This window comes from Chiloscyllium punctatum, chromosome 18 (assembly GCF_047496795.1).
Source record: "Chiloscyllium punctatum isolate Juve2018m chromosome 18, sChiPun1.3, whole genome shotgun sequence".
Classification (NCBI taxonomy): domain Eukaryota; kingdom Metazoa; phylum Chordata; class Chondrichthyes; order Orectolobiformes; family Hemiscylliidae; genus Chiloscyllium; species Chiloscyllium punctatum.
In genome coordinates, this window is record NC_092756.1 from 84,114,196 (window position 1) to 84,172,119 (window position 57,924).

The 57,924-nt window shown below is 42.8% G+C and overlaps 3 protein-coding genes across 4 annotated transcripts in view; all 3 read right to left on the reverse strand.

Moving 5' to 3' along the window:
• The window catches only part of rps19bp1 (ribosomal protein S19 binding protein 1), a 9,966-nt gene extending 5,175 nt beyond the window's left edge, over positions 1–4,791 (reverse strand). The window contains exons 1-2 of the mRNA XM_072588631.1: positions 4,633–4,791; positions 142–312 (exon numbers count right to left, since the gene is read on the reverse strand). Coding sequence (XP_072444732.1) covers positions 142–312; positions 4,633–4,687 — 226 coding nt within the window. The 5' untranslated portion in view covers positions 4,688–4,791. The remainder of the gene's footprint in view (positions 1–141; positions 313–4,632) is intronic.
• Positions 4,792–13,730: 8,939 nt separating this feature from the next.
• LOC140489264 (3-mercaptopyruvate sulfurtransferase-like) lies at positions 13,731–24,281 on the reverse strand. The gene is made up of 2 exons (XM_072588630.1): positions 23,593–24,281; positions 13,731–20,888 (listed from the first exon to the last, which is right to left on the reverse strand). The coding sequence occupies exons 1-2, from the start codon at positions 24,170–24,172 to the stop codon at positions 20,587–20,589; spliced, it is 882 nt and encodes a 293-aa protein (XP_072444731.1). The 5' UTR covers positions 24,173–24,281; the 3' UTR covers positions 13,731–20,586.
• On the reverse strand, positions 20,775–51,789 carry LOC140489263 (3-mercaptopyruvate sulfurtransferase-like). Of its 2 annotated transcripts, XM_072588629.1 has the most exons (4): positions 51,149–51,789; positions 47,385–47,524; positions 34,746–34,843; positions 20,775–20,888 (listed from the first exon to the last, which is right to left on the reverse strand). In XM_072588629.1, the coding sequence occupies exons 1-3, from the start codon at positions 51,726–51,728 to the stop codon at positions 34,769–34,771; spliced, it is 795 nt and encodes a 264-aa protein (XP_072444730.1). In that variant the 5' UTR covers positions 51,729–51,789; the 3' UTR covers positions 20,775–20,888; positions 34,746–34,768. The 2 variants fall into 2 exon arrangements, with proteins under 2 accessions (XP_072444730.1, XP_072444729.1); XM_072588628.1 differs by lacking the exons at positions 20,775–20,888; positions 34,746–34,843 and having other exon boundaries at positions 42,454–47,524; positions 51,149–51,783.
• Positions 51,790–57,924: the final 6,135 nt, after the last annotated feature.

Genomic DNA, 57,924 nt, shown 5'->3' on the forward strand with positions numbered 1-57,924 from the left:
AAGTTCAGGATGGAGGGGGCAAATGGCCTACTCATCGTACTCCTTACATTCAAACGCTGAGCAGATGCAGCTAAGAAACTGAAAGTGCACATACACACCCGTAGAGAAAGATACTCAATCCAACACAAGTGAGTGACTTACCTAATGCTGATTTAATAACTTTGCCCTTGACAGTTGCTTTATTCTTGTTCTTCCCTTGTCCCTGCAAGCTCTTTAATTGCTTTTTTGTTCCCTTCTTATTTGCATTAACTCGGTGCAAATGGTCAGCACCAGACATGTGCGTGGGAATGGCCTTCTTGCTCCTCCCTTTATCTGAAACAGCAATGGCAAAGTTTGGTTTCATTTACCCAGCATCAGGACAAGAACTTCCCAATCAAATTCCAGCCACAAAACTGGATAAAGAACATCTAGAAATAAAGATGGCACTGGGATCAGACGGATTTCCTTTGCTGATGGCTAAGGTTGCTCTTGATTTTCACAGGGCAGAGAAAAATCATACCTGGGATGGACAGTTATAATAATGGGTTCTAAATTCCATTTCACAGCCCGGAGGTACTGCTCTGTACCTGATCAATGGCTTTCAGACTGAGGTCTATGGATCCTAGGGGTCTGCAGAGATATTCCAGGAAACAAAAGTGGAGTGTGATCACCACATGTCTAGTGTGATAGCATTTGTCTGTCTGTAAAAGATTCTGAGCAAGTGTTGAGCCACTTCCTTCAACTACAGCAATCCTTGGGTTGTAGGCACACATACACAGTACTGTTAAGATAGGAATGCCAGGAATTTGACCCAGGAACAATGAAATAGTTTTAGGTCAGGACTGTATGTGCCTTGCAAGGGAACTTGCAGATGGTGTTGCTCTCATGCATGTGCTGCCTTTGTCCTTTCAGGTTGTAGAGATCAAAGATCTGGAAGGTACTAGTTGGTGAATATATGGCGCAGTTATGATGGGCCAAATGGCCTACTTCGGTGCCATAACAATTCTGTGGATTGTGAGTTGCTGTAGTGCGTTGGGTACAGGGTACAAATTACTGCTGCAGTGTGTTGAGATCGTAGGGTGTGAAGATTGAGGATTGGAAATGGGGTGTCAATCAAGCAGGCTGCTTTGTCCTGGATAGTATCAAGGTTCATGAGAGTTGTTGGAGCTGCACCCATCCAGGTAAATGGAGAGCACTCCATCACACTCCTGACCTAACGGTCAATAGGAGGAGACTTATTTGTGTATAATTCCCAATCTCTGGCCTGCTCTTGTAACCACAGTACCTAATTGGCTAAGGAGGGCAATTCAGGTGGAGGAGCAGTTAGAGCAGCACAAGGATAATTTAGAAAGGGAGTTCTGTGATTACTAGACCAATTGAAAGGAATTCTTTCCACCAAAAAACATTTGAGAATCAGCCTCACAGAAACCATTTATTCTTGGGTTTTGCAGAGTCAAATGCAGTCACAACCTGTCAAGTATCTACCACATTGCAGTCCCATACATGCCAGACCAGGTAAGGACAGACGATTCCCTTCCTTCAAGGTCATTAGTGAACCAGATATTGTTTCTGATACCAATCAATGATAATTTAATGGTCACCATTACTGAGAGAAGCTTTCTTTCAAAATTTTGGTAATTGAATTCAAATTCATTTGTTGTGGTGGGTTTGATCCTCAGTCCGAAATGGCTGACCCCCCCCGTTCTAGCTCTGGAGACCATAACGTCCAGTCAGGGGAAAGAGCCTCAGAGCCTCTACCTTGTTAAGTCTCTGAATTTTAAAGTTTATTTACATAAAATCACCATTTTTTTGTTCAAAATATCAAAGAATGTAGACCCATTTCACTGAATTTCTTGTGACAGAACAACCCAATTGTGTCAGGAATCAATCCAAAAAAAATCTTTGTTGGCCTGCCTCCAAGGCATGGACGTTCCTCCCTTAGATAATGAGACCAAAGGTATCTACAACTCCAGCTGCAACCTCACCAAAATCCCGTAAAACTGGACAGTTGGTAGGCATTGTGTCCATTTCTGTATCATTACTTTGGGGAGAATGTGAAGTCTACAGAGTCATTGAGCCATAGGGTTATAGAACATGGAAACAGACCATTTGATCCAACTTGTCCATGCTGACCAGATATCCTAAATTACTCTAGTCCATTTGCCAGCATTTGGCCCATATCTCTCTAGCCCTTTTCTGTTCATGCATTTCAAGACATCCAGCATCGCCCCCCTCTGTAATATGGACATTTTTCAAGATGTCACCATCTATTTCCCCACATTTTGTATCTTCCATTTCCTATTCCACAGTAAATACTGATGCAAAATACTCATTTAATATCTCCGCTATCTCCTGTGGTTCCTGCCTTGCTGATCTTTGAGGGGTCCTTTTCTCTCCCTATTTACCCTTTGGTCTTTAGTATATTTATAAAGTCCCTTTTAATTCTCCTTAACCCTATTTGCCAAAGCTGTCTTAGGTACCCTTTTTGCCCTCCTGATTTCCCTCATAAGTATATTCCTACTGCCTTTAAAATCTTCTAAGGATTCACTTAATCTGTGCTGTCTGTACCTAAAATATGCTTCCTTCTTTTTCTTGACCAAAATCTCAATTTCTCGAGTCATCCTGCACTCCCTACACCTACCAGCCTTGCCTTTCACCCCAACAGGAATATACTGTCTCTGGACTCATTATCTTACTTTGAAGGCTTGAGATTTTCCAGCTGTTCCTTTACCTGCAAACATCCGCCCCCAATCAACTTTTGAAAGTTCTTGCTCAATACTGTTAAAATTGGCTTTCCTCCGATATAAAATTTTAACTTTTAGATCTGGTCTATCCTTTTTCATCACTATTTTAAAACTAATAGAATTATGGTCGCTGGCCCAAAATTGCTTCCCCACAGACACCTCAGCCTTATTTCCCACGAGTAGGTCAAGTTTTGCAACTTAGGAGACAGTGAGGTCTGCAGATGCTGAAAATCAGAGTTGAGTGTGTTTTGCTGGAAAAGCACAGCAGGTCAGGCAGCATCCGAGGAACAGGATAATTAATGCTTCAGGCCAGAGTCCTTCATCAGGAATCATTCCTGATGAAGGGCTCCAGCCCGAAACATCAATTTTCCTGCTCCTCTGATGCTGCTTTACCTGCTGTGCTCTTCCACCAACACATATTCAAGTTTTGCACCTTCCCTAGTAAGTACATCCACATACTGGATCAGAAAATGTTCTTGTACACACTTAACAAATTACTCTCCATCTAAACCCTTAACACTATGGCAGTCCCAGACTACATTTGGAATATTAAAATCCTTTACCATAACCACCCTAATATTCATACAGATAACTCAGATTGCCTTACACATTTATTTCTCAATTTCCCTCTGACTATTATACAATCCCAATAAGGTGACCGTCCTGTTCTTATTTTTTCACCCAAATAACTTTCCTGGATGTACTCCCAGGAACATCCTCCCTAACTACCGCCATAATGTGATAGCTTATCAAAATTGCCATTTCCCCCTTCTCTCTTGCCTCCCTTTCTACCTTACAGCATTTGGTGAGGCCACTTTTGGAATATTATATGCAATACTGGTCTCCCTCCTAACAGATGTTGTGAATCTTGAAAGAGTTCAGAAAACAATTCTAAGGGTGGTACCAGGGTTGGAGGGTTTGAGCTATAGGGAGAAGCTGAATAAGCTGGGGCTGTTTTACCTGGAGCGTTGGAGACCGAGGGGTGACCTTATAAAGGTTTATAAAACCATGAGGGGCATGGATAGGGTAAACAGACAGGGTCTTTTCCCTGGGGTGAGGGAGTCCAGAACTAGAGGGCATAGGTTTAATATAAGGAAAAGATTTAAAAGGGACCTAAAGGGCTATTTTTACACACAGAGGGGGGTGCTTGTATGGAATGAGCTGCCACACAAAGTGATGGAGGCTCGAATAATTACAACATTTAAAATGCATCTGGATGGTACATGAATAGTAAGGATTTAAGGGGATATTGGCCAAGTGCAGGCAAATGAGACTATACTAATTTATGATTTGGAGATGCCGGTGTTGGACTGGGGTGTACAAAGTTAAAAATCACACAACACTAACTCCGAAAGCTAGTGTGCTGCCAATTAAACCTGTTGGACTATAACCTGGTGTTGTGTGATTTTTAACTTTATATTAATTTAGGATATCTGGTCAGCATGGACAAGTTGGACCAGGGGTCTATCTTTGTGCTGTACATCTCTATGACTATGACCCTTTGTACCCATCCAGATGCCTCTTAAATACAGTAATTGCACCAGCAGGAAAGTGGATGTGAGGAAGGTCAGGTCAGGCACGACCCTATTTCTGGAAGAAACTGCTGGAGAAACTCAGCAAGTCTGGCAGCATCTGTGTAGAGAGTCTAACGTTCATTCTTCAGAATTCCCCATTCTGGGAAGCCCAATGCCAAGGGTTGTTAATCTGTAAACAGGGGAAGACGCCGCATAGAGCGCCACTGGTGTCGGGAGGTCGGAATCGCCCCCTCTCCACGCGCCGGGAGGTTAGAATTGCGCCCTCCCTCCGTCCAGTGTCGGGAGGTCGGAATCGCTGCCTCCAGATCCATGGAGCGGGCGCGAACGGACGGCGGCTTAAAATTAACCCGGCGACTCTCCCGCGGAAGGCAGACCTCTCGAATCCTGGCTCATCAATTCGAGCCCCCTCCTGACCAGCGCTGCCGACATCGCTCGCCTGCCAGTCGCCGTTCCAGCCTCCGGCCGCCTTCCACCAGCCGCGCCGAGGGCTCAGGATTAAACAGGCAGGCCAAGAGGTGCCCTAGCTGAAGTAAACCTACCCCACAGCGCCCCCTGAAGGCCTGGCAGACCGTTTACAGTCTCAGCAGCGTCGTCCAATCAAAAATGATAATGTATATAAATAATAGATAAATACTGCAGAGGCTGGAAACCTGAACTGCAAAGGGAGTACTGGAAAAACTCAGTAGGTCTGGCAGCATCTCTGAAAAAAAAAGTCTCCAGTTGGATATGACTTCAGAATTGACTCTTTATTCCAAGTGTGGCAATGTATGAATTAACAAAGAAAAAAATTTAAAAATGTATTATTTGCTTCCCATCTGATCTTTTAGAATATTTAGTTTCCATGTTATTTGTCTGTTATTTGGTACTGGGGTAAAGGGGGTTGAGGAAGTTTGCTTGCCAACAATCTTCCTTTGTTTATCCTCTGGCTGGGTTCTAACTATCAGTGGTAGAGAAGAGATCAATGGTGTCTAAAAAGAACTACTTGTCTTAGTTATCAAGATAGTTTATTTTTCTTTCCCATCAAGGGCAATGCCTAAGTGTATGAAAAGGTGAAAGGGAGGGTAGGGATTACATTAAAATAGAATTGGAAGGGGGAAATAAAACACTCCACGCCTGTAGTGCCTACCTCTCCCTGAAAACCTCAAGGGTATTGGTAGACACTGCGTGCTCCTTCTCCAGGGACACTTGGGCCCGAATGGAAGAGGGACAGGTAATTGGCCATAACGACCCCCTCCATGGCCCACTGCCTGGACCTGTTAATGGCCAGCTTGGCCAGGCCCAGGAGCAGACCCAAGAGGAGATCCTCTGATGTGCCCTCCATCCTCCGCATTGGGTGCTCAAGATGGTTTGTTGTAGTAGTTTGCATTCCTTGTCATAACTTGCAAGGACTGTGCAGAAAACATCTAATCCCTTCAAGCGGTCAGCAAGAACCCAATGCCTCTATGAAAAACTGTGACAGCATCAGATTGGGTGGAACTAATGTTACTTCAACGTTCATCATAAGACATGGGAGCAGACGTTAGCCATCATCACTTATCAAGCATTTTTTCTCGCCCACTATACCATCAACAATCCCTTTATTTGCCTATTCTTTATTTCTCTCTTTAGATTCTATCCTACTTGTCCACTCTCTCCTTTGCCCTCCGCGTCTCATGTCATCAACATCAATACTTTTTCCAAACTGCTTTCAAGTCTGAAGGGTCACCGAACTAAAAACCATGAACTTATTTTACTCCCTACAGATACTGCCAGACCTGCTAAGTTTGTCCAACAATTTATTTTTGTTTGTTTCAGAAAATGCCTTTGGTTTTCTCTTTTTGTTATTTTTATGACATGTAACCTTGACTGTTGGTGAATTGTTAATTTTTTTCTTCCCTGTGCCTTCCTGCAATTCTCTGACCTTCATTTCCCATGTTACCAATTTGATCACCTGTTTCGACTCTCCCCCTTGTTTTGCTACACCCAGTAGGCTTGATCCCTCAATGTCTTGTTTATTTTAAAGACCTTTTCATGTCCCTAGTTACGCAGCTCACTAGGACACCAGTCCCAGCACAGTTCAGGTGTACACCATCCCAACAGGACAAACTGTACTTTCTCCCATGTTGGTGCCAGTGCCCAATGAACTTGCACCAAAATCTTCCAGTCTTTGAGTCATGTATTAATATCTCTAACCTTATTTGCTCTATGACAATTTGCACATGGCTAGAATAATAATCTAGAAATTTGTACCTATTAGATCTTGTTTATTAATTTAAAACCATAACTACTGTATTTTTTCCCTTTTCAATACAGGTTTCTCATCAGGCCAAGGGCAGACACCCTTAAGCTTGGCACTGGGCAGATATATAATACAGCTGTCAGGCTAAAGTTAAAAATCACACAACACCAGGTTGTAGTCCAACAGGTTTATTTGGAAACACTAGCTTTTGAGGCACTATCTCCTCTTCAGGTGGTGAAGAGGCCTTGAAAGCAAGTGCTTCCAAATAAATCTGTTGGACTACAACCTGGTGTTGTGTGACTTTTAACTTTGTCCACCCCAGTTCCAACACAGGCATCTCCAAATCATGGCTGCCAGGATACACATTCTATGCTGCAGAGAACAATGTCAATTCCCTTTGCTGTAATTTCAGCTACTAATATATTCCTTCTTGCTCTACTCTCACTTTCTGATCAAATTGGTTCTTGTTTCAGTCCCGCAAAGCTTGATTACTTAGAGGTCTACAGCATGGAAACAAGCCCTTTGCCCCAAATCAAAGAAAGTCATGAATGCAGATGCTGGAAAACAGAGTTGAAAAGTGTGGTGCATGAAAAGCAGAGCAGGTCAGGCAGCATCTTAGGAGCAGGAGGGTCAACCTTTTGGATGTAAGTCCTTCATAAGCCCTCTTAGGGCATATTAAACTAGACCCATTTGCCTGCTTCTGGTCCATATTACCACGTACCTGTTGGATCATGTTCAAATAAAGACCAAAATCGCTGAGTGGCAAAAATAGTCTCTTTATTCAGCATCTGGATTAGCACAAGTTTGAGGCGGCAATAAAATCCTGAAATACAATTCTTACAATAGCCTCTTTATACACATTTCTTACATATATTAAAATTTCAATACTATGGTGTTACATTGTTTTATCTCAGGTACACAAAATTTTGAAGGGCTTCCTTCCTGGGAAATAGGCGATGGGTTATAACATGAGCTAAGAACTGGCTGCTGCTCCTCTTAGGATTAAGGGTGTCTGTCTGATCCGATTGCATAATTAAGAGATGTTAGTCCTTTTACCTTTAAGTTAGTTAATGTTAATAAAAAATATTAGGCCTACATGCTCTAAGTAAGTTAGAAATTGTACACGTACTTAATAAAACTTTAAAGGATATTAAACTGATTACCATAGCCTGGGTTGAAATTTGTTTAAAATTTGAGAGTTTCATTCATTCATACAATTTCACATAAGTGCTGTTTTGACAATTAGTTTCTTAAAGGGATAACAGCCCAGGTAAAAGGTATTTAACAAATACATACTGATTGGGGAACATGTTTGGTGTTTTGTAATCTATTCAGGTCTGAGAGACGGTTGGTAAGGGCTGATTAATATATTCTTTCCATAGTTTCGGAAAGGTACTGGAGACATGAGGTCAGGGATGACATTGTTCTGAATAGGTTAGTAGTCTGATATTTAACAGAGGTAGCTTTTGATGTAAATAGGTCTGATAAGGGTTGAAGGTGTGAAGGAACAGTAATGGGTTTGGAAGTACTGCTTTAGTCTTAGTCTATCTTGCGATAGTAAACTATAATACAGAACTGCAGTTTTATGAATGAAAGATTGAAACAGTGATGGTAATAAATAACAGGAGAAAGTGAGGACTGCAGATGCTGAAGATCAGAGCTGAAAATGTGTTGCTGGAAAAGCGCAGCAGGTCAGGCAGCATCCAAGGAGCAGGAGAATCGACGTTTCAGGCATGAGCTCTTCTTCAGGAATGAGGAAAGTGTGCCCAGCAGGCTAAGATAAAAAGTAGGGAAGAGGGACTTGGATGAGGGGCGTTGGAAATGCGATAGGTGGAAGGATTTAAGGTAAGAATTTTTATTTCTTTACTGGGGACTAGTTAAAAAATTTACTTCGTGATTTTTTTTGTGTGTATACATCAAGTCCTTACTTAGGGTAAAAAAAACTATAGCAGAGAGGTATCAGAAGGTATTCTAACTCATACTTGTACTAAGTAAGTAATTAACTAACTAAGCAGAGATGGCTGGGCAGGTGATGTGCTGTTGCTGTATGATGTGGGAGCTGGCTGATCCCATTGTGAACGGCAGTGACCACATCTGCAGCAAGTGTTGGTTGCTGGAAGAACTCCGGATCAGAGTTGATGATCTGGAATCTGAGCTTCAAACACTGCGGCATATCCGGGAGGGGGAGAGTTACCTGGACGCTTTGTTTCAGGAGGCAGTCACACCTGGGAGATTAATTAATTCCCACTCAGCTAGTGATCAGGCACAAAAGAGTGTGACTGTAAGTGAGGCAGGTAGGGGGACCCAGAGTTCAGGAGTGGAGGAGCCTCAGCCCTTGACCTTGTCCAACAGGTACGAGATTCTTGCTCCCTGTTCGGATGAGGAAAAGGGCTCTGGACAGGATGAGCCAACTGCCCAAGGCACCATGGTGCAGAAGGCCATTCAAGAGGGGGGAGCTAATAGACAGGTAGTGGTTATAGGGGATTCTATAATTAGGGGGACAGATAGTATCCTTTGCAAGCCAGATCGGGAGTCTCGCATGGTGTGTTGCCTGCCCAGTGCCAGGGTGCGAGACATCTCTGACCGGCTTGAAAGGATATTGGAGCGGGAGGGGGAGGATCCAGTTGTTGTGGTCCACGTTGGTACCAACAACATAGGCAAGACTAGGGTGGACGACCTGTTTGGGCATTACGAAGCACTAGGCAGGAAATTGAAGCACAGGTCCTCAAGGGTCATAATCTCCGGATTACTGCCCGAGCCACGTGCCAATTGGCATAGGGACAAGAAAATTAGGCAAGTAAACACGTGGCTAAGGGATTGGTGTGGGAAAGAGGGATTCCACTTCATGGGGCACTGGCATCAGTTTTGGAACAGGGGGGATCTGTACCGTTGGGACGGTCTCCACCTGAACCGATCAGGTACCAATGTTCTGGCGAAGAGGATAAATAGGGTGGTCAGTAGGACTTTAAACTTCTGAGTTGGGGGGAAGGGAAAGTGAAAGCGACAGGGAGTATGGAGGTAAATGGAAAGATAAGCAGCAGGATAGCATGTTTCCAGGCGGATTTAAAATTGAGGCAGACTGAGAATGCAGAAAAAAGCAAGGATAACTTAGGACATATGACTTACAACATCTCTAATAAGGAAGTTAGCATTAAGGCACTTTACCTGAATGCTCGTAGCATTCATAACAAAGCCGATGAATTAATGGCACAGATAATAGTGAATGATTATGATGTAGTAGGCATCACAGAGACTTGGTTACAGGGGGGTCAGGACTGGCAGTTAAACCTCCATGGTTTTTCGACTTATCGAAAAGACAGAGAGGTGGGCAGAGGGGGTGGGGTTGCCTTGTTAGTTAAGAACAAAATTAAATCTATGGTATTGAATGACATAGCGTCGGATGATGTGGAGTCTGTGTGGGTGGAATTGAGGAACCACAAAGGCAAAAAAACCATAATTGGAGTTGTGTACAGACCTCCTAACAGTGGTCAGGACCAGGGACGCAACATGTACCGGGAAATAGAGAAGGCATGTCAGAAAGGCAAGGTTACATTGATCATGGGTGACTTCAATATGCAGGTGGACTGGGTAAATAATGTTGCTAGTGGATCTAAAGAAAGGGAATTCATGGAATGCTTACAGGATGGCTTTTTGGAACAGCTTGTCATGGAGCCCACAAGAGAGCAGGCTATTCTGGACCTAGTGCTTTGCAATGAACCAGACTCTATAAAAGATCTTAAAGTAAGGGAACCCTTAGGAAGTAGCGACCATAATATGGTAGAGTTCAGTCTGGAGTTTGAAAGGGAGAAGGCGAAATCGGATGTAATGGTGTTACAGTTGAATAAAGGTAATTATGAGGGCATGAGAGAGGAACTGACTAAAATAGACTGGAAGCAGAGGCTAACCGGGAAGACACTAGAGCAAAAATGGCAGGAGTTTGTAGGTATAATTGAGGACACTGTACAGAGGTTCATTCCCAAGAAAAGAAAGATTAACCGGGGAGGGATTAGACAACCTTGGCTGACAAAGGAAGTCAGGAAATGTATTAAAGAAAAAGAGAGATCCTATAAAGTGGCTAAGAACAGTGGGAAATCAGAAGATTGGGAAGGATACAAAAGCAAACAGAGGATAACAAAGAGTGTAATAAGAAATGAGAGGATCAAATATGAAGGTAGGCTAGCCAGTAATATTAGAAATAATAGTAAAAGTTTCTTTCAGTACATAAGAAACAAACGACAGGCAAAAGTAGACATTGGGCCACTTCAAACTGATGCAGGGAGCCTAGTGATGGGAGATAAGGAAATAGCAGGAGAACTTAACAAGTACTTTGCGTCAGTTTTCACAGTGGAAGACATGAGTAATATCCCAAAAATTAAAGGGTGTCACGGGGCTGAGTTGAGTATGGTTGCCATTACAAAAGAGATAGTGCTAGAAAAGTTAAAAAGTCTTAAAATTGATAAATCTCCTGGCCCCGATGGGATACACCCTAGAGTTCTGAGAGAGGTTGCTGAGGAAATAGCAGAGGCATTGGTTGAGATCTTTCAAGAGTCACTGGAGTCAGGAAAGGTCCCGGATGATTGGAAGATGGCTGTAGTAACCCCCTTGTTCAAGAAAGGATCAAGGCAAAAGATGGAAAATTATAGGCCAATCAGCTTAACCTCGGTTGTTGGTAAAATTCTAGAATCCATCATTAAGGATGAGGTTTCTAAATTCTTGGAAGAGCAGAGTCTGATTAGAACAAGTCAACATGGATTTAGTAAAGGGAGGTCATGCCTGACAAACCTGTTGGAATTTTTTGAAGAGGTAACAAGTAGGTTAGACCAGGGGAACCCAGTGGATGTGGTCTATCTGGACTTTCAAAAGGCCTTTGATAAGGTGCCACACGGGAGACTGCTGAGCAAGGTGAGGGCCCATGGTGTTCGAGGTGAGCTGCTGGGATGGATTGAGGATTGGCTATCTAACAGAAGGCAGAGAGTTGGGATAAAAGGTTCTTTTTCAGAATGGCAGCCGGTGACGAGCGGTGTCCCGCAGGGTTCGGTGCTGGGGCCACAGCTGTTCGCATTATATATTAATGATTTGGATGAGGGAACCGGGGGCATTCTAGCGAAGTTTGCCGATGATACAAAGTTAGGTAGACAGGCAGGTAGTACTGAGGAAGTGGGGAGGCTGCAGAAGGATCTAGACAGGTTGGGAGAGTGGTCCAGGAAATGGCTGATGGAATTTAACGTGAGCAAGTGCGAGGTCTTGCACTTTGGCAAAAAGAATATAGGAATGGACTACTTTCTAAATGGTAAGAAACTTAATAAAGCCAAAGCACAAAGGGATCTGGGAGTGCTAGTCGAGGATTCTCTAAAGGTAAACATGCAGGTTGAGTCTGTGATTAAGAAAGCGAATGCAATGTTGTCTCTTATCTCAAGAGGGTTGGAATATAAAAGCAGAGATGTACTACTAAGACTTTATAAAGCTCTGGTTAGGCCCCATTTGGAGTACTGTGTCCAGTTTTGGTCCCCACACCTCAGGAAGGACATACTGGCACTGGAACGTGTCCAGCGGAGATTCACACGGATGATCCCTGGAATGACAGGTCTAGCATATGAGGAACGGCTGAGGATACTGGGATTGTATTCGTTGGAGTTTAGAAGATTAAGGGGAGATCTAATAGAGACGTACAAAATAATACATGGCTTTGAAAAGGTGGATGCTAGAAAATTGTTTCTGTTAGGCGAGGAGACTAGGACCCGTGGACACAGCCTTAGAATTAGAGGGGGTCATTTCAGAACGGAAATGCGGAGACATTTCTTCAGCCAGAGAGTGGTGGGCCTGTGGAATTCATTGCCACGGAGTGCAGTGGAAGCCGGGACGCTAAATGTCTTCAAGGCCGAGATTGATAGGTTCTTGTTGTCTAGAGGAATTAAGGGCTACGGGGAGAACGCTGGCAAGTGGAGCTGAAATGCGCATCAGCCATGATTGAATGGCGGAGTGGACTCGATGGGCCGAATGGCCTTACTTCCACTCCTATGTCTTATGGTCTTATGGTCTTAAGGAGGTTAAGATGAGGGTGATAGGCTGGAGTGGAGGTGGGGGCGGAGAGGTCAGGAAGAAGATTGCAGGTTAGAAAGGTGGTGCTGAGTTCGAGGGTTGGGACTGAGACAAGGTGGGGGGAGGGGAAATGAGGAAACTGGGATGGCGTTTTTAGAGGGGGCAGAGTGGGAGGAGGTGTAGTCTAGGTCGCTGTGGGAGTCGGTCGGTTTATAGTAAACGTATTTACTATAAACCGACCGACTCCCACAGCTACCTAGACTACACCTCCTCCCACCCTGCCCCCTCTAAAAATGCCATCCCATATTCCCAATTCCTTCGTCTCCGCCGCATCTGTTTCAATACCAAACAACCCAGATGGCCTCCTTCTTCAAAGACCGCAATTTCCCCCCAGACGTGGTCGACGATGCTATCCACCGCATCTCCTTCACTTCCCGCTCCTCCGCCCTTGAGCCCCTCCCCTCCAATCGCCACCAGGACCGAACCCAACTGGTCCTCACCTACCACCCCACCAACCTCCATATACATCATATCATCCGTCGTCATTTCTGCCACCTCCAAACGGACCCCACCACCAGGGATATATTTCCCTCCCCTCCCCTCCCCTATCAGCATTCCGAAAAGACCACTCACTCTGCGACTCCCTCGTCAGGTCCACACCCCCCACCAACCCAACCTCCACTCCCGGCACCTTCCCCTGCAACCGCAAGAATGGCAAAACTTGTGTCCACACCTCCCCACTTCCTTCCCTCCAGGCCCCAAGGGATCCTTCCATATCTGCCACAAATTCACCTGAACCTCCACACACATCATTTACTGCATTTGCGGCACCCGATGTGGCCTCCTCTATATTGGGGAGACAGGCCGCGGAGACTTGCGGAACGTTTCAGAGAACACCTCTGGGACACCTGGACCAACCAACTCAACCACCCCGTAGCCCAACACTTCAACTCCCCCTCCCACTCCACCAAGGACATGCAGGTCCTTGAACTCCTCCATCGCTAGACCATAGCAACACGACGGCTGAAGGAAGAGCACCTCATCTTCCGCCTACGAACCCTCCAACCACAAGGGATGAACTCAGATGTCTCCAGTTTCCTCATTTCCCCTCCCCCCACCTGTCTCAGTCCCAACCCTCAAACTCAGCACCACCTTCCTAACCTGCAATCTTCTTCCTGACCTCTCTGCCCCCACCCCCACTCTGGCCTCCTTCCACCTATCGCATTTCCAACACCCCTCCCCCAAGTCCCTCCTCCCTACCTTTTATCTTAGCCTGCTTGGCACACTCTCCTCATTCCTGAAGAAGGGCTCATGCCCAAAACGCCAATTCTCCTGCTCCTTGGATGCTGCCTGACCTGCTGCGTTTTTCCAGCAACACATTTTCAGCTATAATAAATAAAAGGCTAGTAAAGGGTTATGAATGAATGAACAGGAACCGGTATTAATGAATAAAGCAAGCTGGTGAGTGAGTTAATAGAACACAATATCTCACATAACTATCCTATCCATGTACCTATCTAAATGCTTCTTAAATGACAAAATTGCACTCTCTTCCACCATTAACTCTGGCTGTCCATTCCAGACAGTTACTACCCTCTGTGCGAGGAAATTGCCCCTCTCGACCCTTTTGTACTTCTCCTCTATACCCTCTAGTTTCAGACTCCTCTACCATGGGGAAAAGCTGTTGGTTCTTCACTGCACCTATGCCTTTCTTGATTTCATGGACCTCTATCAAGTCATCCCTCAGTCTCCTCTGCTCCAGGAAAAAAGTCTCAGCCTATCCAGCCTCTCCTCATAGCTCAAAACCTTCCAGTCCAGGTAGCATTCTGGTAAATCTTTTCTGCTCTCTTTCTAGTTTAATAGTTTCCTTTCTATAGTAGGGCTATCAGAATTACATGCAGTACTCCACTGTGGCCTCACCAATATCTTGAGCAGCTGCAACTAAGACATCCCACCTCCTATACTCAGTGCCCTGACCTTTGAAAGCAAGCATGCTGAAAACCTTCTTTACCATCCTGTCTATCTGTGACTTGACTTTCAAGGAGCTATGAACATCTATCCCTCAATCTCTTTGATTTATAATGCTCTCCAGGGCCCTACCATTGATTATGTAAGTTTTGCCCTGGTTTGGTCTATCAAAATGCAATACCTTGCATTTATTTAAATTAAACTCCATCTACCGTTCCTCAGCCTACTGGACCTGTTCATCAAGATCTTGCTGCATTGCCAGACAAATTTCTTCACTGTTCACTATACCACCAATCTTGGCATCATCCACAAACTTGCTAACCATACCTCCTAAATTCTCATCCTGATTTCAGGTCACAAACCTCCAGTCTGGAAAAAAACAACTCTCTACCACCACCTTGTGTCTTCTATGGTCAAGCCAATTTTGCATCCAGTTGGCTAGATCTCCCCGGAACCCATGAGATTTAACCTACCAAGCAGTTTCTTGTCAAAGGCCTTGCTAGGCAATGTCTGCCACTCTACTCTCATCAACGTTCTTGATCACCCCTTCAAAAACCTCAATCAAATTTGATATATATGGACTTCAGTAGGGCGTTCGACAAGGTTCCCCATGGGAGACTGATTAGCAAGGTTAAATCTCATGGAATACAGGGAGAGTACAGAGAGGGTGAAAATAGACAATTCTCCTGGGCCGAATGGGATCTATCCTAGGATCCTCTGGGAAGCAAGGGAAGAGATTGCCGAGCCTTTGGCATTGATCTTCAAATCATCATTGTCTACAGGAATAGTGCCTGAGGACAGGAGGATAGTAAATGTGGTTCCCTTGTTCAAAAAGGGTAGTAGAGACAACCCTGGTAATTACAGACCAGTGAGTGTTGGAAAAGAGATAGGATTTATAACCATCTAGAAAAGAATAATCTGATCAGGGACAGTCAGCACGGTTTTGTAAAGGGTAGGTTGTGCCTCACGAATCTTATTGAGTTCTTTGAGAAAGTGACCAAACAGGTAGATGAGAGTAAACCAGTTGATGTAGTGTATATGGATTTCAGCAAGATGTTTGATAAGGTTCCCCACAGTAGGCTATTATACAAAATGCAGAGGAATGGGATTGTGGGACACATAGCAGTTTGGATCAGTAACTGGCTTACTGAAAGAAAACAGAGGGTTGTAGTTGATGGAACATGTTCATCTGGTGTCCAGTTACTAGCGGCGTACCGCAAGGGTCGGTGTTGGGTCCACTGATGTTCGTCATTTTTATAAATGACCTGGATGAGGGCTTAGAAGGGTGGGTTAGTAAATTTGCAGATGACACTAAGGTCAGTAGAGTTGTGGATAGAGACGAAGGATGTAGTAGGTTGCAGAGAGACATAGATAGGATGCAGAGCTGGGCTGAGAGGTGGCAAATGGAGTTTAAGGTGGACAAGTGTGAGGTGATACACCTTGGACGGAGTAATCGGAATGCAAAGTACTGGGCTAATGGAAGGATTCTTGGGAGTGCAGATGAGCAGAGAGATCTCGGTGTCCATGTACACAGATCCCTGAAAGTTGCCACCCAGATTGACAGTGTTGTTAAGAAGGTAAAAACAACGGGGTTGTTAAGAAGGCATACAGTGTTTTGGCCTTTATTAATAGAGGGATTGAGTTCCGGAACCAGGAGGTTGTGCTGCAGCTGTAAAAGCTCTGGTACGGCCACACTTGGAGTATTGTGTACAGTTCTGGTCACCGCATTATAAGAAGGATGTGGAAGCTTTGGAAAGGGTGCAGAGGAGATTTACTAGGATGTTGCCTGGTATGGAAGCAATGTCTTACGAGGAAAGGCTGAGGGCCTTGAGGCTGTTCTCGTTAGAGAGAAGAAGGTTGAGAGGTGACTTAATAGAGACTTACAAGATAATCAGAGAGTTAGATAGGGTAGACAGGGAGAGCCTTTTTCCAAGTATGGGAACGGCAAACATGACGGGACACAACTTTAAAGTGAGGGGAGATAGGTATAAGACAGATGTCAGAGGTAGTTTCTTTACTCAGAGAGTAGTAAGGGAATGGAATGCTTTGCATGCAATGGTAGTAGATTCGCCAATTTTAAGTGCATTTAAGTCGTCATTGGACAGGCATATGGATGTACATAGAATAGTGTAGGTGGGATGGGCTTCAGATTAGTAATGACAGGGCGGCGCAACATCGAGGGCCAAAGGGCCTGTACTGCGCTGTAATGTTCTATGTTCACTAGCCATTTGGATACAGAACTGGCTCAAAGGTAGAAGACAGAGGGTGGTGGTGGAGGGTTGTTTTTCAGACTGGAGGCCTGTGACCATTGGAGTGCCACAAGGATCGGTGCTGGGCCCTCTACTTTTTGTCATTTACATAAATGATTTGGACGCGAGCATAAGAGGTACAGTTAGTAAGTTTGCAGATGACACCAAAATTGGAGGTGTAGTGGACAGTGAAGAGGGTTACCTCAGATGACAACAGGATCTGGACCAGATGGGTCAATGGGCGGAGAAGTGGCAGATGGAGTTTAATTCAGATAAATGCGAGGTGCTGCATTTTGGGAAAGCAAATCTTAGCAGGACTAATACACTTAATGGTAAGGTCCTAGGGAGTGTTGCTGAACAAAGACCTTGGAGTGCAGGTTCATAGCTCCTTGAAAGTGGAGTGGCAGGTAGATAGGATAGTGAAGAAGGTGTTTGGTATGCTTTCCTTTATTGGTCAGAGTATTGAGTACAGGAGTTGGGAGGTCATGTTGCGGCTGTACAGGACATTGGTTAGACCACTGTTGGAATATTGCGTGCAATTCTGGTCGCCTTCCTATCGGAAAGATGTTGTGAAACTTGTAAGGATTCAGAAAAGATTTACAAGGATGTTGCCAGGGTTGGAGGATCTGAGCTACAGGGATAAGCTGAACAGGCTGGGGCTGTTTTCCCTGGAGCGTCAGAGGCTGAGGGATGACCTTATAGAGGTTTACAAAATTATAAGGGGCATAGATGGGGTAAATAGACAAAGCCTTTTCCCTGGGGTCGGGGAGTCCAGAACTAGAGGGCATAGGTTTAGGGTGAGAGGGGAAAGATATAAAAGAGACCTAAGGGGCAACCTTTTCACACAGAGGGTGGTACGTGTATGGAATGAGCTGCCAGAGGATGTGGTGGAGGCTGGTACAATTGCAACATTTAAGAGGCATTTGGATGTGTATCTGAAAAGGAAGGGTTTGGAGGGATATGGGCCAGGTGCTGGCAGGTGGGACTAGATTGGGTTGGGATATCTGGTCGACATAGAACGAAGGGTCTGTTTCCATGCTGTACATCTCTATGACTCTAAATTTGCGAGATGGAATTCTTGCACTATGCTGACTATCCCAAATGAGTACTTGCCTCTCCAAATGTCTGTAAATCCTGTCTCTCAGAAGGGGCACTTTTGAAGCTTTGGGTTCTGAGAAATGAAATGATGGCTGAGATATTCACCCCAGTGCCTCACAACCCCAGGGACCTGGGTTCACTTCCATCCTTGGGCAACTTTTTATGTGGAGTTTGCACGTTCTCCCTGTGCCTGCTAGATGAATTGTTTAATGTACTTAAAAATATAGTGCAGATGAGATACAATGAGATTTCCTGCCACAGTCCAAAGATGTGCAGGTTAAGTGGTTTGGCCATGCTAAATTGCCCCGTAGTATTCAGGGATGTATAAGTTAGGTGCGTTAGCCATGGGAAACGTAGGGTTACAGGGAAAGGATAAGGAGATGGGTCTGGGTGGGATGCTCTTTGGAGGGTTGGTGTGGACCTGTTGGGATGAATGGCCTGTTTCCACACTGTACAGATTCTGTGAGAGCAAGGATAACATTTGGACCAAATGAACTGCAGTAAAGACTAACCCATTTCTCATATCTCTGATCTTTGATGCAAAAAGGAGTCAAATCAAACTACTTAACTGAATTAATTTTATTAAAATGATTACAATTGGCATTCCTTGGGTCAGGGACACAATTAACAATTAATCTACAACATGTGTTGACAAGCCTTTCAGTGGCCTGAAGCTGTAACATTGTTTATTTGCCTCTCAGTTTGATCTAGGAGCATAGTCAGGGCCTTGGTTTATTGTCTCACTAGAAACAGGGTATGTCTGGCAGTGCAGTACTCCTTGGATGCTGCATTGGAGAATCAGTCTAGATTTTGTGCTGGATGTCACTGGAGTGGGACTTGAGCCTACAGCCAAGTTGCTCTGCAATTGCTTATCTGTTACAGACTGATTGAATACTTCAGATTGCGTGACTTCTCATTGTATCAAACCTATCTATATTTTCAAGTACATTAAAGAATTCATCTAGTAGACACAGGGAGAACGTGCAAACTCAAATTCATCAAATTTATGCAGTAATATAATCCCCTCATTCCCTCTTTGACAATTCGTCTGAATTAAGCTTCCCTCAAAACTAATCTGAACACATTTGTCTCACACAAATCCTTCGAAACTCTGAAGATTATAATTGAACATTTCAAGTAGCCCAAAGGAACTTTTTTACAGCAACAAAATCGATTACTTTGGTATTGACTGACCAACTCCTGTACCATTATTTCTTTTAATTGCAGTTAGTTGTACAGGGAAGGCTTTTTTTTGTACAATGTTCCATCTCCTTTTCCAATGTATATTTTAAATTTACATTACAACATACTTGGCCTGTGTGTAAATTGAGAAGGACAGAGGCACATTCGGTATGTATTAAGCATATAAAGATTAATAACAAGGCTGAACATGCTGCTAGAAAATGTTCAGAATGTTATTGAAAGAAACAGGTTTCATTGCAATGCCAGGAATTGTTCACTGCTATTTATTCTGCAATCCAGGCTAACTTTACTGTCATTGACAATGGAGCGTTCCCAGTTTAACAAGTCAGAACTGGAGATAAGATACACACTTGCCCTGAAGACATTCTCAATTTCTACGAAGCAAGTCCAGACAGGGTGCATAGTTCAGCCAAGTCTTATTCTCCTCTACAATATTTCTTCCATGCTGAGGGGAAGTGTTTTCTGTTTTCAGTTGTGTGGCTTAGATCAAGAACAGAACAGGAATGTAGCCTTTATTTCTCTCTCACTTTTGGGTGCAGCATAAGTAAACTAACTCTTGACCCACAAGTGATGTTGTATCGGCTGTGAGTTTACAGTTAATGATGTTAATAAGAAGAGGAACATTGACTCAAAAACAAAGAAGTTCACTTGGAAAGCAAAGATATGCCAGACTCATTTCAATTTCTGGCATCCTATACTCATCAAAAATCATCTGGTCTCACTTTAAAATCTTGGCAACACAGAGCAGTCACCACATTGAAGGAGTAAATCACTGAGAGAAGCATTTTGAAACTCAGCGGACACTCAGCCTCAGCACTTCAAGCACCTTCAGGAAATGACAACCTAGTGCCCCAAACAAATATGGCAAGAAACAAAACAGTGAATGCTTCTGGAAGGTGCTAAACTTTCCCCAGAAATGGCTTCATTTCCCTTCACAGTCACACATCTCCCATCACTTTTCTATCACTGACTCAGCTCTTAGAGCGGGTTCTCGACAAACTGTCCTTGGCTTCTTTTTGCTGCATCTTGTGAAAAAGGTCGAGTCTCCGGGCAAATCATCATTTGAGAAATATAAAACTATGACTGAAACAACATGACAAAAGAGGGCCACCTGTTGTTGCCATCAATACCCAGAAGAACACTTGCTAATTGGTCACAGGGCCCTTCTACCAGGGAATAGATCAAACCTTTCAAGTACAGCTATCCCTTGTCTTTCACAAGTTCGCTTCAAGCCACATCGTTTTTACGAAAGACCTACATTAGGACACGTTTTCGTAAATCCGAAGAGGATTTTCACTTTTATGAATAAAGGTGAAACTTTTCCCATATGAATTGATGCTTCTTTGCTTTACACATTTCATAGAAATGCTCTACTTTTGGATAGTGGGGGATGCCAGTAAATACTTGGTTTCACTTGACCTTCTCCTCTTACCTCCAACACAATAAAAGATAGATTCGTTGGTTAGTCAAATAAAACTTAAGAATGACTCTCAAATTATCTACTAATTTTGGTACAGGAACAGCACAATCTTAAACATTGCTTTCAGTGTTGCCTATTGGACTTTCTCCTTTCTCTCCGAGATAACGTGACTGGGGTCGGCTTGGGTGAACCACTCTTGCCAGGAACCATCGTAGATCATTACATTTTCTTTCCCACAGATTTGGGCACCAAGGGCAACAAAGCAGGCAGTGATCCCAATACTACAGGTCCCTACCAGTGGCTTCTTCAGGTCGACATTGTGATCCTCAAACAAGCACTGCAGCTCCTTTTCACTCTTCATCCTGAGAGTCTCTGGATCCATGAAGGTCTCAAAGGGGATACTGATACTGGTGGGGATGTGCCCAGGTTCAATATCTTGAGAAATAAGGCAAATTTAAAAAGTGTAAATTGAAGGAAACCCAATCCAGTTCAAGGAAATCACATCTGTCGCAATGGTCAAATGCTATACAAATCTCACTAGCATACTGGCAAATATACCACGATTGTTCTCAGAACTTGTGTCCAATTTCTCCTCAGATGTTCTGAAAGAAGCTAACAGGTTTCTGAAACCAAAACCTCTTACTTTATCCAATCTGCTCTCCTAATGTTTTTAGCGTTGGAATATGAGGTGTCTGCCCCTTTGGATAAAAAAGGATTTTATTCTTTGAGCTTGGCTGATCACCCTTAACACTCCTGGAAGAAAAATGGAGGAGCTGATCCACATGTCTTGGTCAGTATATATCCTTCACTCAAGATTATCAAAAAGATTATCTGGTCGTTCTCACATTGTGTTTAGGGGAAATTGACTCTGCGCTGCTGAATCCGCCACTTTCCAATGCAGATCATTCTTCAAAAGAACTTTTCTGGCTGAAAAGATTGCCTGTGCTTGTGAAAGATACGAAACAAGTGCAAGTCTGGATTTCTTTGGAATCAGCAGTGGGGGACCTAATTTTCAGATTTCAATGCACTTGGAATTTCCCCTAACATTTGCTTTTGCTAATCTATGAGTAACCTGCCTGGTGAGGGTGGGATATTATACATACATCAAGAATAGATTATCCTGACTACTGTAGATTTCTGAGCTACTTGTTTTGAAAACCCAGCCATAATAATGAGCTTCCAGAGTGGTAGTACCCTGGTTGCTTAGAAAAGGAATGTAAGACAAATTATGTGTTGCTGTATTACTGAACATGGTCATTATATATGATGTGGGTCTCTACTGCTAGATGAATGTGTTACAGGACAATTTGGAATCTGTACCTTCAGATCTCTTAAATCAGACTTCAGTGGAGAATTTCAATATCACTGTTTAAAATCTGAAGTGAGTTGATGAGTAATGATATTCCCATAAAACAAACAAGCCAGTTAATACCACATATGCTATTAACCTGAACATAAGTCAAACATTTGCAACACTGTTTGTTAGTCTGTATCAACAATGGATGTTTAAACATTAGAGGTTTATCAGAATTCAAATACCTTTCCTGCTTTACTCTCTAATTCATAGAATCCCTCCAGTGTGGAAACAGGTCAATGGGCCCAACAAGTCCACATTGACCCTCTGATGAGTAACTCACCTAGACCTATGCCCCTATTACGCTACATTTCCTCTGACTAATGCACCTAACCTAGACATCCTTGGACACCATGGGCAATTTAGCATGGGCCAATTCACCTGACCTGCACACCTTTGGAGTATGGGAGGAAACCGGAGAACCCGGAGGAAACCAATGCAGACATTGAGATAATGTGCAAACTCCACAAACACAGTCACCTGAGGGTGGGATCGAACCCATTCCCTGGCTCTGTGAGGCAGCAGTGCTAACCACTGAGCCACTATGCTGCCCATTAAACGTTTGCATCACAGAGATGGACAAACATCATCGGTAGTTTTGGACAAAATAGACCCTTCAGCACAACCAGTCTATGCTGACCATCATTCCAAACTAAACCCGTCCCACCTGCCTGCTCCTGGTCCATATCCCTCCAAACCTTTCCTATTCATGTTCTTATCTAAATGTCTTTTAAAAGTAACTGTACCCACATCCACCACTTCATCTGGAGGTTCATTTCACACACCAACCACTCTGTGAAAAAGTTGACCCTCATGTCTTTTTTAAAATCTTTCTCCTCTCATCTTATAAATATGACCCATAGTCTTGCAATCCTCCACCCAACGGAAAAGACACCTGCCATTCACCTTATCTATACCACTCATAATTTTATAAACAACTATAACGTCACTCCTCACCCTCCGACACTCAAGTGAAAAATGCCCCAGCCTAGTTTTATAACTCAAACCCTCCACTTCTGGCAATATCCTGGTGAATCTCTTCTGAACCCTCCCTAGCTTAATAATATCCTTCCTATAACAGGGAGACCAGAACTGGACACAGACTTCCAGAGGAGGCCTCACCAATACTTTGTACAACCTCAACACAAAATCCCAACTCATATCCTCAAAGGTCTGAGCAATGAAGGCAAGCATGCTAAACACCTTCTTAACCACCCTGTCTATATGTGTATTGAACAGATACAAAATCTGATTGTTTAAATCAGGTAATTTGGCCTGTTTAAATCAGTTTTTCTGTAATTCAGCACTGGCACTCTTGTAATAAACTTGACAATGAAACGTGGTCTTGGTCAGCCGTGTCATAGTAGGGCCTCAGTGTAACAAGACTAAATTTACAATCTGCCTTTCAAAAGTTAGGGGAACATGTTGAGTAACTTTGTGAAATACACGGCAGAAGTCTATCACTACCTTAACATAGTGTAACATTGCAATGAAAGTCAGAGCTAACCTGGCAAACCCTAAAAGCAGTTTAAAATTACAATAAATGCAACAGATTACAGAATGCATCAGTTCATGGAAATATCCACCCCTTCACTGTCTTAATCCTCCCCCCCCCCCGGCCCAACAGCTAATCCTGATTGGCAGTACAGACTAGCCCACTATTGGAAGCAGAGTTGGCAACCATCTTAGAAATGTTGGAAGAAATTTAAACAAAGGATCTAAGTGCGATACTGAAATAAGCTCTTTTGAGGGACGAAACAAGTAAAACAAAACTCTTTAAGGAACCTTCTCTGGGTTCAGGCTCGGTGCCTTTGAATCTGCCCTCAGGCCTGGCATCCACCAGCTGGAACTGTTTGCTCTGGATGTTGTCCAGGATCTCCTGGTAACTTTTGACCTGGGGTTTGGCTTTTGCCTTGTACTCAGCCACGGGGTAGTCCTGCAGTTCCGAAGTGATCGGGAGACCCTCCCTGCGCCAATTGATAAAGCCGCCATCCAGCACCGACACCCGGCTGTGACCGAAAGCCCGGAACATCCACCAGACCCGGGGGGCAGTGTACAGCCCGAAATCGCTGGCATCGTAGATGACGACGTGGGTGTCGTTACAGATGCCCAGGTTGGCCAAGTATCGGGAGAAAAGCTCCTGCCCGGGCATCATATGCTCGTAAGGGGAGGAGCGGTCCCTGCATTCGTCCAAGTCGAAGAAGGTAGCGCCGGGGATGTGCTTCTCCTTGAACTCCTTCCTGCCGTCCCGCTGCATTTTTTGCAAATACCAGGAGGAGTCCAAGACCCGCAACGGTCCGGCCTTAGCGCTGCTGATTGCCTTGGCCAGCCAGGCAGCAGATACCACAGCCTGCACTAACGCCATTCTCCTTCCCTTCTGTGAGCGGAATTACCTCCAGCCCACTGACTCTAAACTCACTGACTTTAAACCAAACCCACTGACACGAAATCCTGCCCACTGTCATTAAATTTAAATCCACTCACTCTAAACCCAGCCCACTGTCATTAAATCCACTGACTCTAAACCCTGCATACTGTCACTAAACCCACTGTCACTAAACCCTGCATACTGTCACTAAACCCACTGTCACTAAACGCTGCATACTGTTACTACACCCACTGACTCTCAACACTTCAAACTCACTAAACCCTGCATACTGTCACTAAACTCACTGACTCTAAACCCTGCATACTGTCACTAAACTTACTGATTCTAAACCCACTGACTCTCAACACTGCAAACCTTCACTAAACCCACTGTCATTAAACCCTGCATACTGTCACTAAACTTACTGACTCTAAACATGACTCTAAACCCTGCAAACTGTCACTAAACCCACTGTCACTAAACCCTGCATACTGTCACTAAACTTACTGACTCTAAACCCACTGACTCTCAACACTGCAAACCTTCACTAAACCCACTGTCACTAAACCCTGCATACTGTCACTAAACTCACTGACTCTAAACCCTGCATACTGTCACTAAACTTACTGACTCTAAACCCACTGACTCTCAACACTGCAAACCTTCACTAAACCCACTGTCACTAAACCCTGCATACTGTCACTAAACTCACTGACTCTAAACCCTGCATACTGTCACTAAACTTACTGACTCTAAACCCACTGACTCTCAACACTGCAAACCTTCACTAAACCCACTGTCATTAAACCCTGCATACTGTCACTAAACTTACTGACTCTAAACATGACTTTAAACCCTGCAAACTGTCACTAAACCCACTGTCACTAAACCCTGCATACTGTCACTAAACTTACTGACTCTAAACCCACTGACTCTCAACACTGCAAACCTTCACTAAACCCACTGTCACTAAACACTGCAAACTGTCACTAAACCCACTGTCACTAAACCCTGCATACTGTCACTAAACTTACTGACTCTAAACCCTGCATACTGTCACTACACCCACTGACTCTCAACACTGCAAACTGTCACTAAACTCACTGACTCTAAACCCTGCATACTGTCACTAAACTTACTGACTCTAAACCCACTGACTCTAAACCCTGCAAACTGTCACTAAACCCACTGTCACTAAACCCTGCATACTGTCACTAAACTTACTGTCACTAAACTTACTGACTCTAAACCCACTGACTCTCAACACTGCAAACCTTCACTAAACCCACTGTCATTAAACCCTGCATACTGTCACTAAACTTACTGACTCTAAACCCACTGACTCTAAACCCTGCAAACTGTCACTAAACCCACTGTCACTAAACCCTGCATACTGTCACTAAACTCACTGACTCTAAACCCTGCATACTGTCACTACACCCACTGACTCTCAACACTGCAAACTGTCACTAAACCCACTGTCACTAAACCCTGCATACTGTCACTAAACTTACTGACTCTACACCCACTGACTCTAAACCCACTGTCTCTAAACCCTGCATACTGTCACTACACCCACTGACTCTCAACACTGCAAACCTTCACTAAACTCACTCTCACTAAACCCTGCATACTGTCACTAAACTTACTGACTCTAAACCCTGCAAACTGTCACTAATCCCACTGTCACTAAACACTGCAAACTGTCACTAAACCCACTGACTCTAAACCCTGCCTACTATCACTACACCGACTGACTCTAAACCCTGCATACTGTCACTTAAACCCACTGACTCTTAACACTGCACACTGTCAGTAAACCCACTGGCACTAAACCCTGTCAACTGTCACTAAACCCACTGCCACCAAACCCTGCCGATTAATACTCTGGCCAGGAACTGCAGTTTTACCATTTGTTTGCTCCCTGTAAAGTGCTGGCTGCACACTTCCAAACATTTTTTTTAAATTGCTTTGATGGCTCTGGTCACAAAAGGCGTGGCACCAGTTAATGCAACTCTTGCACAAAATTCAAATACAATACTGCAAAAAGAGTGTTTCCTGCAAATGCTGGGAACATGGAATAGCAACAGCTTTATCTAACTCATGTGAGACAATGTACCAAGCTACTTCACAGAAACATTATTGTGCTCAGTGGTAGTATCCCTACCCTTGGACTTGGAGGCTCAACTTCAAGTCATATCTGCTTCTGAGGTTCATTAGAAAATTAGTTTAAAAATTATTATAAAGCCAAGTACTGACTCACTTTAGGAGATAGATTCTGGTCATGAATATCTTTAAGGGGAAAAACAAAGTAGAGAGGACGAGAGTTTTTGAAATTCATTTAAACAGTATTGACATTATTGGCCAGACCAGCATTTATTGGCCAACCCTAATTGCCCAGAGGGCAGTTAAAATTCAACCACATTGTTCTGGTCTGGAGTCACTTGTAGGCCAGACCAGGTAAGGTCAGCAGTTCCTTTCCCTAAAGGACAGCTAGGAATGTACATTAATATATATGGACATTACAGTATTTCAACATTGTACACTGGAATTCTGGGCAGAAAATCTCTGAAGAAATGTAACTCCCATTATAACATTTTTTCCCATGGGAATCCATAATTCACTTACAGTTGTGTTTTTCAGGAACAGAACCATAAAATTAGTAGTGAAGTCTTGCTTCAATGGTTTAGAAGATACATTTCTGCTACATCCTGGGAAAAGGCTGGTGAGTCGTCTTCATTGCACCCCATCTACGGCAGTAATATCCCTCCTGAGGTAAGGAGGACAAAACTGCACATCGTACTTCAGAGGGTTGGATTGCTCAATTGGCTAGACAACTCCTTTATAATGCACAGCAATGCCAATAGCATGTGTTCAATTTCTTCACTGTGGAAGTAAATGGCTTAGCAATGGAGAGGATATGGGTAAGAAACTCAGCTCAGGAATGAACACGGTACTGAATTTTTAACTTCGGGACAGAATAATGCTAAAATGTTACATGACATAGTATTTCATTGTCTGGTGACAACATGATTTGCAATGTAGCCTGGACACTTAAATCACTCTAAATTGGTTCAAACTAGATTTATTTTTCATCTTGAAACATTAATATGCAATTTTTAGGTCTGTGAGCATGCCCAGGATAAAACAAAACTGGTCAGAAGGAGCTATTTTTGTTTTTCACTATGCTGTTTCAGAATTTTGAGTTCTACTGGCCTGGCAAGACATCTACCTAAACTTGCAGGAGGGATACAGATTGACACTAGCACTAAAACTGTACTAGATGGGAATAAGATACAGAAAAGTGAAAGATGGCGAGCTGTAATCTTAAGAGCCATAGACTTTATGGTGTCAGAGGGTGGAGTTAGAATCAGTGATAAAGACAAGGAATTGTGGGATATTAAATCTTTTTGTCTTCCATGTAGCTGCAATGTTGATTGCCAGAGACAACAAAGTGTTTTAATTCTTGATTATCTCTAAAGACTTGGTTGTTTTCTTCCTTCAAAATTCAAACAGATTGCAATCCCAGGAAGAACCAGGATCCTATCCACCAACACCCACACCAGCACTGAGCCCACGAGAGGGTCAGGAAATGGGTACCTGATTACCATAATGTTAAGGATCTCCTTCACATCTCCAGAGCCTGACAGCCCAAACCTGCCAAGAAAGCAAACTTTGCTTACAACTGCAGTGTGAATCAGGAGTGCCTTCTCGATTAGACTTGAACTATTATCCCTGGAGAGGATTTTGTAAGTTAAGCATGTGACAATGCTGTGGCTTTAAGAGGTTATTTTGTCCTGATTTCTTTTAAGAGAGAGATTGAATGAGAGGTTCGGAGCTGTCTAGTTAGCACCACTTCAGAAAACAGCTTGGGAGATCATGGGTTTGTTTGTAAATGCAGGCTGAAGGGGTGGGGCCAGGTCCCCCAGATCAGAATTTTGCGTTTTGGTTTTTCAGTAGCTTCAGGAGCTTTTAGGGTCTCAACAGAGTGGGAAACTTTTATTTCATAGTCATGGAGGCATATAGTTCAATGCTGCTATTCTTTTTGGATTTTGTCTCGATTTATTTTTCCTTCTGGACTGGATAACTGCAAGAATCTGTGTCTGAATTTCCTCTTTGCCAAGGAGTGTGTTTATGGGATGTTACTATATTGGAACAGTTAATTAGTAATAGTATCTATTATTCAGTTAAGTTTTTCAACAGAGTTGTTATTCTACGTTCTTCTTTCTTTTGTTTGTATTTTAACTATAGGGTTTAAATAAATTGTGTTTTTGCTTAATGGTCTTAATGAAGGGTTGTGCCTGAAATATCGACTCTCTTGCTCTTCAGATGCTGCCTGACCTGCTCTGATTTTTCCAGCGCCACACTTTATCGACTCTTTTCGCTTAACATCGAATAGTTTGACCAGCCATATTGCACCTGGAACAGAGCACTTCACATTTACCCTTAACGTAAGAAAAGGTTAGAGTCTAGGCTACTTACCTGAAATATTTTGAAGGGGTCTGGTCTGGTCCATAACAAACTGAAAATTCCATCTTTGGGGTCAATGCTGCTTTCACCCACTAAACATCTTCCTCCACCAACTTCGCCACAGTCATCACAATGGGGTCAACTTCTTTCCTTCCAATGGCCAGTGCTGGTCTTCAATCCTACACCACATATTTATGCTGCCATCTCTTATTATGGACTCCCCTCCCCCTCAAAATATAGGAAGGAGAAAGCCTCAGCCCTATCTTACATATTTATTTACAGAGAAGCATACAATCCTATTTCGAGATGTCCACTAGACGAATAGCCTAGACAGACTAGTTCACTAGACTTTAATCAGAACACATTTTTTTACAACACAATTGTTCAAAGCAAAGAATTGTTATAACTTTAACTCTATTGAAATACTTAACAAGATAATCTCTCACATAACTATTCATTATCAACTGTTCCAAATCGGCAGTATTGCATAAACACACCTTTGGTAAAGTAATTTAGCAAACTGTTAAGATTTTCACATACTGTCTCTCACCAGTCCATCAGAATGAAGACTGAAGGAAACACTCTGCCTCTTTTTATAAGGAAACCTCTCTTCTAAGACTCGAGCAGCAGAGAACTCAAGGTGTTATTTTAGCAGTAGCAGGAACCTATCGTGAACTGAAAGCAAAACTAAAAACGTTCCTGGGTCTGATTGAGCCCTGACCCGATCCACTCATGCTTCTTTTGTCTAATTTTTTAAAAAGCCAGGGATTACTCAAAGCTGTTTACCAAACGCCTGTGTGAAATAGACATCTCTGAACCATTGTGACAATATCTCTCTACAAGAGAAACAGCACAGAACTCATCTCTCTTAAAGGCACAGTACTGTTACACTCTGTAGGGTCTCCCTGCTTTTGGTTTGAGTCTCCTCTGATACTGGTGCCCCAATGGAGGCCATAGGTTATTTACAACCTGTACTCTGTTTCAAAGAAGACTCTAAGGCATGGTCATACACCCTATTGCTCCAGTCTCCTTCAGAATCCCATACAGACCTTATCCCAGAGGATCAGTTTTAGGCAAGTTTTGCAAGCTTTCCAGTCTGGTATTTGTTGGAGTCAACTAAAAAAGTCTGACTTGGTTAAGAAGACAAACTGTGACAATGCTGCAACTTGCTTCAAAACTCAATAAATTATTTGAAGGCAGTTCATAAAGATGGATACCAGTTGACAACAGAGGTAGCAATGGGAGTTAAGACCCAACAGTCAGAATGGGATTGGTGTCGTTTCCACATATTCCTTCACTCCTGGACTATGTACTCACCTACTGTCAAATTTTAGCAATTTCCCCCAGTTCTATCAGACCTTAATTTGCTAAATGTGCTCTGATGGCCATCTCAGGACTTCCCTACGCACTCCTGAGACCCTATCTATGTTTAACATCACTGGGATTCATTGTAGTTCTTCCTGATCCAAGAACAGGCTGCAACTACTCTGAACCCTGGTAACTTCCTCAAAGTTCCTTCACTGATCCCACTAAGGATCCCATTTCCAGTGTGCTCAATCCTTGCAGGACCATGGGATTGGGTTAGAACATCTACAATTACATATTATGGCTTATATGTATATAAGTAATTAGGTGGGAGACTGGCTTGTGACACCAACAACGCAGGTTCAATTCCTGCTCCAGCTGAGTTTATTATAAGGGCACTCCTCCCCAATCCCTCCCCTCTTCTGCTGGCCCTCAAATTAAACCACTACCAATTATCTCTCTATAATGAGACAGCAGGACTACAGTGATTTTAATTTAACCTTTATAAATATAAATAATACCAACTTCAGATATTTGTAAAGCTAGAAAAACACATAGTTCCAACAGACTGGGAAGTCTTTGGGGAGAACTAGCAAGCTATCAATCTCCCACAGTCAGCATCTATCAATCTTCACAATGGAGGTGAGCAATGTGAGAATGACAGGGTAAGGGTGAATTGCTCGATTATATTGAACCATACATCAATTTCCCACACAGTCTGACTAAAAATGAATACAAACAAGACAAAAGACAGGTAGTAATCAATGCAACCAGCTCCACATAAAGACCTGATGACAATTTTCCTCTCAGTGGAACCTAGTAGTAGTATTGTGTCTGCTATATTAAGTACTTCAACATGCAATTCTCTTGGCTTGTTAACTTTGTTTAATAACATATACCAGTCACAGAATATACTGTTTCATTCTATCCCATTATTGCTGAACTCATACACCCTCAATGTACATTAACCGTTGTTCCTTATCATATTACTTTGCACATTACTGTTCTTGTAAATATACAACCTCAACGTGAAATGTCTTGGGAAATTTGCTGGTAGTAAAGAATAAGCCTTTTATTCCCGCTTATGTGACTTGCTGTCACTATGACTCAATATTGATATGATCCAAAACAGATCCTGGAGTTTGTTTTGGTTCTTTGCTAATTAATATTGTCCTTGTTGGAGCAAATGGCCCAGATACCAGTGTACTGAATCAGGTGATCTCACTCTAGTGCAGTCCGGCACTGCTCCTGAACTGTGCTGGAGTGAAATCACCTGTTTGGAACCCATTGGGCTCCATGCTTCTCAGTGGTTAGCACTGCTGCCTTACAATGCCACGGACCTGGGCTCAATTCCAGCTTCCAGGGACTGTTTGTGCCGAGTTTGCACATTCTCCCTGTGTCTGCATGGGTTTCTTCCAGGTGTTCCAGTTTCCTCCCACAGTCCAAAGATGTACAGGTTAGGTGGATTGGCCATGCTAAATTGCCCAAAGTGTCCAGGGAGGTGCAGGCTACGTGGATTAGCCAGGGGAAATATGGGGTTACAGGGAATAGCGTGGGTCTAGGTGGGATGCTCTTCGGGCAGTTGGTGTAGACTCAATGGACCAAATGGCCTGCGTCCACACTGAAGGGATTCTAAGATTTGGAGTGCAGTCCCAATCCTAAATTTGTTTCACATTAGATAAAGACAAGATTCAGTTTTCACACTGGGTTCCTGAATACCCAGACTGAATATTAAATGTAACATTAGTTTGCAACTATGGGAACAAGGACTGTTCTATCAAATATACTATTACTAAGCAGTTGGTTGGAGTGGATGGCTGGTTTGCAATGCAGAACAATGCTAACAGTGTGGCTTCAATTTCTGCATCGGCTGAAGATATTATGAAGGGCTCTCCTTTACAACCATTCTCCTTACTTGAAGTATGGTGACCCTCACATTTAACCACCACGAGTTGTCTCTGTCTCTCTAATGAGAGAACAGCCCTGTGGTCTGGTAGGACTACGGCAATAATACCTTTAGGTTGCTATTATATTGTGTACATGAGGTCATATGAAATGAGATTTCCCTGTTACAGCATTCCCTAATGCTGAAGAAACATCATGGAGCCAGATTGAGGATGCCACACCCATTGTATGCTCCTATAACTACAGTTTCATTTGGATAACACTTATAAGAGAAAAATATGTTTGAGCATTCTATCAAGATGTAATGAGCATTCTATCAAGTTAAGGGGATCAGAGAGATAAACGCATCAGCCTTGATCTTTGCATCCAGGTTCTGCAATCAGACTTGAATCCAGAATATTGTGACTCAGTGAGGCCAGAGATAACTTTATATAGCAAGAATTAATTTTGAGCTGTGTAACAGTAGAGTGGGTACACTGGGAATGGTGGCTGTGATGGATAATCTTTTTATTTATTTTTTATTTCTTATTTATAAAAATTGGAGTTTTAACAAGGGGAGGGAGGATGCGGGGCAGGGACATTAATTATTCAGGCTAAGTTTTCATCCCATCTCACTCACTATCATTCTTTGTGAATGAACCTTAACAATGAATGTGAAGATCATACAGAGAGAACAGGGGTAGCAACTCTGCCCAATTTCATCCATACTTGATGTCCAAACAAAGGTGTTCATTTTTAATTATTCATTTATGTGATGTTGGCATTGCTGGCTGGTCAGCATTATTGCCAATCCTTGTTGCAAAGATCAAGGCTGACGCTCCCGTGCAGTATTGAGGGCATGCTACACTCTGAGAGGTGCCTTCCTTCAAATGTAGGTGTCATCCAATGTGTTTTTCTGGATAGTGCAAAGGAGCTGGAACCTTAGTGCCAGGGGCACCACAGTGAATGGTAGCCACCCCAAAGATCAGCAAAGACTAGGCTGGAAATCTAGCATTTCTGGTCTACCTGACTGGATCAACCAGCAAGATGGCTTTGCTCATTGGGATGGTTTGTGGTGGACTGGAAGAGAAAGAGTCAAAACATCTCAGAATGTTCCTTTCCATGAATAAAACTGTGATGTGACTGGGAGCTAAAGGTTTCATAAATGGTGGTACTTGTTAGACCAGGGCATCCCAAATGTGATCTGAGACCCCAAGTGGAGGTTGGGAGCTGTTTGGCAACAAGAATCTTGAACTGATTGGAACAATCGTGCTCCCTATCTAACAAGATCCTGCACTCATATCTCCTCACATGGGGTGGCATGGTGGCTCAGTGGTTAGCACTGCTGCCTCACAGCACCAGGGTCCCAGGTTCGATTCCAGCCCTGGGCAACTGTCTGTGTGGAGTTTGCACATTCTCCCCGTGTCTGCATGGGTTTCCTCCCACAGTCCAAATATGTCAGACCAGGTGAATTGGCCATGCTAAATTGCCTATTCTGTTAGCTGCATCAGTCAGAAGGAAATGGGTCTGGGTTGGTTACTCTTCAGAGGGTCGGTGTGGACTGGACTGTTTCCACACTGTAGGAATCTAATCTTATTTCCTGCTGAGGGATTGCAACAATATTCAAATCTCTAAATAGAGTCACAGAGGGAGAAGGTTTGGGGAGACAGTGTTAGACATGGCATTCTAGTAATAAGTGCAAGTAATCTGGTATGATGCAATATTTACTCTTTGCTTAACACAAATATTTGTATGTTGATGTGAAAAAGAGAACACAAGGTTTTAAGTATGTGATTACTAGATTTTGCAGGCAGGTCTTGAGCTTGGCACTGCTTACAGGGTTTGTGATGCAGTGATCTGATCTCTCCCCAACAACTGAAGCCTGCTGGTTCACTCTTCAGCAAAGGCCAAGGTTAGGATGCCCCAAAATACTCGCTCTCAAGCTTTCTAAAGTCACTATCTGTGAATATGCTCTTCTCTTCCTTCTTCACTTCCCCTTTCTCTGGGCAATCCTTTGCTCTCCTTCCTCGACAATAATTCAAGACCTAAAGTTAACTTTTTTTTAAAAATTAAGATTTTACGTTGAGAGTTAATTTCCGCATCAGTTTTGTCTGGCAGCATGTGTGCTAAACTGAAGGACGAAACTGCTTTATATTCCATAACACCATTCACAGAATCGCAGAATCATACAGCAGAAGGAGGCCATTTAGATCATCATGTGATATCATTACTCCCACATTTGTCTAATTTCCCATAGGTCCTGCAGAACGCGTGTTCGCCCCAGTGTCCTGGCCAATATTTATCGCTCACTCAACATCACAAAGGTGCATGATCTGGTTATTGTTACACTACTGTCTGTCGGATCTGCTGTGTTTCAATTGGCTGCCATGTTCCCGTCATTACAACAGAGACGCACACTTCAGAAATTACATCACTGGCTGTAGTGATGAAAAGCACGATAAAAATGCAAGTCTTTCTCCTTTTGTTTAGAAGGGCTGACCATCTGTTTTAATGATATTGGTTGAGGGATAAGCATTGGCACTGGCAGCACTCCCTTGCCTTTCTTCAAAATACAGCCCTGCGATCTTTTTCCTTTTACAGTCACCTGGGAAGGGAGACAGCACCTCGGTTTAAGGTCATATCCAAAAGGCTGAACCTCTGACTGTGCCGCAGTCCCTCAGTCTGAATATTGCGACAAGTTTCTAGACTGAGACTTTGAGGTGAGAGTATGACCCACTGAACCACGACTGACACATTCTTATGGGTCCAGTCCTTTGTCCAGCCTTGTCTAACGCAGCTTCAGCATCCAGTTCTTTCAACAAAGTCGACATTTTTCTGAGCTGGCTTTCAATCTGCAAAACTCCGACACACATGGGAGATGGTGAGAAACTGATGTGTTAGGAACACTCACCTGTTTAGTCACATTGCTCTCAGTCATGAATCTGGCACCGAGCATGTACTGGAGATTTTCCTCTGTGTGATCTGCAGCCTCTTTCTTCCGATACTCCTCTGTGGAAGCAAACAAGACTCACATTAACTCACAGATATGTAACTACCATGAATATTGATCAGTTAATTTTCAAACATAAGATGTAGAGAACGTGTTCCTGTGTAAATGTGACAGATGTGATAGTCACTGATAAATCCAACAGGGAATTAAACGGCAAAGCAGTTCGAATATAGAACTCATTGCCAAATGGAGTATTTGGGAAATTTAAAGGGAAATTCGGCAAAATAATAGCAGGTTTGCTTGTGTTGTAGTGGATAGAGCTTTTATCTCTGGGTCAGAAGTTCTGGGTTCATGTCCCACTTAAGGATTTGATGGCCATGTGAAGATGTGTTCGTAATGTGGCTGAACAAGTTAATTCGCAGTCTGTAAATGCTTCCCAAAGGAATGTGGCAGGCAGTGAGAGCAGGTGAGTATCTTGCCACATTACACGCTGGATGTGAAGAGGTGCCACTCAATTACAGCTTCTGGAGACAGGCTCATGACCTGTTCCATAGATTTTGGCATGATCAGCCTATGTAACCATATATTTCATCTTCCAGATCTTTTTCAGTCTTCCATTGCTAAGGTGGTTTGATTCTCTGAATACAACATCATTGTTAGTGTGTTTGTACAAATTTGATGCCAGCACTACAACCAAGGCATTAATGTGTTTATTTTGAAATTAGTCCATTTGACAGTTACTATTATATCAGAACAAAAGAGCTTTAGGGTCAGAAAGAGTGATCCTTCTCAATTATACTCTGATTTCACTGTCTAAGCAATCTACCCTTCTATTTCTCCACACTGTTAGAGTCCTCAAGTACCCTGGATATTCCATCTCACCTTTTCGATATATCACAATCCCAAATTCATTGAAGGAGTCAAAATATCAGAATACCTTCTCAAAATTACCTAAAAATAGATGTACACCATGATTGGTAGAATAGGACTGAAGGGCCGAATAGCTCCTACATATTTGTATGAAGTAGCTACAAATACACAGGACACTTGGAATGATAGAGTCATACAGCACAGACACTTCGGTCCAACTCATTCATGCATATTGAGATTCCCAAAATAAACTCGTCCCATTTTTTTAGATTCCTTTGTGGGACTTGGGCATTGCTGGCTGGCCAGCATTGATAGCCCGTCCCTATTTGCCCTTGAGAAGGTGGGGGTGAGCTGCCTTCTTGAATCGCTGCAGTCCACTTGCTGTGGGTTGACCTACAATGCCGGCAGGGAGGGAATTCCAGGAGTTTGACCCAATGACTGAAGGAATGGCAGTGTATTTCCAAGTCAGAGTGGTGAGTGGCTGGGAGGGGAACTTGCAGGTGGTGGTGTTCCCAAGTACCTACTGCCCTTGTCCTTCTCGATGGAATTGGTCATGGATTTGGAAGGTGCTGTCTAAGGATCTTCTGTGAATTTCTGCACTGCATCTTGTAGATAGTACACACAGCCGCTACTGAGTGCTGGTGGTGGAGGGATTGAATGTTTGTAGATATGGTGCCAATCAAGCAGGTTGCTTTGTCCTGGATGGTGTCAAGCTTCTTGAGTGTTGTAGGAGCTGCACCCATCCAGGCAAGTGGGGAGTACTCCATCACATGCCTGACCTGTGCCTTGTAGATGGTGGATAGTCTTTGGGGTCTCAGGAAGTGACTTACTTGCTGCAGTATCCCTAGTCTCTGACCTGCTCTTGTAGCCACTGTGTTTATGTGGTGAGTCCAGTTGAGTTTTGGCCAATGATAAGCCCAAGGATGTCGACAGTAGGGGATTCAGTGATGGATTTGTCTGTTTTTGCCACACATCCTCTAAACTTTTCCTTTCATGCACCTGTCCAAATGTATTTTAAATGTTGTAACTGTACCTACATCTGCCACGTCCTCTGGCAGTTCATTCTACTTAAAAAACCACCCACTGTGTGAAAAGGTTGCTCCTCAGATCCCAATTAAATCTTTCTGCTCTCATGTTAAAAATTATGCCCTCCAATTTTGAAGTGCCCTACCCTAGGAAAAAGACCTTTGTTATTCAACTTATCTGTGCCCTGCATGATTTTATAAATCTCCACAAGGACAGCCCTCATTCTCCTACACTCCAGTTAAAAAAAGTCTCAGCCTGTCAAGCTTCTCCGTATAACTCTATCCAGTCTTGGTAACATCCTTGTAAATCTTTTCTGCAATTTAACAACATCCTTCTTATAGCAAGGCAACCAGAACTGTATACAGTACTCCAAGCATGGCCTCGCCAACCTGGGAACAAACTCAGAATGCTGCATACAGATTTGACCTATTCTCTACCTGTGATAGCAGTGGAGTTTGTACTATTGAGTACATTTGAGTCTGTGATAGACTTGTGGCTAGATGGGCCACTTAAAATGATGGATTTATGAAAAATAGACAATAAATGAGGCATGCTGGGAAATTGAGACAAGCCTTGACCAAAAGTGACTGTGCTCTGATACTCTAGAATAAACAAGCTACAGAATCCAAACAGGCTGCAGCTACAGATAGCGTAGCAACTGACACAGCAGCTGCAAACAATATAAAGTACACTTGAATTTGAATTGAACAGAATCAGTCTGAATGCCATCCCCAGGACAATCGGAATATCGGGTTGTTTGCGAGACACGTGGACGCCTCATACCCTTATTTGGAGAGGGCAACACCTCCAGAAATGGATGCCTAAGGATCACCGTGCCATCGACATGTTAACGCCTGGTTGGGTCCAATCGATCAGGGTCATCGAGCCATGATTGATCTTTTAGAGGACACTGGAGACCCTCCTAAAAGGGCACGAACAACTACTAAGTATAAGAATCTCTGCAACACCACCCTTGGAGTGGTAACTCAAGACCAAACACCAAGAAGAGAAGTCACCCTGGGGACCACCACGAGAGGACGACCAGACGATCATCACCACATGAATCAAGGTCAAGATCTAGTGTGGTGATATATGATCATCCACAGTTAAGTTAAAGCACAAGATAGTTGATTAGATTTATAGTGTAAATTGTTAGTTTATAGTGCATTTTGTTTTGATAATATTAATTGTGTTAAATAAATAAATATGATCATTTATTACTATTAAGAATCGACTCGCAGTTTCTTTGCCAGATATAAAATTCAACAGATTATTGATCAGTAAAGGAGTTATGGGTTGGAAGATGGCTTGGCAATTAAATGGAGTTAAGGGCAAGATCAGCAAAAGTCTTATTGAATGAAGACGTTTATGATAGAGTGGGCAAATGGCCTACTCCTACACCTTACGTTCAAACGCTGAGCACACACACAGTACTGTTAGAAGGGGAGTTCTATGAATTTGTACCTGGAACAATGATATATAGTTCCAAGTCAAGATTGTGAGTGCCTTACAAGGGAACTTGCAGATGGTGTTCCTCTTGTGCATGCTTGTGCCCTTGTCCTTCTAGGTTGTAGGGGTCAAAGTTCTGGAAGGTATGCATATTGGCGAATGCACAGTGCAGATAAAACGGGCCAAATGGCCTACTTCTGTGCCATAACAATTCTGTCAATTCTGAGTTGCTGTAGTGCGTTGGGTACAGGGTACAAATTACTGCTGCAGTGTGTTGGGAACATAGGGAATGAAGATTGAGGATTGGAAATGGGGTGTCAATCAAGCAGGCTGCTTTGTCATGGATCGTCTCAAGGTTCATGAGTGTTGTTGGAGCTGCACCCATCCAGGTAAATGGAGAGCACTCCATCACACTCCTGACCTAACGGTCAATAGGAGGAGACTTATTTGTGTATAATTCCCAATCTCTGGCCTGCTCTTGTAATCACAGTACCCAATTGGCTAAGGAGGGCAGTTCAGATGAAGGAGCAGTTAGAGCTGCACAAGGATAATTTAGAAAGGGAGTTCTGTGATTACTAGACCAATTGAAAGGAATTCTTTCCACCAAAAAACATTTGAGAATCAGCCTCACAGAAACCATTTATTCTTGGGTTTTGCAGAGTCAAATGCAGTCACAACCTGTGAAGTATCTACCACATTGCAGTCCCATACATGCCAGACCAGGTAAAGACAGACGATTCCCTTCCTTCAAGGTCATTAGTGAACCAGATATTGTTTCTGATACCAATCAATGATAATTTAATGGTCACCATTACTGAGAGAAGCTTCCTTTCCTAATTTTGTTAACTGAATTCAAATTCACTTGCTGTGGTGGGTCTGATCCTCAGTCCGAAATGGTTGACACCCCCCTGTTCTAGCTCTGGAGACCATAACGTCCAGTCAGGGGAAAGAGCCTCAGAGCCTCCACGTTGTTAAGTCTCTGAATTTTAAAATTTATTGATATAAAATCACCATTTTTTGTTTAAAATGCCAAAAAATATAGACGCATTTCACTGAATCACTTCTGCTAGGACAACCCAATTGTTCCAGGATTCAATCCAATAAAGCTCTGTCTGAGTCCATCCAAGGCATGGAAGTTCTTTCCTTAGGTAACAAGACCAAAGCTATATAAACAACTCCAGCTTGATCTCACCAAAATCCTATAAAACTGGACAATAGATAGGACTTATATATATTTCTGTATCACCACTTTGGGGAGAATGTGAAGTCAATGGAAAGAAATCTACCAGCCTTTCATGGACCTTGAGCAATGTAGTTAATTTTTAACTGTGTCTGAAATGGCCGAGACACCCAATCAATTTGAGGGCAACTGGGGAGGTGCAACAAATGATGGCCATACCAATGTCACACTCACCCTATGGAAGATCAAACGAAAGGCAGTTAATGAGGACCATATAAGCAGATTCGTTGATGACCAATCATATTGGTTGTAGGTCCTCTTTCTGTGAGATATACTTCTATTATTCTATATGGTGCAATTAAGTCAGAAAATGTTATAACAAGTCAGGAAGGACATAAAGAATCATAGAGATATACAGCACGGAAACAGACACTTCGGTCCAACTTGCACATCCTGACCAGATATCCTAACCTAATGTTATGAAGTTGAAGGCGTGTACTGTACCCTTAACAGAGTATGAATGCTGTTCCGCACTGAGAGCTTACAAGAGCAGTCTAAGAGTAAACTGGAAAATTGAAAATATGTAACATTTGACTGTGAAATAAATACCTGACTTGGTTGCTGTTTTGACAACAATTATAATTTAACCAATCAATTTAAATTATACCCCAGGATACTAAAACCCAATTGAGTTTGAATTTATTGTTTTGCCACACTGAACCAATGAGACAATCCGATGTTGGGGATATAAAAAAGGCAGGCATTTTGAAAATCAGTCAGAGTAACTGCCATGGAGAGAGACACAAGACATTGAAACACACACTATCAAAGGTACCTATCACCTTCTCCTTCACCTTCATCCACCTATTGCTTTCCCAGATACCTCTCCCCAATCCCACCCGCCCTACACTTATCTCTCAGCTCCGACGCACAAGCTTCATTGCTGATGAAGGGCTTATGCCTGAAATGTCGACTCTCCTGCTCCTCAGATGCTGCCTGACCTGCTGTGCTTTTCCAGTACTACACTCTCGACCCTGATCTCCAGCATCTGCAGTTCTCACTTTCTCCATGTGAGATGTTTGGTCCACTTATGTAAGGAAAGAGCTGTGGGTTTGGACTCCTCGTGTATATTTAGGATTGAAGTAGACAGATTCTTAATCAGTCAGGGAATCAAGAGTTACGGGAAAAAGGCAGGAAAGTGGATTTGAGGAATGTCAGATCAGTCAAGATCCTATTGAATGGCAGAGCAGATTCAAGTGGCTCCTGCTCCTATTTCTGTTGGAAATTGCTGGAGAGATTCAGCAAGTCTAGCAGCATCTGTGGACAGACAAAATAGAATTAACGTTTGGGATTCCAGTGATTATTCTTCAGAATTTCCTACTTTGGGAAGCCCAAGTTCCAATGCTAAGGGTTGTTAATCTGACCAGGGGAAGAAAGCACTGCAGACACCACATACAGCAACCCCTGGCGGTGGGAGGTCGGAATCACCCCCCCGCCACCACCACCGATGAGAAATAGAAATAAACCAAGCGAACGAAAAAGTGAAAGGGAGGGTAGGAATTAAATCAAAATAGAATTAGAGGGGGAAATAAAACACTCCATGCCCTGAAAACCTCAAGGGTATTGGTAGACACTGCGTGCTCCTTCAAGGGACAGCCAGGCCTGAACGTAACCGTGGAAGAGGGACAGCCCATCGGCCATAACGACTGCCTCCATGGCCTGCTGCCTGGACCTGTTAATGGCCAGCCTGGCCAGGCCCAGGAGCAAACCCATGAGGAGATCCTCTGAATTGTCCTCCACCCTCTGCATTGGGTGCTCAAGATGGTTTATTGTATAATAGCAATTAGTACAGTTTGCATTCCTTGTCAGAACTTGCAAGAACTGTGCAGAAAACATCTAATATGACAGTATCAGATTGGGTGGAGCTAATGTTACTTCAACGTTTAAACATAAGACATGGGAACAGACTTTGGCCATCATCATTTACCTAGCTTTTTTTCTCACCCAGTTTACAACCAACAATCCCTTTATTTGCTATTCTTTATTTCTCTCTTTGGATTCTATCCCTACTTGTCCACTCTCTCCTTTGCCCTCCGACTCCCGTGTTATTAGCATAAATACCTTTTCTGAACTACTTTCAAGTCTGAAAGGTCACCGAGCTAAAAACCATGAACTTTTTTTTACTCCCTACAGATGCTGCCAAACCTGCTAAGTTTGTCCAATACTTTGTTTTTGTTTGCTTCAGAAAAGGCCTTTGGTTTTCTCTTTTTGTTATCTTTATGACATGTAACCTTGACTGTTGGTGAATTGTTAATTATTTTCCTCCCTGTGCCTTCCTGCGATTCTCCGACCTTCATTTCCCATATTACCAATTTGATCACCTGTTTCGACTCTCCCCCTTGTTTTGCTACACCCAGTAGGCTTGATCCCTCAACGTCTTGTTTATTTTAAAGCACTTTTCATGTCCCTAATTACGCAGCTCACGAGGACATTAGTCCAGGCACAGTTCAGGTGGACACAATCTCAACAGGTCAAATTGTACTTTCTCCCATGTTGGCGCTATTGCCCAATGAACTTACACCCAATTCTCCCAGTTCAGGTGCTGCTTCTTCAGGTGGCGAAGAGACAGAGCCTCGAAAGCTAGTGCTTCCAAATAAATCTGTTGCACTACAGCCTGGTGTTGTGTGACTTTTAACTTTGTCCACCCCAGTTCCAACACAGGCATCTCCAAATCATGGCTGTCAGGATACACATTCTATGCTGCAGAGAACAGTGTCAATTCCCTTTGCTGTACTTTCAGCTACTAATACATTCCTTCTTGGACTATTCTCACTTTCTGATCAAATTGGTTCTTGTTTCAGTCCCGCAAAGCTTGATTACTTAGAGGTCTACAGCATGGAAACAAGCCCTTTGCCCCAAATCAGAGAAAGTCAGGAATGCAGATGCTGGAGAACAGAGTTGAAAAGTATGGTGCATGAAAAGCAGAGCAGGTCAGGCAGCATCTGAGGAGCAGGAGGATCAACCTTTTGGACGCAAGTCCTTCATAAGCCCTCTTAGGGCATATTAAACTAGACCCATTTGCCTGCTTCTGGTCCATATTACCACGTACCTGTTGGATCATGTTCAAATAAAGACCAAAATCGCTGAGTGGCAAAAATAGACTCTTTATTCAGCATCTGGATTAGCACAAGTTTGAGGCGGCAATAAAATCCTGAAATACAATTCTTACAATAGCCTCTTTATACACAGTTCTTACTTTTATTAAAATTTCAATACTATGGTGTTACATTGTTTTATCTCAGGTACACAAAAGTTTGAGGGGCTTCCTTCCTGGGAAATAGGAGATGGGTTATAATATGAGCTAAGAGCTGGCTGCTGCTCCTCTTAGGATTAAGGGTGTCTGTCTGATCCGATTGCATAATTAAGAGATGTTAGTCCTTTTACCTTTAAGTTAGTTAATGTTAATAAAAAATATTAGGCCTACATGCTCTAAGTAAGTTAGAAATTGTACATGTACTTAATAAAACTTTAAAGGATATTAAACTGATTACCATAGCTGGGTTGAAATTTGTTTAAAATTTGAGCGTTTCATTCATTCATACAATTTCACATAAGTGCTGTTTTGACAATTAGTTTTGTAAAGGGATAACAGCCCAGTTATTTAACAAGTGCATACTAATTGGAGAACATGTTTGGTGTTTTGTAATCTATTCAGGTCTGAGAGACGGTTGGTAAGGGCTGATTAATATATTCTTTCCATAGTTTCGGATAGGTACTGGAGACATGAGGTCAGGGATGACATTGTTCTGAATAGGTGAGTCGTCTGATATTTAACAGAGGTAGCTTTTGATGTAAATAGGTCTGATAAGGGTTGAAGGTGTGAAGGAACAGTAATGGGTTTGGAAGTACTGCTTTAGTCTTAGTCTATCTTGCAATACTAAACTATAATACAGAACTGCAGTTTTAAGAATGAAAGAATGAAACAGTGATATTATAAATAACAGGCTAGTAAAAGGTTATGAATGAATGAACAGGAACCGGTATTAATGAATATAGCAAGCTGGTGAGTGAGTTAATAGAACACAATATCTCACATAACTATCCTATCCATGTACCTATCTAAATGCTTCTTAAATGACAAAATTGCACTCTCTTCCACCATTAACTCTGGCTGTCCATTCCAGACAGTTACTACCCTCTGTGCGAGGAAATTGCCCCTCTCGACCCTTTTGTATTTCTCCTCTAGTTTCAGACTCCTCTACCATGGGGAAAAGCTGTTGGTTCTTCACTGCACCTATGCCTCTCTTGATTTCATGGACCTCTATCAAGTCATCCCTCAGTCTCCTCTGCTCCAGGAAGAGCGTCTCAGCCTATCCAGCCTCTCCTCATAGCTCAAAACCTTCCAGTCCAGGCAGCATTCTGGTAAATCTTTTCTGCTCTCTTTCTAGTTTAATAGTTTCCTTTCTATAGTAGGGCTATCAGAATTACATGCAGTACTCCAACTGTGGCCTCACCAATATCTTGAGCAGCTGCAACTAAGACATCCCATCTCCTATACTCAGTGCCCTGACCTTTGAAAGCAAGCATGCTGAAAGCCTTCTTTACCATCCTGTCTATCTGTGACTTGACTTTCACGGAGCTATGAACATCTACCCCTCAATCTCTTTGATTTATAATGCTCTCCAGGGCCCTACCATTGATTATGTAAGTCTTGTCCTGGTTTGGTCCATCAAAATGCAATACCTTGCATTTATCTAAATTAAACTCCATCTACCGTTCCTCAGCCTACTGGACCCGTTCATCAAGATCTTGCTGCATTGCCAGACAAATTTCTTCACTGTTCACTATACCACCAATCTTGGCATCATCCACAAACTTGCTAACCATACCTCCTAAATTCTCATCCTGATTTCAGGTCACACACCTCCAGTCTGGAAAAAAAAACTCTCTACCACCACCTTGTGTCTTCTATGGTCAAGCCAATTTTGCATCCAGTTGGCTAGGTCTCCCTGGATCCCATGAGATTTAACCTACCACGCAGTTCCTTGTCAAAGGCCTTGCCAGACAATGTCTACCACTCTGCTCTCATCAACTTTCTTGATCACCCCTTCAAAAACCTCAATCAAATTCGCGAGATGGACTTCCTGCACTATGCTAACTATCCCAAATGAGTACTTGTCTCTCCAAATGCCTGTAAATCCTGTCTCTCAGAAGGGGCACTTTTGAAGTTTTGGGTTCTGAGAGATGAAATGGTGGCTGAGATGTTCACCCCAGGGACCTGGGTTCACTTCTACCCTTGGGCAACTTTGTATGTGGAGTTTGCACGTTCTCCCTGTGTCTGCTAGATGAATTGTTTAATGTACTTTAAAAATATAGAGTAGATGAGATTCAATGAGATTTCCTGCCACAGTCCAAAGATGTGCAGGTTAAGTGGTTTGGCCATGCTAAATTGCCCCGTAGTATTCAGGGATGTATAAGTTAGGTGCATTAGCCATGGGAAACGTAGGGTTACAGGGAAAGGATAAGGAGATGGGTCTGGGTGGGATGCTCTTTGGAGGGTTGGTGTGGACCTGTTGGGATGAATGGCCTGTTTCCACACTGTACAGATTCTGTGAGAGCAAGGATAACATTTGGACCAAATGAACTGCAGTAAAGACTAACCCATTTCTCATATCTCTGATCTTTGATGCAAAAAGGAGTCAAATCAAACTACTTAACTGAATTAATTTTATTAAAATGATTACAATTGGCATTCCTTGGGTCAGGGACACAATTAACAATTAATCTACAACATGTGTTGACAAGCCTTTCAGTGGCCTGAAGCTGTAACATTGTTTATTTGCCTCTCAGTTTGATCGAGGAGCATAGTCAGGGCCTTGGTTTATTGTCTCACTAGAAACAGGGTATGTCTGGCAGTGCAGTACTCCTTGGATGCTGCATTGGAGAATCAGTCTAGATTTTGTGCTGGATGTCATTGGAGTGGGACTTGAGCCCACAGACAAGTTGCTCTGCAATTGCTTATCTGTTACAGACTGATTGAATACTTCAGATTGCGTGACTTCTCATTGTATCAAACCGACTCTATATTTGCAAGTACATTCAATAATTCATCTAGCAGACACAGGGAGAATGTGCAAACTCAAATTCATCAAATTTATGCAGTAATATAATCCCCTCATTCCCTCTTTGACTATTCATCTGAATTAAGCTTCTCTCAAAACTATTCTGGACACGTGTCTCACAAAAATCCTTCGAAACTCTGAAGATTTTAATTAAACATTTCAAGTAGCCCAAGGGAAACTTTTTACAGCAACAAAATAGATTACTTTGGTATTGACTGGCCAACTCCTGTACCATTATTTCTTTTAATCACAGTTAGTTGTACAGGGAAGGCTTTTTTTTGTACAATGTTCCATCTCCTTTTCCAATGTATATTTTAAATTTACATTACAACATACTTGGCCTGTGTGTAAATTGAGAAGGACAGAGGCACATTCGGTATGTATTAAGCATATAAAGATTAATAACAAGGCTGAACATGCTGCTAGAAAATGTTCAGAATGTTATTGAAAGAAACAGGTTTCATTGCAATGCCAGGAATTGTTCACTGCTATTTATTCTGCAATCCAGGCTAACTTTACTGTCATTGACAATGGAGCGTTCCCAGTTTAACAAGTCAGAACTGGAGATAAGATACACACTTGCCCTGAAGACATTCTCAATTTCTACGAAGCAAGTCCAGACAGGGTGCATAGTTCAGCCAAGTCTTATTCTCCTCTACAATATTTCTTCCATGCTGAGGGGAAGTGTTTTCTGTTTTCAGTTGTGTGGCTTAGATCAAGAACAGAACAGGAATGTAGCCTTTATTTCTCTCTCACTTTTGGGTGCAGCATAAGTAAACTAACTCTTGACCCACAAGTGATGTTGTATCGGCTGTGAGTTTACAGTTAATGATGTTAATAAGAAGAGGAACATTGACTCAAAAACAAAGACGTTCACTTGGAAAGCAAAGATATGCCAGACTCATTTCAATTTCTGGCATCCTATACTCATCAAAAATCATCTGGTCTCACTTTAAAATCTTGGCTACACAGAGCAGTCACCACATTGAAGGAGTAAATCACTGAGAGAAGCATTTTGAAACTCAGCGGACACTCAGCCTCAGCACTTCAAGCACCTTCAGGAAATGACAATGTAGTGCCCCAAACAAATATGGCAAGAAACAAAACAGTGAATGCTTCTGGAAGGTGCTAAACTTTCCCCAGAAATGGCTTCATTTCCCTTCACAGTCACACATCTCCCATCACCTTTCTATCACTGACTCAGCACTTAGAGCGGGTTCTCGACAAACTGTCCTTGGCTTCTTTTTGCCTGCCATCCTGCTGCATCTTGTGAAAAAGGTCGAGTCTCCGGGCAAATCGTCATTTGAGAAATACAAAACTATGATTGAAACAACATGACAGAAGAGGGCCACCTGTTGTTGCCATCAATACCCAGAAGAACACTTGCTAATTGGTCACAGGGCCCTTCTACCAGGGAATAGATCAAACCTTTCAAGTACAGCTATCCCTTGTCTTTCACAAGTTCGCTTCAAGCCACATCGTTTTTACGAAAGACCTACATTAGGACACGTTTTCGTAAATCTGAAGAGGATTTTCACTTTTATGAATAAAGGTGAAACTTTTCCCATATGAATTGATGCTTTGCTTTACACATTTCATAGAAATGCTCTACTTTTGGATAGTGGGGGATGCCAGTAAATACTTGGTTTCACTTGACCTTCTCCTCTTACCTCCAACACAATAAAAGATAGATTCGTTGGTTAGTCAAATAAAACTTAAGAATGACTCTCAAATTATCTACTAATTTTGGTACGGGAACAGCACAATCTAAAACATTGCTTTCAGTGTTGCCTATTGGATTTTCTTCTTTCTCTCCGAGATAATGTGACTGGGGTCGGCTCGGGTGAACCACTCTTGCCAGGAACCATCGTAGATCATTACATTTTCTTTCCCACAGATTTGGGCACCAAGGGCAACAAAGCAGGCAGTGATCCCAATACTACAGGTCCCTACCAGTGGCTTCTTCAGGTCGACATTGTGATCCTCAAACAAGCACTGCAGCTCCTTTTCATTCTTCATCCTGAGAGTCTCTGGATCCATGAAGGTCTCAAAGGGGATACTGATACTGGCGGGGATGTGCCCAGGTTCAATATCTTGAGAAATAAGACAAATTAAAAAGTGTGAATTGAAGGAAACCCAATCCAGTTCAAGGAAATCACATCTGTCGCAATGGTCAAATGCTATACAAATCTCACTAGCATACTGGCAAATATACCACGATTGTTCTCAGAACTTGTGTCCCATTTCTCCTCAGATGTCCTGCAAGAAGTTAACAGGTTTCTAAAACCAAAATCTCTTACTTTATCCAATCTGCTCTCCTAACATTTTTAGCGTTGGAATATGAGGTGTTTGCCCCTTTGGATAAAAAAGGATTTTATTCTTTGAGCTTGGCTGATCACCCTTAACACTACTGGAAGAAAAATGGAGGAGCTGATCCACATGTCTTGGTCAGTATATATCCTTCACTCAAGATTATCAAAAAGATTATCTGGTCGTTCTCACATTGTGTTTAGGGGAAATTGACTCTGCGCTGCTGAATCCGCCACTTTCCAATGCAGATCATTCTTCAAAAGAACTTTTCTGGCTGAAAAGATTGCCTGTGCTTGTGAAAGATACGAAACAAGTGCAAGTCTGGATTTCTTTGGAATCAGCAGTGGGGGACCTTATTTTCAGATTTTAATGCACTTGGAATTTCCCCTAACATTTGCTTTTGCTAATCTATGACTAACCTGCCTGGTAAGGGTGGGATATTATACATACATCAAGAATAGATTATCCTGACTACTGTAGATTTCTGAGCTACTTGGTTTGAAAACCCAGCCATAATAATGAGCTTCCAGAGTGGCAGTACCCTGGTTGCTTAGAAAAGGAATGTAAGACAAATTATGTGTTGCTGTATTACTGAACATGGTCATTATATGTGATGTGGGCCTCTACTGCTAGATTAATGTGTTATAGGACAATTTGGAATCTGTACCTTCAGATCTCTTAAATCAGACTTCAGTGGAGAATTTCAATATCACTGTTTAAAATCTGAAGTGAGTTGATGAGTAATGATATTCCCATAAAACAAACAAGCCAGTTAATACCACATATGCTATTAACCTGAACATAAGTCAAACATTTGCAACACTGTTTGTTAGTCTGTATCAACAATGGATGTTTAATCATTAGAGGTTTATCAGAATTCAAATACCTTTCCTGCTTTACTCTCTAATTCATAGAATCCCTCCAGTGTGGAAACAGGTCATTTCATCCAACAATTCCACACTGACCCTCCAAGGAGTTACCCACCCAGACTTATCCCCCTACCGTATTACTCCTCATTTCCTCCAACTAATCCACCTAATCCACACATCCCATGGGCCATTTAGTATGACCAATTCACCTAACCTGCACACCTTTGGAGTGTGGGAGGAAACCGGAGAACCCGGAGGAAACCAATGCAGACATTGAGATAATGTGCAAACTCCACAAACACAGTCACCTGAGGGTGGGATCGAACCCATTCCCTGGCTCTGTGAGGCAGCAGTGCTAACCACTGAGCCACTATGCTGCCCATTAAACGTTTGCATCACAGAGATGGACAAACATCATCGGTAGTTTTGGACAAAATAGACCCTTCAGCACAACCAGTCTATGCTGACCATCATTCCAAACTAAACTCGTCCCACCTGCCTGCTCCTGGTCCATATCCCTCCAAACCTTTCCTATTCATGTTCTTATCTAAATGTCTTTTAAAAGTAACTGTACCCACATCCACCACTTCATCTGGAGGTTCATTTCACACACCAACCACTCTGTGAAAACGTTGACCCTCATGTCTTTTTTAAAATCTTTCTCCTCTCATCTTATAAATATGACCCATAGTCTTGCAATCCTCCACCCAACGGAAAAGACACCTGCCATTCACCTTATCTATACCACTCATAATTTTATAAACAACTATAACGTCACTCCTCACCCTCCGACACCCCAGTGAAAAATGCCCCAGCCTAGTTTTATAACTCAAACCCTCCATTCCTGGCAATATCCTGGTGAATTTCTTCTGAACCCTCCCTAGCTTAATAATATCCTTCCTATAACAGGGAGACCAGAACTGGACACAGACTTCCAGAGGAGGCCTCACCAATATTTTGTACAACCTCAACACAAAATCCCAACTCATATCCTCAAAGGTCTGAGCAATGAAGGCAAGCATGCTAAACACCTTCTTAACCACCCTGTCTATATGTGTATTGAACAGATACAAAATCTGATTGTTTAAATCAGGTAATTTGGCCTGTTTAAATCAGTTTTTCTGTAATTCAGCACTGGCACTCTTGTAATAAACTTGACAATGAAACGTGGTCTTGGTCAGCCGTGTCATAGTAGGGCCTCAGTGTAACAAGACTAAATTTACAATCTGCCTTTCAAAAGTTAAGGGAACATGTTGGGTAACGTTGACTGTGAAATACATGACATAAATCTATCACTATCCTAACATACTGTAACAGGGCAATGAAAGTCAGAGCTAACTTGGCAAACCCTAAAAGTAGTTTAAAACTACAATAAATGCAACAGATTACAGAATGCATCAGTTCATGGAAATATCCACCCCTTCACTGTCTTAATCCTCCTCCCCCCCCCGGCCCAACAGGTAATCCTGATTGGCAATACATACTAGGTAAAAACAATAACTGCCGATGCTGGAAACGAAATTCTGGATTAGTGGTGCTGGAAGAGCACAGCAGTTCAGGCAGTGAAATCGACGTTTCGGGCAAAAGCCCTTCATCAGGAATAAAGGCAGAGAGCCTGAAGCGTGGAGAGATAAGCTAGAGGAGGGTGGGGGTGGGGAGAGAGTAGCATAGAGTACAATGGGTGAGTAGGGGAGGGGATGAAGGCGATAGGTCAGGGAGGGGAGGGTGGAGTGGATAGGTGGAAAAGGAGCTAGGTAGGTCAGACAAGTCCGGATAAATCAAGGGGACAGTGCTGAACTGGAAGTTTGAAACTAGGATGAGGTGGGGGAAGGGGAAATGAGGAAGCTGTTGAAGTCCACATTGATGCCCTAGGGTTGAAGTGTTCCGAGGCGGAAGATGAGGCGTTCTTCCTCCAGGCGTCTGGTGGTGAGGGAGCGGCGGTGAAGAAGGCCCCGGACCTCCATGTCCTCGGCAGAGTGGGAGGGGGAGTTGAAATGTTGGGCCATGGGGCGGTTTGGTTGATTGGTGCGGGTGTCTCTGAGATGTTCCCTAAAGCACTCTGCTAGGAGGCGCCCAGTCTCCCCAATGTAGAGGAGACCACATCGAGAGCAACGGATACAATAAATGATATTAGTGGATGTGCAGGTAAAACTTTGATGGATGTGGAAGGCTCCTTTAGGGCCTTGGATAGAGGTGAGGGAGGAGGTGTGGGCGCAGGTTTTACAGTTCCTGCGGTGGCAGGGGAAAGTGCCAGAATGGGAGGGTGGGTCGTAGGAGGGTGTGGACCTGACGAGGTAGTCACGGAGGGAACGGTCTTTGCGGAAGGCGGAAAGGGGTGGGGAGGGAAATATATCCCTGGTGGTGGGGTCTTTTTGGAGGTGGCGGAAATGTCGGCGGATGATTTAAGCCCACTACTGGAAGCAGAATTGGCAAACACCTTAGAAATGTTGGAAGAAATTTAAACAAAGGATCTGAGTGCGATACTGAAATAAGCTCTTTTGAGGGTTAAAACAAGTAAAACAAAACTCTTTAAGGAACCTTCTATGGGTTCAGGTTCGGTGCCTTTGAAACTGCCCTCAGGCCTGGCATCCACCAACTGGAACTGTTTGCTCTGGATGTTGTCCAGGATCTCCTGGTAACTTTTGACCTGGGGTTTGGCTTTTGCCTTGTACTCAGCCACGGGGTAGTCCTGCAGTTCCGAAGTGACCGGGAGACCCTCCCTGCGCCAATTGATAAAGCCGCCATCCAGCACCGACACCCGGCTGTGACCGAAAGCCCGGAACATCCACCAGACCCGGGGGGCAGTGTACAGCCCGAAATCGCTGGCATCGTAGATGACGACGTGGGTGTCGTTACAGATGCCCAGGTTGGCCAAGTATCGGGAGAAAAGCTCCTGCCCGGGCACCATATGCTCGTAAGGGGAGGAGCGGTCCCTGCATTCGTCCAAGTCGAAGAAGGTAGCGCCGGGGATGTGCTTCTCCTTGAACTCCTTCCTGCCGTCCCGCTGCATTTCTGGCAAATACCAGGAGGAGTCCAAGACCCGCAACGGTCCGGCCTTAGCGCTGCTGATTGCCTTGGCCAGCCAGGCAGCAGATACCACAGCCTGCACTAACGCCATTCTCCTTCCCTTCTGTGAGCGGAATTACCTCCAGCCCACTGACTCTAAATCCACAGACTCTAAACCCAGCCCACTGACTCGAAACCCAGCCCACTGACTCGAAACCCAGCCCACTGACTCGAAACCCTTTATACTGTCACAAAACCCACTGAATCTCAACCCTGCCTCCTGTCACTAAATCTACTGACACTAAATCCATTGACTCTAAACACTACATACTGTCACTAAACCCACTGACTCTAAAACTGCATACTATCACTGAACCTATTGACTCTATACCCAAGCCCACTGACATGAAACTCACTGACTCCAAAACCTGCCCACTGACACCAAACACACGGACACTAAACCCTGCCCATTAACACAAACCTCTGGCCACTGACAATAAACCCTGGCCAGGAACTGCAGTTTTACCATTTGCTTGCTCCCTGTGAAGTACTGGCTGCACACTTGCAAACAACTTTATTTTTTTAAAATTGCTTTGATGGCTCTGGTCACAAAAGGCATGGAATCAGTGAATGCAACTCTTGCACAAAATTCAAATACAATACTGCAAAAAGAGTGTTTCCTGCAAATGCTGGGAACATGAAACAGCAACAGCTTTATCTAACTCATGGTAAGACAATGTCCCAAGCTACTTCACAGAAACATTACTATGGCTCAGTCCCTAGCCTTGGACTGGAAGGCTCAAATTCAAGTCACATCTGCTCCTGACCAAAAATTAGTTAAATTAGAAAATTAGTTTAAAAATTATAAATGAGTTGAAAATTGTGATGCTGGAAAAACACAGGAGGCCAGGCAGCATCCGAGGAGCAGGTGAATCGATGTTTCGGGCATAAGCCCTTCTTCAGGGCTTCCTCCTTCAAAATTATAAAGCCAAATACTGAATCACTTTAGGAGATAAGATTCTGGTCATGAATATCTTAAAGGGGGAAAACAAAGTAGAGAGGATGGGAGTTTTTGAAATTCATTTATACAGTGTTGACATTATTGGCCAGACCAGCATTTATTGGCCAACCCTAATTGCCCAGAGGGCAGTTAAAATTCAACCACATTGTTCTGGTCTGGAGTCACTTGCAGGCCAGACCAGGTAAGGACAGCAGTTCCTTTCCCTAAAGGACAGCTAGGAATGTACATTAATATATATGGACATTACAGTATTTCAACATTGTACACTGGAATTCTGGGCAGAAAATCTCTGAAGAAATGTAACTCCCATTATAACATTTTTTCCCATGGGAATCCATAATTCACTTACAGTTGTGTTTTTTCAGGAACAGAACCATAAAATTAGTAGTGAAGTCTTGCTTCAATGGTTTAGAAGATACATTTCTGCTACATCCTGGGAAAAGGCTGGTGAGTCGTCTTCATTGCACCCCATCTACGGCAGTAATATCCCTCCTGAGGTAAGGAGGACAAAACTGCACATCGTACTTCAGAGGGTTGGATTGCTCAATTGGCTAGACAACTCCTTTATAATGCACAGTGATGCCAAAAGCATGGGTTCAATTTCCACACTGGCTGTGGTTACCATGTAGGACTCTTATTCTCAGCCTCTTTCCTTACCTGAGGCATGGTGACCCTCGGGTTAAACTGTCACCTGTCCCATCTTTCTCCTGAATGAGAGAGTAGCCATAAAGTGCACTTGGACTCTGGTAACTTTACCTTAATCCAGTGTAATCTAATCTAAAGCTTCTAAACAATTGAACCAAGACTTCACTACTCAATTTAAAGTTATAGCTCTGTTCCTGAAAATCACAACTTTACGTGAATCATTGATTCCTGTAGAAATCAATATTATAGCCAGAGTTAGGATCTTCAAATATTTTCTGCCCAGAAATAGCAATACGCAATGTTGAAAGACCATAATGTACATATATTAATATGCATTCCTAGTTGTAATAACACCAGTAAAATACATATTTTTAAATTAAAATTCTCAATCTTGTTTTTCCACATTTCACAACTTTGTGCCTCCTCAAAACCTACATCCTCTGAGACCTTAGTGTTTCTCCAGTCCTGATCTCTTACAGGTTCCAACCTCCCTCAACCCATCATTCAGGTGCCTCAGAAGTTACATATGAACATAGAAAATAAAAGTAAAAGTCGACCATTCTGCCCCTCGAGCTTAATCTGCTATCCAATAAGATCATAGCTGATCTGTCTGTGCTTTGAATTCCACATTCCAACTTATTCCCGGTAACTCTTGATTCTTTTGCCTAACAAGAATCTATCCACCTCTATTTTAAAAATATTCACAGACTCAGCCTCCGCTGCCTTCTGAGGCAGAGATCCAAAGTCACACAACCCTCTGGAAGAAAAGAATTCTCCTCATTACTGTCCTGAAAGGGTGGGAGAGGACAAGTTCTAAAATTGCTTTCACAAACACCTCCATCTCTCCAACTCTCCTCTTCTTTAAGTTACTCCTTATGAATTGGATCACCTTTGGCCAGTTGTCTGAATATCACCTTATTTATCTCAGCATAAAATTCTGTCTGTTTATGCTCTTGAAGTGCTTTAACCTATTAACGACGCTGCATCAATACAAGTATCTGTTGGTGTTGGAAGCTGACCATAGCAGTATTGAAATAGTCAAGGGGGATAACAAAGGCATGAATGATTTTTTCAGCTGCAAAAGAGCTGAGACAAGGCTAGAGACAGGTGAATCTACAAAGGTGGGAGTAAATGGCTTAGCAATGGAGAGGATATGGGCAAGAAACTCCGTTCAGGAATGAACACAGTTCTGAGTTTTTAACCGAGGGTCAGAATAATGCTAAAATGTTACACTACATAGCATTTCATTATCTGCTGACAACATGATTTGCAAAGTAGCCTGGACACTTAAATCACTCTAAATTGGTTCAAACTAGATTTGTTTTTCATCTTGACAAATTAATTGTCAACGTTGAATCTTCTAGGTCTCTGAGCATGCCCAGGATAAAACAAGGTAAAAACAATGACTGCAGATGCTGGAAACCAGATTCTGGATTAGTGGTGCTGGAAGAGCACAGCAGTTCAGGCAGCATCCAAGTAGCTTCGGATAAAACAAAACTGGTCAGAATGGAGCTATTTCTGTTTTTCATTATGCTCTTTCAGAATTTTGAGTTCTACTGGCCTGGCAAGACATCAACCCAAACTTGCAGGAGGAATGCAGATTGACACTAGCACTATAACTGTACTAGATGGGAATAAGATACAGAAAAGTGAAAGATGGTGAGCTGTAATCTTAAGAGCCATAGACTTGATGGTGTCAGAGGGTGGAGTTAGAATCAGTGAAAAAGACAAGGAATTGTGGGATATTAAATCTTTTTGTCAAAACAAAAATTGTTTTAATTCCTGCTGGTCTTGAAAGACTTGGTTATTTCATTCCTTCAAAATTCAAACAGATTGCAATCCCAGGAAGAACCAGGATCCTATCCACCAACACCCACACCAGCACTGAGCCCACGAGAGGGTCAGGAAATGGGTACCTGATTACCATAATGTTAAGGATCTCCTTCACATCTCCAGAGCCTGACAGCCCAAACCTGCCAAGAAAGCAAACTTTGCTTACAACTGCAGTGTGAATCAGGAGTGCCTTCTCGATGAGACTTGAACTATTATCCCTGGAGAGGATTTTGTAAGTTAAGCATGTGACAATGCTGTGGCTTTAAGAGGTTATTTTGTCCTGATTTCTTTTAAGAGAGAGATTGAATGAGAGGTTCGGAGCTGTCTAGTTAGCACCACTTCAGGAAACAGCTTGGGAGATCATGGGTTCTTTTAAAATGCAGGCTGAATGGATGGGGCCAGCTCCGCAAGATGAGGATTTCTGGGATTTGGTTTTTCAGTAGCTTCAGAAGCTTTTAGGGTCTCAACTTCTATTTCATCGTCACGGATTCATACAGTCCAGTGCTGCTACTCTTTCTGGATTTTATCTTGATTTTTTTTCCTTCTGGATTGGATAACTGCAGGAATCTGTGTCTCAATTTGCCTTTTTGCCAAGGAATGTGTTTATGGGATGTTACTATCTTGGAACAGTTAATTAGTAATAGTATCTATTATTCAGTTAAGTTTTTCAACAGAGTTGTTATTCTACGTTCTTCTTTCTTTTGTTTGTATTTTAACTATAGGTTTTAAATAAATTGTGTTTTTGCTTAATGGTCCTGATGAAGGGTTGTGCCTGAAATGTCGACTCTCTTGCTCTTCAGATGCTGCCTGACCTGCTCTGATTTTTCCAGCGCCACACTTTATCGACTCTTTTTGCTTAACATCAAATAGTTTGACCAGCCATATTGCACCTGGAACAGAGCACTTCACATTTACCCTTAACGTAAGAAAAGGTTAGAGTCTAGGCTATTTACCTGAAATATTTTGAAGGGCTCTGGTCCATAACAAACAGAAAATTCCATCTTTGGGGTCAATGCTGCTTTCACCCACTAAAGATCTTCCTCCACCAACTTCGCCACAGTCATCACAATGGGGTCAACTTCTTTCCTTCCAATGGACAGTGCTGGTCTTCAATCCTACACCAGATATTTATGCTGCCAGCTCTTATTATGGACTCCCCTCCCCCTCAAAATATAGGAAGGAGAAAGCCTCAGTCCTATCTTACATATTTATTTACAGAGAAGCATACAATCCTATTTCGAGATGTCCACTAGCCGAGTAGACACAGATTACTCCACCAGACTTTAATCAAAACACACTTCATTCTTACAATACAATTACTATTCAAAACATAAGAATTGTTATAAGTTTAACTCTATTGAAATACTTAACAAGATAATATATCACATAACTATTCATTATCAACTGTCCCAAATAGGCAGTATTCTATAAACACATCCTTGGTAAAGTAATTTAGCAAACAGTTAAGATCTTCACATACTGCCTCTCATCAGAATGAAGACTGAAAGAAACACTCTGCCTCTTTTTATAAGGAAACCTTCTAAGACTCGAGCAGCAGAGAACTCAAGGTGTTATTTTAGCAGCACCAGGAACCTATCACGAGCTGAAAGCAACACTAAAAACGTTCCTGGGTCTGATTGAGCCCTGACCCGACCCACTCATGCTTCTTTCGTCTAATTTTTTAAAAAGCCAGGAATTACTCAAAGCTATTTACCAAACGCCTGTGTGAAACAGACATCTCTGAACCATTGTGACAATATCTCTCTACAAGAGAAACAGCACAGAACACATCTCTCTTAAAGGCACAGTACTGTTACACTCTGTAGGGTCTCCCTCTCTTGGTTTGAGTCCCCTCTGATACTGGTGCCCCGATGGAGGATGTAGGTTATTTCCAACCTACACTCAGTCGCAAAGAAGCCTCGAAGCTATCAGTCATATGCCCTATTGTTTCAGTCTCCCTCAGAATCTCGTCCAGACCCTATCCCAGAGGATCAGTTTTAAGCAAGTTTTGCAATCTTTTCATGCTGGTATTTAATGGAGTCAACTAAAAAAAGTCTGACTTGTTTAAGATGACAAACTAACAATGCTGCAACTTGCTTCTAAACTCAATAAATTATTTGAAGGCAGTTCATAAAGATGGATACCAGTTGACAGCAGAGATAGCAATGGGAGTTAAGACCCAACAGTCTAAAAGGAATTAGTGCCATTTCCACATATTCCTTCACTCTTGGACTATGTACTCACCTACTGTCAAATTTCAGCAATTTCCCCCAGTCCTAACAGACTTTATTTTGCTAAATGTGCTCTCATGGCCATCTCAGGACTTCCCTATGCACTCCTGAGACCCTATCTATATTTAGCAGCACTGGGATTCATTGTAGTTCTTCCCGATCCAAGAACAGGCTGCAACTATTCTGAACCCTGGTAACTTCCTCAAAGTTCCTTCACTGATCCCACTAAGGATCCCATTTCCAGTGTGCTCAATCCTTGCAGGACCATGGGATTGGGTTAGAACATCTACAATTACATGTTATGGCTTATATGTATATAAGTAATTAGGTGGAAGACTGGTTTGTGACACCAACAATGCAGATTCAATTCCTGCACCAGCTGAGTTTATTATAAGGGCAGTCTTCCCCAATCCCTCCCCTTTTCTGAGGTATGCTGGCCCTCAAGTTAAACCACTACCAATTATCTCTCTATAATGAGACAGCAGGACTACAGTGATTTTAATTTTAACCTTTATAAATATAAACAATACCAACTTCTGATATTTGAAAAGCTTAGAAAAACACATAGTTCCGACAGA

What these genes read in the sequence shown, in the direction of transcription:
- LOC140489264 (XM_072588630.1), bottom strand. Translation starts at nt 24,172, where the DNA reads ATGGCGTTAGTGCAGGCTGTGGTATCTGCTGCCTGGCTGGCCAAGGCA. An exon ending in CGAGCCTGAACCCAGAGAAG is followed by an intron (nt 20,889 to 23,592) that starts GTTCCTTAAAGA and finishes TTATTTCTCAAG; the next exon opens with ATATTGAACCTGGGCACATC.
- LOC140489263 (XM_072588628.1), bottom strand. Translation starts at nt 51,728, where the DNA reads ATGGCGTTAGTGCAGGCTGTGGTATCTGCTGCCTGGCTGGCCAAGGCA. An exon ending in CGAACCTGAACCCATAGAAG is followed by an intron (nt 47,525 to 51,148) that starts GTTCCTTAAAGA and finishes TTATTTCTCAAG; the next exon opens with ATATTGAACCTGGGCACATC.